General features: G+C 37.8%; 5 protein-coding genes across 8 annotated transcripts in view; all 5 read right to left on the minus strand.

Annotated features, from left to right (window-relative positions):
• Positions 1-10,487: 10,487 nt before the first annotated feature.
• On the minus strand, positions 10,488-14,964 carry LOC128505624 (histamine N-methyltransferase-like). The gene is made up of 7 exons (XM_053476151.1): positions 14,945-14,964; positions 14,056-14,194; positions 12,597-12,649; positions 12,400-12,507; positions 11,645-11,775; positions 11,358-11,451; positions 10,488-11,264 (listed from the first exon to the last, which is right to left on the minus strand). Exons 2-7 carry the CDS (start codon positions 14,178-14,180, stop codon positions 10,909-10,911), a joined length of 867 nt encoding a protein of 288 aa, XP_053332126.1. The 5' UTR covers positions 14,181-14,194; positions 14,945-14,964; the 3' UTR covers positions 10,488-10,908.
• A 9,873-nt stretch (positions 14,965-24,837) lies between these two features.
• On the minus strand, positions 24,838-29,131 carry LOC128505397 (histamine N-methyltransferase-like). 2 transcript variants are annotated; one of them, XM_053475773.1, is made up of 7 exons: positions 29,112-29,131; positions 28,509-28,647; positions 27,050-27,102; positions 26,855-26,962; positions 26,026-26,156; positions 25,705-25,798; positions 24,838-25,614 (listed from the first exon to the last, which is right to left on the minus strand). In XM_053475773.1, exons 2-7 carry the CDS (start codon positions 28,631-28,633, stop codon positions 25,259-25,261), a joined length of 867 nt encoding a protein of 288 aa, XP_053331748.1. In that variant the 5' UTR covers positions 28,634-28,647; positions 29,112-29,131; the 3' UTR covers positions 24,838-25,258. The 2 variants fall into 2 exon arrangements, with proteins under 2 accessions (XP_053331748.1, XP_053331749.1); XM_053475774.1 differs by having other exon boundaries at positions 29,107-29,128.
• Positions 29,132-35,999: 6,868 nt separating this feature from the next.
• LOC128505396 (histamine N-methyltransferase-like) lies at positions 36,000-39,153 on the minus strand. 3 transcript variants are annotated; one of them, XM_053475772.1, is made up of 8 exons: positions 39,040-39,153; positions 38,351-38,489; positions 37,621-37,673; positions 37,429-37,536; positions 36,869-36,999; positions 36,736-36,748; positions 36,542-36,635; positions 36,127-36,448 (listed from the first exon to the last, which is right to left on the minus strand). In XM_053475772.1, the coding sequence occupies exons 2-8, from the start codon at positions 38,473-38,475 to the stop codon at positions 36,268-36,270; spliced, it is 705 nt and encodes a 234-aa protein (XP_053331747.1). In that variant the 5' UTR covers positions 38,476-38,489; positions 39,040-39,153; the 3' UTR covers positions 36,127-36,267. The 3 variants fall into 3 exon arrangements, with proteins under 3 accessions (XP_053331746.1, XP_053331745.1, XP_053331747.1); XM_053475771.1 differs by lacking the exon at positions 36,736-36,748 and having other exon boundaries at positions 36,000-36,448; positions 39,045-39,153; XM_053475770.1 differs by lacking the exon at positions 36,736-36,748 and having other exon boundaries at positions 36,000-36,448.
• A 9,011-nt stretch (positions 39,154-48,164) lies between these two features.
• LOC128505545 (histamine N-methyltransferase-like) lies at positions 48,165-59,268 on the minus strand. The gene is made up of 7 exons (XM_053476048.1): positions 59,208-59,268; positions 52,950-53,097; positions 52,338-52,390; positions 52,147-52,254; positions 51,613-51,743; positions 48,948-49,041; positions 48,165-48,859 (listed from the first exon to the last, which is right to left on the minus strand). The coding sequence occupies exons 2-7, from the start codon at positions 53,069-53,071 to the stop codon at positions 48,504-48,506; spliced, it is 864 nt and encodes a 287-aa protein (XP_053332023.1). The 5' UTR covers positions 53,072-53,097; positions 59,208-59,268; the 3' UTR covers positions 48,165-48,503.
• Positions 59,269-65,350: 6,082 nt separating this feature from the next.
• LOC128505562 (histamine N-methyltransferase-like) overlaps positions 65,351-71,555 on the minus strand; it is an 8,425-nt gene continuing 2,220 nt past the window's right edge. The window contains exons 5-7 of the mRNA XM_053476066.1: positions 66,913-67,040; positions 66,173-66,266; positions 65,351-66,082 (exon numbers count right to left, since the gene is read on the minus strand). Coding sequence (XP_053332041.1) covers positions 65,727-66,082; positions 66,173-66,266; positions 66,913-67,040 — 578 coding nt within the window. The 3' untranslated portion in view covers positions 65,351-65,726. The remainder of the gene's footprint in view (positions 66,083-66,172; positions 66,267-66,912; positions 67,041-71,555) is intronic.

Raw genomic sequence — 71,555 nt, forward strand, 5'->3', positions numbered from 1 at the left:
CAACGTCCGTCCATGCGTGTACTGTTTACTTTAACACTATGATCATGTGTGCACATGTAAAACATCTTTTTTCATCAATCACACATCAGTGATTCCGTTACTAAGCGCTCACGCGAGTGTCATTCACGATGTTTCTTGTTAATTTTTCCAATAAAACAGTCTCTGTTAATATATGTGTGTGTATAAAAAAAAAAAAAAAAAAAAAAACAAATGAGAGGAAGGGTTAGTGTGTGAGACGAGGAGAGGGGAGGGTCTGATTCCTCCTCTTCTCTTTCTTTAGCTTTACACACACACCAAAACTTTATACATCCTAATTTTATAGTGTTATGGCACATAAGCGTGCATACCAGAGATGCTTGTGCGTCTGTATGCTTCTGTGTATATACAGTTGCAGTGAATGATTACCTGGCAAGGATGCCTGGGTCCGTCATATTGATGAAATTCTTAATGCTCTGATGTTCCGTGGAATTCTCCAAAAACAACCCAAAGGACTGCAGGTAGACAGAATCATCATTCAGCTGGCTCTCCATTTTTAGTTATTTCCCTGAAACACAGGAACATTGCAACTGTCACCGAGGATTGCATGGAATTCTGATGTCATTGAAAAGGGATCTCAACCAGGAACCGTGGTTAAAACATATCAGATCAGAAACTGAAACCTGAAAGGACCTGCCTCCTCACCTTCACTATCTCTAGGTATTGTCATGATCCGGTGGTACATGGCTGTTGTAATTGCCGTGGGCTTACAGGCAAGCATAGGTGCAGAGGGAAGGGGGGGGGGGCTTTATTCAACCAAGAAACAAAACAAACACTAATCAAACCAACTGCTGGACATTTCTTCTTCACTAAGCCAAGGCTCTTTAGCTTACAAAGATAACATATGCTCTGTTGTGTTACAAACATAACATAGGTTCTGTAGCATTACCCACATAACATGGGCTCTATAGCATTACATCGCCTCTGTAGCTTTACACATACATCATAGGCTCTATGGTGTTCCAGTACATATGCTCAGTAGCTTGACACACATAACATAGGCCCTATAGCATTACACACATAACATAGGCCCTATAGCATTACACACATAACATAGGCCCTATAGCATTACACACATAACATAGGCCCTATAGCATTACACACATAACATAGGCCCTATAGCATTACACACATAACATAGGCCCTATAGCTCTAGACAAGGGGTTAAGAGTAAGACCAGAGGCTAAGAACACAAACTATGCATGGAACTGAAACAAGACAGGACTACAGACATGACAAGGCTGGTGACAAGACAAGACTAGAGACAGAAAGAAAGAGCATACAGATTAGTAGTTAAACGTACCCAGCTACAAGAATACAAATAGCTTAACTTACCGGGATACAACAACATGGGGGACACATCCAACAATACTTACATAAACTTTAACACTAACCCAACATGTCACAATATGGAATCAGCTCCACAGACACTGAAACACCACGAACATACACCAGTTACAGAGTACAACACAACACAACACAACACAACACAACACAACACAACACAACACAACACAACACAACACAACACAACACAACACAACACAGACAGGGAAAACAAACAATGCTCGGCTCAGCTTCCCAGAATAAACAGCTATTTGTAGGAGATCTAATCAGCTACCTCGGTTCAGGTGAGCATCCGCATCACCTGACCGAGGTGCCTTCTGGAAAACTGAGTCTGCCAACCAAAACTACACAAACAAAACAGTGACCTCTAGTGGTGGTCCCTTACAGGTATATTAACTTTATATTTCCTTATATTTATTTTAGACACAGAAGTTTAAAAATATTACATTCTTTATTTGGATGTATTTTTTCCTGACATCAGGTATTTTACATAAATGAATTTAATAATAATAATAATAATAATAATAATAATAAATCCAGTAATCCGGTAAAAAGCTGGTAATTAAAAGATTATAATTTAATCATTGTAACACCTGTGCCACCTCGGTCCCAGGGAATAAGATCTGGGGGGTTTTCCAGAAAGCAGGTTATGTGACATATCCGGGTAAGTTTAAGGCTAAGTAAGTCGATAACCTCAACTTTCGGTTCCAAAAACGGAGGTAACTTTCTGGGTATGTATGTAACCATAGCAACTTACTCTCTGAAGATAACCTGCTTGGTAGCAGATTATGTTCCAGGGTAAGTTTGCTTCAGAAAGTTATTCAGCATGACGTGCCCTTTTGATGATGATCCCATGGACGTGGAGGCAGAAATTATACGAGTTTTTTTCCGCCGGGAGACAGTTATAAGACCATGAATTGTTGTTTTTTCATTCTTTAATGATTATTTGAAAGAGCGTTTTCAATAAAATCCTTAATTTACTTAACACATCTCTTGAAACCGCATATTGCAAATGTCATAATGGCATGCGACATCATAGTGGCTTGTGTTGTGCTTCACAACATTGCCACTATGAGAGAAGAGAGCCACCCTCCTTGTATTGAAAAAGATGGCCCAGAGGAACCTCTACAGATTTGTGCACACAGAGATAGAAGAATTTTGAGAGGCAGGATTTGTCAAAGGTTCTTTTATTAAATAGTTTGAAGTGGTCTGCTGTGCAGTTCATTTTTTTGTTTTACTAAAAAAACAATGAAAGTAAAAGGAAATAAAATGTGGTGTTAATACATTGCTTTATATACATAACACTTTTAACATGCAACAGATTAATATTTACACAAGTTCTCACCTTAAGGCGATGCTCCAGTAATTCAATTTCTGAAGTAGCTTTTTTAATGGATAGCCTTTTTTCTTTTATTTGAAGCTGTATAAAGTCCATCCCCATGTCACTTTTTCTTATTTGTTTTTTAAGATGGATCTTATACAGCTCCTTTGCTGGCAACTAAGAAGGCAAAAATAATTACATAAATGACATTTGTCAGACAGTAAAATTTAAATGTGGACAACTGCACACAAATTCTTACACTTCTTCGTGCACTGAGGTTAAAAGACCCTCATCTGTTGGTAAATCCCCAGGTATGTACTGTGAAAGAACAATGACTGTTACTCTAATGAAAAGGGGGGCATGCATTATAATTTATGCATCATACCTCAGTGGATCTACCAGCATTGTCCACGTCTGTCACAGCAGATGTGGTCTCTTCATCGTCATCCTTCAGTGGAAATATACAAGTATACAGAGTATCTGGAAAAAAGACAAAAAAAAAAAAAAAAACTTAAGATGTAAAAGCAACTAAAAGTACCTGACAACAAAACACTTACAGCTGTGACAGACTGTCATTTCTGCAGGGTCCAATAAAGCAATCCCTCTATCAGTACCTATAAGAAAATACAACCCATAAAATTCTCAATTTTATTAAATAAAAAGCAATAATGCAGGGGAAAAAACATGTCAAAGTAATACAACTAAGATCACAGTAGCATAAACATCATATGCAGTTACATAAAGCAAGCCTGCAAAAAAACGGTAACCATGTCCAAAAAGCTTTTAAGTGACAGAGATAGAAATTTTACTAAATCATATAATGAAAACAAATTATTTCACCATGTTACTTGTGGTACATGGTGTGTGTGATGACATGCATCCTGGAATGCCAGCAACCACTGGTGCCCTTATTAAGGGACAGAGCCGCTCCTCAGATGGGGTGAGGGGAGGTCAGTTAGACGGGCTAACGGGCTTCAGCCTTCTTTCTATTAGCTACATGACAGAAAGAATACACTAAATCATGTTTAATAAATAGTTCAGTTGATGTGTTATCAAATATTACCTTTTTGCAGAATGTTCTTATGTTTCATTTTTACTTGGCTCAAAGTTTTTCTGGCTCCAGACGGATTACAGTTTATAAAATAAGAAACGATAAATTCCTAGTCAATATACATTGGTATTTTAACCAAGAAATGGCCGCTTTGTCTCCCCCTAGTGTGTCTACCTGCGTTTATGTCTTACTTCAGCATTAAATTAGGTTCACCTGTGTCTCCCTCACTGGTGTCAAAAATTATTAAATATTTACATTCATTACTTGAGTAGAAGTATAGATACTAGTGTTTAAAAAGACTTTAGAAGTTGAAGTATCAACTCAAGCTTTTTACTCAAGTAAAAGTGTAAAGGTATTGGTTTTAAAACTACTTAAAGTATAAAAGTAAAAGTAACGTGAGGGGGAAAAAGCATTAAGGATAAAAGCTTAGGCTGTGCCACGGGCCTATATACTGCACTAATACCTCATAAAAAATTTTAAAAATGTGTTTGTTTGTTTTTTACCGGCCATAGTGATTTGGGATACTGTATATGGCAATTGATTGACAAAATAATGCATTTTAGTACAATGCAAATACATTAAAGAACCATATATGTGTACTACTGAGCATTAACATGTTTTATGGAGAAGAAGATATGATAACTAGTTGCCTATAAGTATTTTAATGGTGCAACAAGTCAAACTTTAGAGGCGTGTCATTGGTAACCTTTATTGGAATGTAAATGTACATCCAAGCTTAGCTGCAGGAATCTGTGAGGGCAACATACAAGAAAATTAGTGCACCCAGGGCAGGCTTAGTAACAATTACCCTTGTACTGTATGTATGGTTGTTCACAATAAACATTAGTGCTGTCAGAATGAATGATTAATCCAAGTGATTAATCAAAAATAATAATTTATACATATATATTGTTCCTGTTACCTTCCTGGTGCTGTTACCTTCCTCGCTGGTGCTTGGTTGTGACATTTCGCTCTACTAGACATCTTCGTCTACTTATCACAACCTTATCAACCGAAAATGCTATTTTATTCAAACGTCCTTGCTGGAGTGTGTGACGTGATGTCATGTGCAGGTGCGATGGATCGCGTACCAACCAATAGGGTGTTGGAATGGTATTTTTATACTTCTCATCCAACCACAATCAAATTCACTCCATCTGGTTGGCACGATTTATCCGGATGTTTTTTTGTGGGTTTTTTTTTTGTTTTTTGAATGACAAGCTGAAATAAAATAGGAGTAACGAGGCTATTTTTAAAATGTTAGGAGTAGAAAATACAGATAATTGCGTGAAAATGTAAGGGGTAGAAGTGAAAAAGTCGGCTGAAAAATAATTACTCCAGTAAAGTATAGATACCCAAAATTTCTACTTAAGTAAGGTAACAAAGTATTTGTACTTCGTTACTCAACACCTCTGGTCTCCCTCGTATGTTAACCTATTTATACCAGCCGACCCCGTAGCTTCCTTTCCGTCTACAATTATGATCCTGTGCATGTTGTGTTCAAGGGAATAACCTGTTTTGCTTGCTTGTTTCTCAGGACTGATTGAGTCAAAGTATCTGATCCTTTACCCTTTCCAAGATCCCAGCCTAAGGAACTCTCAGTGACTTTACTTCTTTTCTTTTGTTATTTGAGATCTTGTTTATTTTGGAAATAAGCACAAGACTTGTGTCTAAACCCTGCATTTGTGTCCGAACCTTCGCGAGAGCGACATGACAATCATCTGTATTTGATCAGAAGGTTTACCAAACTGTGTTGGACACTGCCTCATCAGGACTATAGTTTTGAAGCCCTGATATACAGAAATGTACACAGATAGAAAGTAATTCTTTAATAAAAATAATTGATAGACAGGATTTTGGATATGAAGTACTGAACAGAAGTCAGACCACACAAATCAAAGTTAAATAAATCACGTCATCCATAAATCAAGTATCCAAAGGTCCATCAAGGCTGTCAACATATCCACCAAACCCAGAGGTGGCAACTACTGTACTTAAGTTATTAGGGTTTTTAAGTTATTAGGGTTATTAGGTTACTAGTTTTCTTTCATCATATATCAATCAGTACTTGAATATTTCTCATATGTGATACTTTTTGCTTCTCCTGACTACGTTTTTGATGAAGAAACTGTATTTTAACTTACCACATTTTAAATAGAGACTTGTTACTTTTCAGCTGACGATTACACAATAGGGGTTCAGCCTGTAATGAAAATGTAACATGTATTTTATAATTGATCTAATTTTAATATATTTTATATAAAATGTTATTTTAAATAAAATGAAGTATGAAACATTTGATTTGTTAATATTAATATTTCAATTACTAGTTTTTACTGCCACAATTTATGCTAAAAGAATATGCTATGGCTTAGGCCTTTAACTACAGTATGTGGTCTTCGTACCTGGTTCTTCTTGCTCTCTTTCTCGGTTACTGCTGCTCTCAACTGTACTGTTCTCTTTCTTCCCTTGTTCATGCAAACAAAGTTAACAACTAAATACAGAATTTATAATTAATTAAAGCTATACATGCAATTAGTCTAATTTTCTAGCTAGATGTTGGGTTGCTGTGGGCAATGCATGGAGGTTACGGTATTGTATTATGGTCACAGATAGCCAGGTCACGCCCACGCCTCAAGCCATACCTTGATCACCCGTGACTCCTCTCCACATTCCTTTAGGCGGCTTTTGTTTTGCCGCCTAATTCATCGGCTCGAGAACACCTGCGCTCCGTATTTTCTTTTATTACCTCGCTCTACATAACTCTCGCACAATCAACTATGCTCTGTCGAATTATTGCGTGCTCCAAGCTATCTGTTTTTTCGTGTCTTTTGTGCCAAGAATACTTTCTCGGTTTTTTACGTTGTCGACCTTTTTGCTTCCCCAGGTTACGTCTTTTTCCTCACGAATTGGATTTGTTTGCTACATTGACTGATCTGCAAAGTCTTTGACCCTTTGCTTTCGTTTCCAACTTCGTCTTTGCCTAAATCCCCAGGTTAACTGCAACACCAAATACAGGTGCATGTGTTCTGAAACCAAGTCTGATCACAAGCGCTTCCATCACACAAGCATGCAATCTCTGCGCGTTAAACGTTGCATGCACGCTGCAGCTTTGATTTCCCCACACAGCCGCGCTCAAGCTGCGCGTTGGCCATGGCACACGCTATGCATCACCCATTCCTCAGACAGCACCCCAAGTATTGGTTCTTGGCTTATGCTTCTCCCTCTTTTCTATCCTTCACATTTTTTGGGTCCTCCAAGCCAGTCTTCACAGTCGACGCTGCGTGACAATTATACACTATATTATTCAACATAGTTTATAATATTGTGTAGTATAATGCATTATTTGTTATACACTATTAATCAAGATTCAAAAGACTTTATCTAGCATTTTTACACATACTGACAGTATTCCAATCATGGGTGTCGCTAGGCCATTTTTAGGGGGGCTTAGCCCCCCTAACATTTGTACTCAGCCCCCCTAAAAATTCTCTATAAACTTCAATTAAATTCAATTCAATTTTATTCATATAGCGCTTTTAACAATGGTCATTGTCTTAAAGCAGTTTCACATAAAAAAAATTAAAAATTGTATGTGTGTATGTGTGAGAAAAATGTGTCTAGATAATAATGAGATAAATGAATGAAATGTCTCTGATGAGCAAGCCAAGGGTGACGGCGACAGTGGCAAGGAAAAACTCCCTGAGATGGCAATAGGAAGAAACCTTGAGAGGAACCAGACTCAACAGGAAACCCATCCTCATTTGGGTGATACCAGATAGAGATGATATAACACCATGTGTGTTATGCAGCTAAAAGTACAATAAAACAGAAATTCTTTAAATTAACATGAAGTCCAGTTCAGCATAGGGATGAGTCAGTAGGTGCAGAGGGCAGATGGGGTCTGGATCACTGGGAGCACAGGAGCAGGACGTGTAGCTCCAACCATCATAAAGCAGAATCCAGCTGGAGCTGGTCCTTCTCTGGATGCCTCTGGATCCTCACAGGGTTGGCCTTTGTCTACTGAAGCTGGTACAATCTCAAGATGCCTCGGAAAGGGGTGGAAAAGTACAGAACAGATGGAGAGAATTAGCGTAGTTGCTATTCAGGATAGGTGTACTGAAGTATGAAGTTATGGGATGAGTTACGCGTATGCCAGATTAAAGAGATGCGTCTTGAGTCTACTTTTAAACTGGGAAACTGTGCCTGAGCCCCGAACACTGTCTGGAAGGCTATTCCAAAACTTTGGAGCTAAATATGAAAAAGCCCTACCCCCTTTTGTAGATTTTAAAATTCTGGGAATTACAAGAAATCCAGAGTTTTGTGATCTTAATGAGCGTGGTGGATTGTAGCGTTTCAGAAGACTGGTTAGTTATGTGGGAGCTAAACCATTTAAAGCCTTGTATGTAAGTAATACTATTTTGTAATTAATTCAAAACTGAACAGGTAGCCAGTGCAGTGATGATAATATTGGTCCCTGCAGACACCGCTTAGTCCTGAGGAGGAAAGAGCCAAGGAACAAACAAACGTTATTGACACACATAGACAGGCATGAAAACAACAGTGAACGGACAGGTGCCTACGGGTTCGACTGGTTTAAATAGGCACACAAGGAAGAGACACAGGTGAAACTAATCAGACATTCCTGGGAGACATACCAACGCAGACACACTAGGGTGAGACAAAGCGGTGGCTCAGTAAGCCGGTGAACTTGCCCTTATTCCCCGGGGCCGTGGTGGCACAGGTGTGACACACTCGTTATAACTGCATAGCAGTGTGATTTACAGAGACAGAAAAATCCTTTTTTTTTGTATAAATGTATTGTATTAAATAATATCCCAAATCGTAAAAATACATTTATTAGTCTTAGAATAGGGTTTTTGTCACTTTGATTTAGAAAAAATACTTTTTTAAAATAATAGTAACAAAAAAAATGATATTAAAAAGATGCTTTGTGTAATTACATTAAAACAATGTTTTTCTATATTAATGAATTTGAATAAATAGCCTAGTAGCTAGAGTACTGTCTTATTTATGTAGCTGTTACGAATTCATGCTATGGGTCTATGATAGACTGCCCTCTTGTGTGTGTATATGTATGCTGTATTGCAGGTGGGTGTGTCCGGGATCTAATTGGCTGGATGTTGCTATTGGTCCATTTCCTCACCTGACTCAGTTAAAGGCGACACCCTGAACACCCCGGGGAAAAAGGCCATCTTGTGCTATTGCTTCTCATGTAGACTTACTGCCGTGTTTATTTCTTGCTACTTCTTTTCTTGTGACTTTGTTTTACCTAGTCCCTTTTGTATATTGTGTTGCAGATTTTGCTTTTGTTATTTTCGTTGTCAACTATTGTAAATTATTATGAATATCTATTATACATTACTCATTTACCTAACTTAAAGGGAAGTAGGGGGTTAGATGCCAATTTAGTTTTTTGTACATTTTTTCACTCTGTTTATCTTTAGGGAGTTAGGGAAGTTGTTTGTATTTATTATAACTTCTTTTCCCTCTCATCAAAGGTAAGACAGAGGTTCAAACAGGGGTTTCTTTTTGTTTGTTATTTTGGCGTGGTCTACCCCTAAAGATTTATCCCTGATTAACCAAATAAATATCAGATTGATATCCATCTATCTATCTTAGTGGTAGTTATTTTCTATCCATCACCTTACTCATAATTTATCTGTTATGATCAACCCCTAGAGGTCGTAACAGTAGCTAAAACACTAAATTAAACTAGATAACATGATTATCAAAGTTTTAATATTTATATTTAACTGGTGATGGAATGGTTTTTAATTCAAATGAAAAAAAGAGATGTTTTATTCTCATTTGGAGACCTACGCCCATGTGACTTGAAAAACCTTCAATTGTCAATGAATTAACAGATAAACTTTTGACCTTATTGGCACCCACACAGTTTATTCCACTGTCCATCCTCATAGGTGTGTTGTTTATATTGATAATCAATGTAAGTTTAAAGTTATATGCTGTTTTCTGGTTACATTTTTCTGATTGTACTTGTACATAGAAAAAGGTTTATACGGTAAAAAGAGTGTGTGATCGAGAAGACTCATTTAAGTACTGATTCTGAACAAGCCAAATATGTGTTAAACATCTATGGGGGCTGAGCCCCCCTTAACTGAAAATCCTAGAAACGCCCCTGATTCCAATGTAATGTTTTGTACAGAAACTCTGAGTCAATGATAACAAAAAAAGATAAAATAGAATGAACATACAAAAATACAAGAAAAAATACAGATGTGGTGATTAAGAATGTGCAAATTGGCGCGCACTGTGCCGCAAAATCCCACATGCAACATTTGGGAATTTAAATAAATGTGTTGTGTTTCACTGAATAGCCGCCAGATGGCGCATTGAAGAACTTTATCTAAAAGCCAGACCAAGTAAAACAAAAAATTGTGTATAATTAGTCTAAAACAATATTGTTTCCAATGCTGAAAAACATGAATTTTACGGGCCACTGCCCACCATACCTGCACGTGCACAAAACTCCCTCCCTCCCTTTCCATCCTCCCTCCTTTAACCTTTTCCTTTCCCATTTTTCCTAAATAAATGACCCTTTTTTTCCGTAAGACCTCGACTTGGTCCGGTGCTGCCCGTGCAACATTGGTCAAACCAGTTACAAAAGTATATTTTAAATACAGCACAAACATGTCACTTGTGGTTATAAAATAAGTAGATTTTATTAAAGTATATTTCGGTCAACTCATGAGATCTTTTTTTTTTTTTTTAAATTAGAGTATTAATATTTGGTATCATCACGACAGAGTACAGCAAACAAAAATAGTGGTAAAGATATTCCTGTGGAACAATGAATGACAATGTTTAAAAGTTGAGGTATGCAACAATTACTTAATAAAATCATAAGTGTATTCATTCATTCATTAACTTATTTATTCATGTCTATAAATATTTGTTTCTTTAATGTTTGTTCTTTTGTATTTATACACTGTATTGTTTGCACTTTATATTTTTCATATTATATTCATTTTACAGTACAAATGACGAGTCACAGCCTGATGTTTAAATTATTAATTACACTGAACTATTTGTTCATTTCTTATTGCTCATCATTTTTATGGTAGTTGGACAACTATTTTTATGCTATGTGTATCTGAATGTTTTGGACCTATGCATCAATCAGCAAGGCCTCCATGCTACAATCGAACAGGATCTTGCCATTCACTTCTAGATTGTTGATTGGATTTTTCAGAAACTCCACCACTTCATCCTTCAGCTCTGGAGGAGCAGTCTTACTGAAGTCGATCACCTCAGTGAGGAGGTCCAGTATTTCCTCTCCTTTTTTATCTTCAGGTGTAAAACACTCTGTGATGTCCAACAGGGATTTGAACTTATAGCTTTGGTAGGGAACTTTTTTGGAATCCAGATAACTCTTGACATCTGTAGTTGTAACATGCAGGGTAGCTCCTTCCTGGGCCAGCTGATCTTTGTAGACATTCATTAGTCTGCCCCATGCACTTTCTCCTGCGGTGGGTTAATGTTATGTGTTAGCGATTTTCACACTCAGGAATTCCCCTCCATTGTGTGTTAGGAAAAAGTAAATGAGTGTGTGCTTACTTGTGACCAAAATGACAAGGATTTTGCCATTCTTGTGCAGTAAACTCCGGTAGAAGGAAACTGTGGCCTCTGGATCCTTCACATAGTACAGCATCTATGAAAAACAGTACATTAGGTTAGTCTTGATGTTCTTCTGTTGGACACTATATCCCTGTGATAAGTTATGTGTAGTTGACACAAAAAGAATGGGAAACAAAAGGGAAAGCCTTTGAAGATTACCAAAAAGACATAAAACTGATTAGGAACAAAAAGAAAATGACACAAAGCAATACTATTTGTGTACAAACCTGAATCAGGCTAATAAAGTGCATCTTTTTATCAGAGTTTCTTTTCTTCCATTCGTCCTCGAACTCTGTTGCAGTCATTTTATTCCAGGTGAAGGTGACATCTTCAAGGGCTGGCGTCTTTGATAACAACGCTAGAAGAAAACTTTCCTGCATGAGTAGTCTGAAATTTTGGTCTTATTTAATTTTAATGCATTTTTTTTTACAAATTATTGTAAAATTCTTTACTATTACTATTACCTAACTCAAATATAAACTCTAAACCTAACACACAGATTAAACAATAATTATTGTTTACTTTAAACCCTACAGGCCTTAAAAGCATATGTATAGAGCTAGGATTTAAGGTGGAACTTACTGTATGAAAACAGTGTAATAATGCAGGTTTGCATTTTTGAATGCAGCAAAGCACAAGGGAATGGTTCCAGTAGCAAGCATGTTAGAATATCAGTCAACTACTAGAACAATTTATATTATTACACTGTAATTACCTTAGCTGGAATTTCTTATAAGTTTACATTAAACTAAATTCACGCCTCTAAAGCCTATATCTTACTATTGTACTAGTTTGATTAGTCATGTAAGCAGATTGGCAGATCTGCCAATAAAAAAATTAAAAGCTTAAAATTAGTGCAAATAGGTTTAATAGTTTTAAATTTAGTTTATAGAAGATAGTAACTAAATTTGACTATATTGATGAAGTTTTTCATGCTACAATGGCATTATACTAGACAATGAAAACCTTTTTTTTTCTTTACCTCTATATTTGTTAAGCATGTCGTTGCTTGGCTCCACCACCTCATTCTCCACTTTGGCGTCCGGATGCTTTTCACGCAGCAATTTGAGAATTTCCAGATCAATCTCACCTATAGAAAGATACGAGTTTTTAATACAGATAATGCAGATACACATATACTGTAGACTTACAACAGCATAGACTAATAAAGAGATCTACCTGATCCACTTCCCACTCCCATTACATTCAGATTGGATTCTCCTGCTCCGATCCTGTACAAGGCAGAAACAGTGAGAGTAAATAGTGTATTGTGTTAATTTAAATTACAGTACAAATGTGGAATGAAGTGCATTACTGTAGTTCTCATAATCACACACAATAAGGTATTACAACACACAGTACTGTGCAAATCTCTTAAGCCCCCAATTTATTACTATTAAATGAATTTACTGTAAGTAGATTAAATGAGAGAAATGGGATTTTCTTTTTTACCATGACAGGCTAAGCAAAGTAAATAAAGAAATTAAAAACTGGTTGTTTATGTAACAACCTCGGCTGCGACCTCATTTCCCCTCTCGTCCATTTGAACTACTAAGCATTCAGCAACACCAGTATACTAATCACCGGCCTACTTATTCGTCATTATCTGCACCAGTTTCTCGCTGGTTCATGCATTAAATTTTTTTTTTATGCTTGAATGATTCATATGTCACTACGTGGCTTAAAAAACAGGGGGGGGGGTGTAAGGGAACACAATACTTTTGAACAGTTATTTAAGTTATTTATTAGTGTAGAATGTAGAATTTTATTAAGTTTATTAGTGTCATAAATGGTTAAATGTATAATTGACATAAAGTGTAATAGGGACAGTAACTGTGTAATGTGAGGAGATTGGTCAAATCATTTTGGAGTTATGAAGCTGTGTTTGGGAGTGTATATACTGTACAGTATACTGTATAAACACTCTCGCTCAAAAGCACAAGCTTGGAAATCATTTGCAGAACAAATTTCTTTGTTTTTGTTTAGTGATTTATTTTCTACATTCTACAACAATACTGGGGATTTCAAAACTATGAAATAACACACATGGAATTAGTTAATTATGTAACAACACCAATCAGTTGTTATTTTAAGACACAGAGGTCAGCCTTTCTGGACCAGTTTTTGCAAGAACAGTATTGTCGAGTACATTTGCCAAACCCATCAAGCACTATGATGAAACTGTCTCTCATGAAGACCTTCCCAGGAAAGCAAGACCAAAACTGACCTCCGCTGCAGAGGAGAAGTTCATTTAAAGTCACCAGCCTCAGAAATCACCAATTAACAACCAGCACCTCAGATTAGAGCCATTATGAAGCTTTACTGCTACTTCTGCTATTTAAAAAAATATAGCAGAAGTAGCAGATACATCTCAATATCAACTGTTTAAAGGAGATTATTGCATATTTTGGCCTTCAGTGCTATTTTATAAATTGAGGTCATTGAATGAACCTCTAGCTCTAACATAATGTTTGTAATAATGTTTGCGATAGCACTTTATAAAGTGTACTAGTTTTGTTATAGTGTTATGTAGATATTATATTATATGATATGTTATATTAATAGGAGATAATATATTAATATAAATGCTTGTGTGTCTGTGTGTTTCTGTGTATATACAGTTGTAGTGAGTGTGTACCTGGCCAGGATGTCTGGGAGCGTCGTATGGACGAAATTTTTAACGCTCTGGTGTTCAGTGGAATTCTCCAAAAACAACTCAAAGGACTGCAAGTAGGCAGAATCGTCATTTAAATGTCTCTCCATTTTTAGCTATTTTTCTGAAACACAGGAACATTGCAACTGTCACCGAGGATTGCATGGATTTCTGGTGTCAGTGTCACTAGGTATATGAACTTTATATTTCTGTATTTGAAATACAAAAGTTAAAAATATGACATTCTTTATTTGAATGTATAATTCCTGACAGGAGGTGTATTTTTTTACAAGAATTAATAATAATAATAACAACAATAATAATAATAATAATAATAATAATAAATATATATAAAAACATACACAGCAATACGCTGGGAAGATTATATCCACATATCTACATTATAATAAATAAATACGGTGGCGGCCAAAAATATTGTATGAATTGATATTATCAATTTTTAAAGATAATGACAATGGAATTGCAATACAATATGCAGTATTTAGTATGAAGTCATTTATTTTTTTAAAAATCTGCTGAATCCGGCTTAGCATATAGTCAAAAGATGTCTGCAATATTTGTAGCTGGTTTAGTTAATATTTGTTTCATACATTAACTAAACCAGCTGATTTTAATTCTCACAACTTTTCAGCCAGATAGACTCGAACCTGTCTTTTTGGACAGCGATGACTATAATACATGGCATCTGTTATCTCAATAATTACTACTATCACTGTATTATCACACCCACATGCGCACACACACACACACACACACACACACACACACACACACACACACACACACACACACACACACGCATACACACACACACACAGAGAGAGAAAGAGAGACAGATTACACCTTACCCTACCTTCTAGATGTTCTTCGCTGGAGACACAACTTGTTGCAGGAGTTCATTGCAGATCTTTTAAAGCTGCAGCTCCACCCAGTTTCAATTTCTGCAACCTTTAATTTAGAAACCTGTTTTTTGACAGGATTTTCTACATACCTATCAATACAATCTGACAGAATTGCTGCAAGGGAATTTATGTCATCCAAATACTTAAATGTAGTAAAAGTACAATAGTACACCACTCACATTAAATCCTTCTCATTTCCTACAGTGCATAACGGACTATAAGGTATTAAACAGAAGCCAGACCACAAAAATCAACACTGCCACATTGGGCTTGTGTCAAAGTTGAACAAATTACAGGTATCTAAAGGTTTATGAAGGCTCTCAACAGCTCCACCAAACCCAGAGGTAGCCAGTACATGTTACATGTTCTACTGACTAAACTGTATTTTTCCCCACTACATTTTAAATCGAGACTTTTTAGCTGACAATTATACAAAAGTGCACTGATTTTTTTATCTAAAGTGTTTACGCCAGGTTCAATTTGAGGATTAGACCTTTAGGGAGATCAGCCCCTGATGAACATGTGAATTAAGCAATTTTGAGCGAGGCATGGTTGTTGGTGCCAGACGGGCCGGTCGGAGTATTTCACAATCTGCTCAGTTACTGGGATTTTCAAGCAAACTATTTTTAGGGTTTACAAAGAATGGTATGAAAAGGGAAAAACATCCAGTATGCGGCAGTCCTGTGGGCGAAAATGCCTTGTTGATGCTAGAGGTCAGAGGAGAATGGGCCGACTGATTCAAGCTAAAAGAAGAGCAACTTTGACTGAAATAACCACTCGATACAACCGAGGTATGCAGCGAGGCATTTGTGAAGCCACAACACGCACAACCTTGAGGCGGATGGGCTACAACAGCAAAAGACCCCACCGGGTACCACACATCTCTACTACAAATAGGAAAAAGAGGCTACAATTTGCATGAGCTCACCAAAATTGGACAGCTAAAGACTGGAAAAATGTTGCCTGGTCTGATGAGTCTCGATTTCTGTTGAGACATTTAAATGGTAGAGTCAGAATTTGGCGTAAACAGAATGAGAACATGGATCCATCATGCCTTGTTACCAGTGGTGTCAAATGTATTCACATTCATTACTCGAGTAGAAGTATAGATACTAGGGTTTAAAAAGACTTCTTTAAAAGTTAAAGTATCAACTCAAGCTTTTTACTTAAGTAAAAATGTAAAAGTACTGGTTTTAAAACTACTTAAAGTATAAAAGTAAAAGTAATATGAGGGGGGAAAAAGCATTAAGGATAAAAGCTTAGGCTGTGCCACAGGCCTATGTACTGCACTAACACCTCATAAAAAAAAAGAAAAATGGTTACACTCATTAGATTTTCATTCTGTGTCTCAGATTAAAGTAAATGAGTGTGTGTTTACTTGTGAGCAGAATGACAAGGATTTGTGCAGTAAACCATGGCCTCTGGATACTTAATACAGCATCAATAAAAAAACAGTAAATTAGGTTAATCTTGATGTTGACTGCTTAACATCTGGCATATGTTTGAAATATACTATATCCCTGTGATTGGTCAGCATCTTTCTGTAGTTGACACAAAGAAATCACCCATCTTTTGAATCAGGTTTCCAGTATGACATGAAATTGATTATGAACAAAAAAGAAAATGACACAAACTTTGCTAATTAAGTGTATCTTTTTATTTGAGTTTCTTTGCTTCCTTTTGTACTTGAACTTTGTTGCAGTCATTTTATTTCACTTGAGGGTGACATCTTTAAAGCATAGAGACTCCAATAACAATGCTAATACTGTATAATATATTAAATATTAGTAACCGAGAACAGTATGCATCCACACTATAATGCAACCCCAGAGAAGCTTTAAAGCAAAACAGCAGCTTCTTCCAATGATGATTCCTACATAGCAACCTTCACAGGGGAGCAAATCATATGTAGCAATGCCACTAATCTATCTGTAATAAAATTACATTTAAAACCAAGTAAGCAACCCACAGCGAATTCTGACATAAAAAAGAATCAAAACATCAAAAGATAATTAAAAAACATATACCGTACGACATACTGTAAAGTAGCTCCAAGTTCCAATTAGTGGGGCAGACAAACCATGTGCTGGAAAGCTAAGAGCCCACTCTAGTAGAGTCTATCTGTGAGATGATGAGTTTAACAGAGTGACAAAATGTGGCTGTAATGCCAGGCGAACACCTGTATCTATTGTGCTGAATCAGGCTTGCTTGACACTCAGATTATTAAATTCAATTCAATCCAATTTTATTTGTATAGCGCTTTAAAAATTGTTATTGTCGCAAAGCACCTTTACACAATTAAAAGAAATTATGGAATTTTGTATGAAACATGAATGTACATGAATCAAAATGATTCTCTGTCAAGTACTTGGCAGAGACAAAGAGCATCCTGGGAGGAGCATTACTTGGGCATAGTTCCTGTTCGAGAAGGTAAAGATGGGTGCCGTGGTAAATGGACGCTTGAGCTACTCGAATGCATTGTTTGCCAGGGGGTTCCAATAAAACAGGGTCTTGGTCGAAGTGAGTGCTGTGAGTGGGGTAGCCACCATGCTGTAATTCTTAATGAAGTGATGATAGAAGTTGGCAAATCCCAGGAAGTGCTGAAGTTCGTGTCTGGATGATGGCAATCAGTGACGGCTTCACCTTGGTGGGGTCCATTTAGATGCCGGACGGTGGGATAAAATAACCTAGGAAAGAGATGGAGGTGCAGTGAAATTCGCATTTTTCTGCCTTGACAGCTTTTTCTCCAGCAGAAGTAGCTTGACGAATGTGGAGCCTTTTTAGAGCGTGAGAAGATTAAGATGTCACCGAGATATGCAAACACGAAGACGTTAAGAAAGTCTCTTAGGACGTCTCTGATAAGCGCCTGGAAGACTCATGGGGCGTTGCTTAGGCCGAACGGGACAACCAGGCCAGTGAAGTATTGAAGGCAATTTTCCACTCATCACCCTCCCTTATTCTGACCAGATGGTAGGCGTTCCTTAGGTCAAGTTAGATGAACATATGGGCATCCTAAAGCAGTTCAAAGGCAGATGACATTAGTGGAAGAGGGTAGCGATTCTTGACCGTGATCTTGTTTAGTCCCTTGTAGTCAATGCAGGGTCTGAGGGACTTTTTCTCTTTTCTCCACAAAAAAGAATCCTGCCCCTGCAGGTGAGGAGGTTGTGCAAATTATCCCTGCTGCAAGTGACTCATTGATATATTGTTTCATAGCTTCTATCTCAGGGCAGGAGAGAGAAAATAGTCTGTGTTTGGGAGGGGAGGTGGCAGGGACCCTGTTTTCCAGCTCACGATTTTGATTTGTTGCTTCTCTTTGATTTAATGTTTTTTGAACTCCCACTCTCATTTCCTTGACTATTGCTCTGCTTCACGTTTTTGACCACCACACCAGACGGACCACCACCAATGACGGACCCCCACACCTGCAACTCTGCGCCTGGATCTATCGCACCACCTCTTCGCCGCCCCCTTCTGACATCAGAGGTCAATATGAGGGCATTTTTTAACTGTTGTGATGAGGCTTATATCCTGATTGATCTTGACAGTTTATGTATGCTATTTCTATATAGATATAAATATAGCTGCTGTGCTAATATCTGTTCCAGAATCTTAGAGAAAAAGGGAACATTTGATATCAGCATATAATTGGACAACTGAAGAATTAATTATTTTCAACAGGTGTTCTGTTATTGCTGGTAATATCTGCTTCACAAAATGTGTCGGTATAGGATCTAATACACAGGTTGATGATTTTGCAGAACAGATAAGTGAAATGAGTTTATTCTCTTTCAGGGGAGAAAGGATTCTAGGTTCTCTTCTGATATGGTTAGTTTATCATCTGCATCAAATTAAATTGTCTGGTTTTAAACCCTGTTTTTTTATTTGCCTAATATTCACGATTTAGTAATTGAAAATATACATGAAATCCTCACTACTGTACAGTATGTTGCTGTTGTGGAGATTTCTGTAGTGGTCTTATTTCTAGTTAATTTTACTGGTATTAAATAAAAGTCTGGGTTTTTTTTTGTTCGTTTCTGTAAGAGTCGCTTTAGCCACATGAGCACACAAGAGCTTTTTTAAAGTTCAGGATACTCTTCTTCCATGCTATTAGAAATACTTACATTTACGTTCTAATTTTCGAGTAGTCTGTATAATTAAATACCACGGGAGAAGCACCGCTAGAACATATCATAAAATGACACATCGTGACCAACATCCTTACCTGTAAAAAAGCAACCTTAGCCAAATGCCAGCCACGAGGCTTCTTCAATTTGCCATTTTATAAAACATATGCTAATGTGAGCTTCAGTGTGTAACTCCCAGTTCAGCCAACATTAATCCACATACCTGGATGACGACTAAATGTGATGCTGGAAACAAAGGGGACGGGACTCGTGACGCCAGACTACCTTAATAACCACTTTATTTAGTCCTCCCCAACCAGCCAACCCAATGCAAGTAGGAAGAGCTTAACTCATCCTGCCTCAAATGCATTTTAATAAATTATTGAAATGAATTATTGTAATTGTATATGTTTTGATAAACCACAACCCAAGTCTACTATATACCTGCACCCAACAATAACCTATTTAAATGAACACTATAGCCAATCTTTAAGGTGGAATTTAGGAAAACACAGCGCCAAGGCACTTTTAAAGTGCCTTGCAAAAGTATCCATACCCCCTGAACTTTTTCACATTTTGTCATTTTTCAACCACTGGGAGCACTAGAGGGCAGACTCCAAGAAAGCTCCTAGATCAATGTCACCTGCTTCCCATCCTTTTCATCCATGAGCAACAGGCCAACCTAGTGCAGGCACTGGTTGACTAGGGTTCGGACCGTAATCTGCTGAATGCGGCTTCAGCCAAAAACCCTGGGTATCCCCGCGCTGCCCTTGGAGAACCACCTCAAGTTCCAGGCTCCCAACGGGAGTCCGCTTTCATCTATCACCCACAGACCCCCAATAACTGGCCTAAGGGTCTCAGGCAACCATTTGGAACAGACGTCGCTGTTCATCATGGAGGGAATCACATGCCACGATCGTCCTAGGCCTCCCCTGGTTAACCCAACACAACCCGTAAATTATTCGAGTCAGGAACTCGATCATGGCCTGGACTGCCACCACCACACCATGCCTCGACCCCACTCCCCCAGAGGAGCCACTGGACCTCACCCATGGTACCTTGGAATACCACAACCTCAGGACTGTTTTTAGCAAATCACGTGCAGTCTCTCCCCCCCTTACCGACCATACGACTGCGCCAATGACCTGCTCCCAGACACCCCCCCCCCCTATTTAGAAGGAATACGGGTAGTATCATTAATAAATTAAATGCTAGACCCAGTGTCTATCATGATGTGCATGTCAGTACCTTCAACAATGACACTGATGTGTGCTGTACAATCTGCAATGTTATCTGGAAGACTGGTGTCTGTGGTTGTCATCTGTATGGTGTCAACTGGGGCTGGTGGTGAAACAGCTGATGTGTGCCCCGCCTCATCAGCTAGTGGTAGTTTCCCTGATGATGTCTGTGGTGATCTCTGTAAATGCCCTTTGGACCACTCTGAAGATACATGCTGGGCTCCTGAGGTCTGATGACAGTCTCTGTAGTCCTCAAAGGTACTGTAACACGCTTCTGATGAGGGCTCAGACTCCGTCGTTGAAATGAAGGGCTACTGTACGATGATGTGTCATTCCATCATCCTCGCCTGCCATCCTCGTAGTAGTCAGTGCCAAAGTCAGTGAGGTGTTTTGGGTGATCGCAATCCTGAAACCTTTCCGCGTGGTCATTACTTGGTATGCATCATTTGTTTCTCTGCACAGGTCCCTGCAACAGTTTGGCGATCTTTTGTACCTGTTAGGTGAAGGAGAACTAGCATCGGAATGTCTGATCTGTGAATGTCCATACGATGCACTTTCAGACGTATCATATCTAGTTGAGCTGCAGCGATGAGATCGCCCTCGTTGGTCATGCAACTGCAGATTTAATGCTTAAACATCCTTACCTAACTCTTTGACTATGTTAGTAAGATCAGTAACAGCTGCTTCAGAACAACAGTGCCAGAATCGGAAATAGCATTAACTGTCTGCGCTGTGGAACAGTCTCTTACAGCAAACAAAATTAGCTGTACTAATCTAGCTGCCTGGCGGGCCCGTTCAGCTTGGGTAGCAACTTGGAAGGCGTCTTTGAAAGTTTTGACCTGCTTCTCATGGCATTTAATCTGCAGTTCTTGATCCAGACCAGCCAAAAATCGGGACAGTTTCATATATTCAGAAGCATTTTGTTCAAAATCTGGAAAAGCCTCCTTGACCAGTCTACATACAGTATATCTGCAGCAGATATTTTGGAAACGTTTGAAAAGATGCAATCACATCCTTTTGACCAAAAGCATCTTGCAACTTTGGCTGCAGCATGTAGGAGCTCTAAATTTCAGATGTAAAATTGTTCCAAACAATAAACAGTTCAGGTGGCAATCTAGTGGGCAACTCAGCAGCTAAAACGGCATCCAAATTAACACCGCTATCTTTATAACGAGCCCTGTATTACCTCGTAACGACGAGCCCACAGCTGAAATGACTCATAGCCATCATTGCGAAATGGTGGTGGTAATGGAATGTCTCTCGGAGAGGATTGCCTACAACATGGTAGCGAGGCTTGAGCATTATGCTCCTGCGAGGCTTGTGCTTCCTCATCTGACATCACTAAAAATTATCCATGGCACACCGCGCTGTACACACTGAGCGCATATATAAAAAGAAACTCAAATGTCAGACTAAAAACACCGCTGTCACCAGTGTAATAAAGCAGTGAGCTTCACCAGTAATCTCCCAGAGTTAACAACTTTGGATCACCATCTGACCCCACCGAACTTGATCGGGCGACTGAATATTTAGAGTCGATGTTCCGTTATACCTTAGATAATGTAGCTCCAGTTAAACAAAAAATTATTAGAAATAAGAAACTCGCTCCCTGGTATAACGACCACACACGTACTTTAAAACAGACAGCTCGAAAATTAGAACATAAATGGCGTCAAACTAAATTGTTAGTATTTTAAATAGAAAGAGAGCATTCTAAATTATAAAAAAAGCTCTTAATGTAGCTAGATCAACGTATCACTCCACTCTTATAGAAAATAACAAAAATAATCCTAGATTTTTATTTAATACCGTAGCTAAATTAACTAGAAATAAGACCACTTTAAAAATCAACAACATCATGCAATATGCAATATAAAATTGCAAATATCAGGCATAAAATTGAGGCTTTGAAACCGGACATTGCAATTGATGCAGATATTAAAGTAACTATGTCAGATCGGAACCTAGAATACTTTACTCCCCTTGAGAAGAATTAACTAATTTCACTCATCTCTTCTGCAAATTCATCAACTTGTATAATAGATTTTATAATAATATACAATATTAGAATATTATAATATACAATATTAGATTTTATACCGACACATTTTCTTATACCGACACATTTTCTTAAACAGATAGTATCAGACATAACATTCCTTGTTGAAAATAATTAACTCCTCACTTAGCATTGGGTATGTTTCAAAATCTTTTAAATTAGCAGTTATTAAACTGAGGTTTAAGAAGCTTGACCTCGTTCCCTTGTTAGCTGCCCAATTACAGGCCAATATCAAACCTCCCTTTCATCTTTAAGATTCTCGAAAAGAGAGTACTAGCGGAGCAGCTATGCTTATATCTACATAGAAATAGCATATTTGAACTGTATCAGTCAGGATTAAGGCCTCATCACAGCACAGAAACAGCACTCGTTAAAGAAGTAAATGACTTCCTATTTGCCTCTGATCAGGGTTGTGTAACTATGCTTGTATTACTTAACCTCAGTGCAGCGTTTGACACCATTGCTCATAGTATTCTTCTTCACAGATTAGAAAATGTAGTAGGAATTAAGGGTACAGCCCTCTCCTGGCTCAGATCCTATTTGACCGATCGTTATCAGTATGTAGACTTAAATGGTGATTATTCTGCATGCTCTCTAGTGGAGTTTGGTGTTCCACAAGATTCGGTTTTAGGCCCACTGCTTTTTTTCCTATACATAGTTCCTCTAGGCAACATAATCCGTAAACATGGTATTGATTTTCATTATTATGCTGACGACACACAGTTATATGTCTCAGCAAAACCAGATGAGAAAAAACAGCTTATTAAAGCTGAGCAATGTGTGCAGGACATAAGCAATTGGATGCTAGTTAACTTCCTTCTGCTTAATCCTGATAAGACAGAAGTTCTAGTCATAGGACCGCATTCACCCAGAAGTAAAATTTTAGATCACACTGTAACTTTAGATGGCCTTTCTGTTCCATTGAGTGCAACAGTAAAAAGACCTCGGTGTGATTATAGATTCCAGCCTTTCATTTGAAGCACATGTAGATAATATTACCAGGATAGCATTCTTTTACCTCAGAAATATTGCCAAGATGAGAAATATACTGTCGCTAAACAATGCAGAAAAACTAGTTCATGCTTTTATCACCTCTAGGTTGGACTATTGTAATGCCTTACTGTCTGGTTGTTCAACTACTGTAGATACATAAACAATACGACCATAAGAAGATACGAGCACTTCACACCTACCTTATCTTCACTTCATTGGCTCCCATGGGAAATTTCACGTTGATTTTAAAATACTACTCTTGACACATAAAGCATTAAATTGTCTCTACTTCGATGCAGGCTGGTTGTCAGTACCCCATATTATAAAAACTACAGCTGGGGGCAAGGCTTTTTCTTACAAAGCCCCAAAATGATGGAATAGTCTTCCAAATAATGTTCGGGACTCAGACACAGTCTCAGTGTTTAAGTCCAGGCTAAAAACCTATTTATTTAATCAAGCATTTTTATAAATAGATTTGTCATGGGTAAAGGGGCAGATCTGGGGGACTCATGGACGTAGAGTATTATGGTGAACAGATATGTTTAGATGCTGTCTTCCCCACTCTCATTGACCCCGTGTGTCTCTTTGGGATGCGTCTGGTGTCTGGGGATGGTTTCACTCTACCATAAAGATGGTTCTGGCCTTGGGTGGTGTTGCCAGCTGTTTTTCTGAGGACTTGACTTGGCTGCGGTTGCTCAATAGTTCAAGACTACAATTGTCTCCAATAACTACCTGGCCTTCATATTAACATAAATTAACGTAACATCAACAGTTATAGATGAACTGCCTGCCACCCAACACACTGTATAAATACAGATCAATTCCTGCTTTCAGTTTCACCCGAATGAGGATGGGTTCCCTGTTGAGTCTGGTACCTCTCAAGGTTTCTTCCTATAACAATCTCAGGGAGTCACCCGCGGCTTGTTCACCAGGGACAATCTGCTCATCTTGATTCATGCACACTTACATTCCATACAGACTTAAATAATTATTTTGATTGTGTAAAGCTGCTTTGCGACAATGAAAATTGTTAAAAGAACTATACAAATAAAATTTCATTGAATTGAATTAATACTTGCTTGTGGGTGCTTTCGGGGCTTTAAGACTGAAGAAATTATAAGATTAATAAAATCAAATTCTCATACACAAAAGAGCTCTTCTTAATGCCAACAACCCCTTCAATTACGTTCTTCCCCCCTTTATAATAAAAGTCCTCACAATAATATCCAACAACACAAAATGGATACGGCTAAATTAACATTAAATATTCAAATATAACATCAGTACTTATTTTTCCAACATAATCTTGGTAGTAATACAACTCTGTTTAACTCAATTTAAACTCTTACATTAATCAAGATTCAAAAGACTTTATTTAGCATTTTACACATACTGACAGTATGAGTACACTGCAATGTTTTGTACAGAAACTTTCAATTACAGTATTAATATTTGGTATCATCACGACAGAGTACAGCAAACAAACATAGTGGTAAAGATATTCCTGTGGAACAATGAATGACAATGTTTAAAAGTTGAGGTATGCAACGATTACTTAATAAAATCATAAGTGTATTCATTTATTAATTCATTTATTCATTCATTCATTTATTCATGTCTATAAATATTTGTTTTTATTAATGTTTGTTCTTTTTCTTTTGTATTTATACACTGTACTGTTTCTACTTTATGTTTTGCATTTCTTATTCAATTCACAGTACAAATGATGTGTCACAACCTGATGTTTAAATTATTTATTACACTGAACTATTTGTTCATTTCTTATTGCTCATCATTTTCATGGCAGTTGGACAAGTAATTTTCTTCACAGTGCATCTGAATGTTTTGGACCTATGCATCAATCAGCAAGGCCTCCATGCTACAATCGAACATGATCTTGCCATTCACTTCTAGATTGTTGATTGGATTTTTAAGAAACTCCACCACTCCATCCCTCAGCTCTGGAGGAGCAGTCTTACTGAAGTCGATCACCTCAGTGAGGAGGTCCAGTATTTCTTCTCCTTTTTTATCTTCAGGTGTAAAACACTCTGTGATGTCCAACAGGGATTTAAACTTGTAGCTTTGGTAGGGAATTTTTTTGGAATCCAGATAACTCTTGACTTCTGTAGTCGTAACATGCAGGGTAGCTCCTTCCTGAGCCAGCTGATCTTTGTAGGCATCCGTTAGTCTGCCCCATGCACTTTCTCCTGCGGGGGGTGTTATGTGTTAGCAATTGTCACATTTTAGGAATTCCCCTACAGTGTGTGTTAGGAAAAAGTAAATGAGTGTGTGCTTACTTGTGAGCAGAATGACAAGGATTTTGCCATTTTTGTGCAGTAAACTCCGGTAGAAGGAAACTGTGGCCTCTGGATCCTTCACATAGTACAGCATCTATGAAAAACAGTACATTAGGTTAGTCTTGATGTTCTCCTGTTGACCACTTAGCAACTGGTATATAGTTGTGGGCACTATATCCCTGTGATAAGTTGGCATATTTCTGTAGTTGACACAAAAAAATGGGAAACAAAAGGGAAAGCCTTGGAAGATTACCAATAAGACATAAAATTGATTAGGGACAGAAAGAAAATGACACAAATCAATATTATTTGTGTACAAACCTGAATTAGGTTAATAAAGTGCATTTTTTTATTAGAGTTTCTTTTCTTCCATTCGTCCTCGAACTCTGTTGCAGTCATTTTATTCCAGGTGAAGGTGACATCTTTAAGGGCTGGCGTCTCTGATAACAACGCTAGAAGAAAACTTTCCTGCATGAGTACAGTCTGAAATTTTGGTCCTATTTAATTTTAATGCATTTTAACAAATTATTGTAAAATTCTTTACTATTACTATTACCTAACTCAAATATAAACTCTAAACCTAACACACAGATTAAACAATAATTATTGTTTACTTTAAACCCTACAGGCCTTAAAAGCATATGTATAGAGCTAGGATTTAAGGTGGAACTTACTGTATGAAAACAGTGTAATAATGCAGGTTTGCATTTTTGAATGCAGCAAAGCACAAGGGAATGGTTCCAGTAGCAAGCATGTTAGAATATTAGTCAACTACTAGAGCAATTTCCATTATTACACTGTAATTACCTTAGCTGGAATTTCTTATAAGTTTACATTAAACTAAATTCACACCTCTAAAGCCTATATCTTACTATTGTACTAGTTTGATTAGTCATGTAAGCAGATTGGCAGATCATCCTGCTAACAAAAAAAAAATATGTTTTTCTATTTACTATTTTTATAATAAAATTAACTGCCAATGAAAAAAGCTTAAAATTAGTGCAAATTGGTTTAATAGTCTTAAATTTAGTTTATAGAAAATAGTAACTAAATTTGACTATATTGAAGAAGTTTTTCATGCTACAATGGCTTTATACTGTACAGTATATACCCTAGTTAAAAGACAATAAAAACCTTTTTTTTTCTTTACCTCTATATTTGTTAAGCATGTCGTTGCTTGGCTCCACCACCTCATTCTCCACTTTGGCGTTCGTGTGCTTTTCACGCAGCAATTTGAGAATTTCCAGATCAATCTCACCTATAGAAAGATACCAGTTTTTAATACAGATAATGCAGATACACATATACTGTAGACTTACAACAGCATAGACTAATAGAGATCTACCTGATCCACTTCCCACTCCCATTACATTCAGAGTGGATTCTCCTGCTCCGATCCTGTACAAGGCATAAACAGTGAGAGTAAATAGTGTACTGTGTTATTTTAAATTACAGTACAAATGTGGAATAAGGTGCATTACTGTAGTTCTCATAATCACATTCAATAAGGTATTACTGTACTGTGCAAATCTCCTGAGCCCCCAATTTATTGCTATTTAATGAAATTAAGTAGATTAAATAAGAGAATTTTTTTTTTTTACCGTGACACTCTAAACAAAGTAAATAAAGAAGGTAAAAACTGATTGTTTATGTAACAACCTCGGCAGCGACCTCATTTTCCCTCTCGTCCGTTTCAACCACTAAGCACTTAGCAACACCAGTATACTAATCACCGCCCTGCTCATTCGTCATCATCTGCACCTGTTTTTTGCTGGTTCATGCATTAAATTATTTTTTTATGCTTGAATGATTCATATGTCACTACGTGGCTTAAAAAACTAAAAATATTCTTCTAAAACTGCTTAGTTATACTTAGCAATACTTTTGAACAGTTATTTCAGTTATTTAATAGAACAATTATTAAGTTTATTATTAGTGTCATAGATGGTTAAATGTATAATAATTGACATAAAGTGTAATAGGGATAGTAACTGTAATGTGAGGAGATTGGTCAAATCATTTTGGAGTTATGAAGCTGTGTTTGGGAGTGTATATACTGTACAGTATACTGTATAAACACTCTCGCTCAAAAGCACAAGCTTGGAAATCATTTGCAGAACAAATTTCTTTGTTTTTGTTTAGTAATTTATTTTCTACATTCTACAACAATACTGGGGGTTTCAAAACTATGAACTAACACATATGGAATCAGTTAATTATGGAACAACAACAACAACAACAATCAGTTGTTATTTTAAGACACAGAGGTCAGCCTTTCTGGACCAGTTCTTGCAAGAACAGTATTGTCGAGTACATTTGCCAAACCCATCAAGCACTATGATGAAACTGTCTCTCATGAAGACCTTCTCAGGAAATCAAGACCAAAACTGACCTCTGCTGCAGAGGAGAAGTTCATTTAAAGTCACCAGCCTCAGAAATCACTAATAAACAACCAGCACCTCAGATTAGAGCCGTTATGAAGCTTTACTGCTACTTCTGCTATTTAAAAAAAATATAGCAGAAGTAGCAGATACATCTCAATATCAACTGTTTAAAGGAGATTATTGCATATTTTGGCCTTCAGTAGTATTTTATAAATTGAGGTCATTAAATGAACCTCTAGCTCTAACATAATGTTTGTAATAATGTTTGCGATAGCACTTTATAAAGTGTACTAGTTTTGTTATAGTGTTATGTAGATATTATATTATATGATATGTTATATTAATAGAAGATAATATATTAATATAAATGCTTGTGTGTCTGTGTGTTTCTGTGTATATACAGTTGCAGTGAGTGTGTACCTGGCCAGAATGTCTGGGAGCGTCGTATGGATGAAATTTGTTATGCTTTGATGTTCCATGGAATTCTCTAAAAGCAACTCAAAGGACTGCAAGTAGGCAGAATCGTCATTCAACTTTCTCTCCATGTTTAGCTATTTCTCTGAAACACAGGAACATTGTAACTGTCACCGAGGATTGCATGAAACTCTGGTGTCAATGAGAAAGAATCTCATTTTATTTCATTTTCTAAGATAATGACAATCAAGATAATCAGAATAATTTGATATTATATACATTTGAATTGCAATACAATAATCAATATTTAGTATGAAGTCTTTTTTTTTTTTTTTTCCGAATCCGGCTCAGCATATAGTCAAAAGATGTCTGCAGACTCGGTCAGTCTGTGTGCAGAATGGGCCTTCAACTTCAGTCCTGGTTGAAGGCAGTTTACCAAACTTTAAACACATCTACTGAAGCTGGTAACAGGTTAATTGAATCCTGGTTTTTCCAAACTATTTTGGACACTGACCCACCAGGTCAGAAGAGCACTGATGTACAGAAATTTGCCACAGAAGAATTGAGAATTCTCAAGAGAGAGACAGAGAGACAGATACCTTACCTTACCTTCTAGATGTTCTTCGCTGGACACACAACTTGTTGCAGGAGTTTATTGCAGATCTTTTAAAGCTGCAGCTCCACCCTGTTTCAATTTCTGCAACCTTTAATTAAGAAACCTGTTTTTTGACAGGATTTTCTACATACCTATCAATACAATCTGACAGAATTGCTGCAAGGGAATTCATGTCATCCAAATACTTAAATGTAGTAAAAGTACAACAGTACATCACTCACATTAAATCCTTCTCATTTCCTACAGTGCATAACGGACTATAAGGTATTAAACAGAAGCCAGACCACAGAAATCAACACTGTCACATTGGGCTTGTGTCAAAGTTGAACAAATTATAAGTATCCAAAGGTTTATGAAGGCTCTCAACATCTCCACCAAACCCAAAGGTGGCCAGTACATGTTACATGTTCTACTGACTTAAAATGTAGTGAGTAAACTGTATTTTTACTCACTTGTTTAGTGTCTTAGTTTTAATGTCTTACTATTATTAGGAATTTTATTTTATAATTAATATTATTTTTAATATATTTTAAATAAAATAACATATAAATCATTGGTTTGTTAATACCAATATTTGAATATCTAGTAGTTCCTGACACAATTTATGCTAAAAAGAAGCTGCTATGCATTAGGCCTGTATCTATGTGGTCTTTGTACCTGGTTTTTCTTGGTCTTTTACTCGCTTTCTGTTGTGTTCACCCTGCTCCCTCTCTCTCTCCCTACTGTTCTTTCTCCTCCGAAAGTTAAGAATAACTTTTAAGAATGTGAAAACACAACAAAATAGAGAATTTCTAACTAATAAAAGATATAGATGCAGTTGGTCCATATCAATTCATAAAAAAAATTCTAGCTTGATGGCGGGTTGGAGTGAGTTTACATTATTGTGTTAAACACTATATTATTTAATATAGTGTACATTTAGTGTTAATATACACTGTATTATATAATATACAGGTTAGTATTTGTTATACAATATAAAATACAATATATTGTTCAAAATTCTCATTCAATAAACACTGTCTTTTAACTATATTAGTTAAAACATATAGTTTATATTAGTTTTTATATTACTATATTATTACAATGTATAATTATACCCCAATAAATAAATACTATAAATTTGGTAAATTTAATAGATTATAAAAATGTTTTATACTGTCACCCAGACTAAGCATCGTATCATGAATAAGCTACACCCCACATGACAAGGACAGGAACAAAACCATTCCACAGATCCTAGTTACAGTAATGACTGGCAGGTAATTACTGTATGAAAGCAAAGACTACAAGTAATAACTTTGATCTCCGGGCAGGGCATTATTCTAGCTTGTTTTCATGCATCAGTTGCACTTGTCAAGATAAGATTTGAAGTGACATAGCTAACTATCTAACATACTGAGTAACTAAGGAGTTGTAAACTGTTAGTTCAAGTTTGGCTTGTGTTTCATGCAAATAACCATGACGATTTTTTCATTACAAGCTTATAATGTAGTGGTCATTTACTGTAACTTCATTGTATTCTGCATGCTTGCAGCAGGCGCATGTTTAATTTTGTAGAATACTTGCATTATACAGGGAAGCAGTGGTACTAACTCGTTTAACTAAAGAAGTAATTAAGGACACTTATAATGCTACTCAGCATTTATTTAATAATTGCCAAATCTTGTTGCTATCAATGATTCATGGCATCATGGCCAGTGCGTCCATTTATGTTCCATAAAGAACTCAATAATCTTTCAAGTTATTCATTATTAATTTATACTTTCATACTGTTAAAAGTTTTAAGATTTTAGATTTCTGCAGAACACAAATCTGTACTAGCATGCTCAGTTTACATTATCAACATCAACTTTTATTATTTTTAAAATCCTGTTTTACTTCCCCAAAAATCAGCAGACATACACAAACTAAAATTCATATTCATATGTAAAACACATTTCACTAACCGAATTCCAGAGAAAGTTCTGAGCTTCTTTAAGGAAGAAAAGAAGTTTTCTGGTCTTTCCTGTATAGCGAGCCTGTGTTGGTCATCCAGGTCACTGTGTCAAATGCGTACATTCTCCACCAGTATTATGGTTTAACAAACCCTCTAAAATGTATAAATCTGTCCACAAGCCTTGCTTTGCCTGAAGCGTAGCCTCTTCCTGTGAAAGGGAGATGAAACATTGCATACTATAGAGTCAAGTAGTGCTAAGTGTGTTTTTTTAGCGACTTTAGAATAATTAAATAAAGCATATAAATAAAGCAATAAAGTTTAGCATTTTTATATTTTATATATTTATAAGTGCAAACTAAACTCCGTTCAGTTTTCCAGACAATTTGTGGTTTGTTTTGGGAAAAGTCAAGAATTTTGGTGAATACTGGATAATAAAGCCTGTGTGTTATATTTCCAAATTATTATACAAAAGCCCTTATTAACAGATCTTTAATTCTAAAGTTCTAAATAAACATTTATTGCACAGGTGGACTTTGAGGGGGGCAGGAGGAGCATTTTCCCAGACTATAAAACAGGTACAATTAAAACTTATATAAATTAGGGCTGGGGACTTTAACAAGCATGGCAAAGCAGTGGCAACATGCATAATTCTAACATCTTTTCTTTTTTATCCCTAAATCTTACACCTGCTGGAAAATTTTCAACACTCTAGCGGCGATATCCTTTGTCTAGTAACTTATAAAGTGTTCACTCCTCTTTGGCCAGTCACTTTACAAAAGGCAGCGTTTTGATCAAAAGGCGACATACTCGCCCAGAAATGCAACAAACATAAATATCTAGGCTACTCGCTAGATAGACGCTGTTTTTTTCCAACACGACAGCGTGCTCTGATGTGAGCCGATTTATTCAAGTTATAATGTAATATACTATATTTTTGCTTTGTAGGTTTTTTTTTATATGTGCATAAGAATTGCAGTGAATGTTTCATGGTGCTCCAGTCCACCACTGCCCAGGACTTTCTACCAGGTTTGTTTATTCTCCAGAGAAATTATGTAAATCCCATAATACAACTGACCCTATAGTAAATAAAAAGAATGGTATCAAAATCCAACTAGTCTAATTTAATTGCATTTAATTTGAAGGTGCACGCGTGTGTGCAAAAAGATGAAGTACAGTAAAACAAATAATACAAAAGTAAATAAATATTAATAAAGTTAGCCTAAAACAATATTGTTTTCAATGCTGAAGAAAAAATATTTTTTTTACAATATATCTTTCATTATGAATATGTGTATATGCAATTTAAATATATAGTAAACAATAAATGAGTGTTGTTAATCAAAAGGCTGATATGAGCAGATTTATTGATAAAGCTGCAGACATACTCCGTCAGAAATGGAACAATCAAATATATAGGCTACTCACGTTGTATATACAATGCGACAGCACTCAGTTATTGTAATCCATCTTCTCACCTTTCATGTAGGTGTGAAGTTATCGAACCGGTTTCGCGGATGGGGGGTGGGGGGTTATTGGCAGAATCAAGGGGTTTAAAACTAATTAACAAGACCAAGCAGCCGTCTCTGCCTAAAATGTATTTCGCCAGCAAAACAAAGAATAAATAGAAATAAAATGTTTAATGGTACCAATTAAATCAGACTTCATAATTGAATTTGATACTTTAAGTGTAATTCACAAATTTACTGCATATATTCAGATTTTGTGAAAGTGCGAGCCTCGGGTTTATACACGTAGATGAATGAAATTTAGATTAATTTTAAAGCACGATTTAGGGCATCTCATTTAATTATGAACATAAATTATAAATTACACTCAAGCAGGCAGTAGAGTGCTGATTAGACTACATAGGAAATAGGCTCAACATCCCTGAGCCCAAACCTCATTTAAATTTAAATTTTAAATGACCAAATATTGTAAGTAAACAACAGTAGCAGAGTATAAAAAATAATTCGGCATCTATTTTAGATGGGCGGGTACATGAGCTTCGAGTGCCTGGGGATTGTCTGGAGATTAAATCTAGATAAAACACACTACATCTGACCATAAATAAAAATTATTATTTAGGCCTATACGAGAAATATATTTCACTTAAATATTACAGATTTAAACAAGGAAAGAAGACGTGCTGAGCTTCAGTTCATTGTGATGCAGACAAAAGTTCTAGGGAGAAAACGGAGACATTTCTTTTTCTGTTTTTTGCATTGAGTTTAATCATGTAGAACTTTTAGTATTCATAGAAAAGCAATAAAAAATTTTGACCCAGCATAAACGATGTGTTTACAGAAACCTACTAGTAGTACTACTACTAATGAATGGATAAAGCGCATTTAAAGCCCGGGGATTCTGCGTGCTGTTACATTGTATTTAGCGAGTAGCATATATTTTTGTGTTTTTTACATTTCATAACTGTAGTTTTATCGATAAATCTGCTCATATCTGTGCACACGTTTATCAGCCTCTTGATAAAAAAAAACGCGCAACTTACTTTCACTTTGCAAACGGCAATGTTTATTTTTATTAAGGGGATATTTAAAGCACAAACACAATAAAACAATATTGTTTTAGGCAAACATAACATTAATTTTTGTATTCTTCGTTGTACTTCGTCTTTTTGGACACATGCGTGCTTTACAATAATAAGAAGAATAGTAACAATAATAATAAATTCGGAACACTACTACTAATAATAATAATACTGAATGAATAAAGTGCAGTCAAAGAAGTATCATCATTGAAGGAGAAAAAAAAGTGATAAATACATGTCAGTATTTACAGTTTAAGCTCGACACGTTTATGAGCTCTGTCGCTTGCTGTCAATGGGCGCCTAAGAGAGATAAATTTTTGGCTTCAGTAGACACACAATACTTCAGACTGAAACACGACTGCCCCCTAAAGGTAATGAACGGCATTTTCACAGCTTTCCTCGCGGAGCCGCAGCAGCTCGTTATATCCCTTTTCTCGAAACGTGCGTTCTTTTTTTTTTTTTTCTCTGGCCTGTCAGTAACACAGATAACACATGACAATGCGTATGTGTAGCTATGCTATCATCATTCACAGCCTTTTTTTAAATTAATTAATTAATTAATTAATTAATTAATTAAATTTTATATACCCTTATATTTAACCATACTATGACAGACAAGACCAGGGGAAAACAGGAGGGAAGAAAATAAAAAGTAATTATATATATATATATATAGAGAGAGAGAGAGAGAGAGAAAGTCAACAGAGAAGACGGAGAGAGGGAGAGAAAAAAAATGGGGGATAGAAAGAAAAACAAAAACAGAAAAAAAATGATAATTTGCTTTCATACCTGCTGACAAAAAAAGAAAACAACAGAGGACACAACATCAGAGAAACTGCAGCAACAACCAACATCATGAATCACGGTAAATCCTAAATGTTTAATGTTATTGAGCAGCACACATAACTAATATTACAAAATAAGTTTTGAAGCAACAGCAGATCAAGACAGTGTGTGTCTGTGCACCCCTGTTTTTACACCAATGTAAATGCTTGTGTGTACATCTGTGTGCACACCTGTGTATGAGCGCGCTTATGTTCATAAGGTTCATAAGGTTCCTCCATGTAAATGTTTGATAATGTGTGTGGGGAACACCAGCCCCGTCCCGCAAGGCATGAAGCAGACATGGAAAATACCCGGGCCCCAAACATCCGGAGGCCCCCCAGGACACGAGACCCCCAGGAGATTCACCGCAGGGACCACAGCGGCCCCCACCCAGAAAAGGGCAGAGAAGAGCCCGAAGGTGGGTCATCTAACAGCCACAATGGCGTGAGAAAAAAAAAAAAAAGGAAGACCCCAGGCTTCACCCCACCCGCACAAATGTAGTGTTGTTGTGTGTTGTTTTAGGGTGCTTTAAAACAGGGGAGGGGCACCCTCCACAAGCTTGTGTCAGCTCCCCTCCCCTGAGCCCTAAATGTCTATGTGCAGCTTAAGATTGAAAAGTGGGCACTGGCACCAGAGGGAAGGGTGAATGAACAGACCGTCCCTTGGATGCCATTCGATGTGCCCACGCCCAAGGCCCTATATGTATTTGTCATGTGACAGTAAGTAATGAGAGTGTCTAAGTTGTAATGTGTGATTGAGATGCAGGTGGACACGAGGAGACAGAGCATCCCAGCAACGCACCCGCACCTCAAAACCCTACTTGTGTGTTGGTGTGATGAAGCGGGAGAAGAAGAAATGTGCGTTCTTAATGGCCAGATCTGTACAACACACAGGTTGTCACATTTAAGACACACCATCCTTAATAGCTTAGCTTGGTAACCTGTAAATAGGATTTTGCTGTATAAATGACCATAAAATTGATTGTTACTTTACATTACTGTATTGCGTGTGCTTTCTTACAGCATTCATGCCCCAGGCTGGTCGAGCTGGGCTCACTGAATTTCCCATTTTTTGGTGTTAAGATTTTCTTCTAATTAGAATCTTATCCAATAAATGATTGAAGAAATTGACCCGAGTGAGGTTTACACATTACATACTATATTTTAAACACAGCACAAACGTCCCTTGTATCTATGTACTTCACTTGTACTTATAAAATTTTATTAAAGTATATTTAGACCAACTCGTGACCTATTTTTATTTTTAATTATTAGTATTTGGTATGATCAAGAAAGAGTACAAGGAATTCAAACATTGTGGTAAAGATATTCCTGTAGACCAGTGACAATGTTTGAAAGTTGAGGTATGCAACAGTGACTTAAAGAAATCGTAAGTGTATCCATTCATTCTTTAATTAATTCTTTTTCTGTGTATAAATTTCTGTTTTCAATAATGTTTTTCTTTTGTATTTATACACAGTACTGTTCCTACTTTACTGTTTCTACTTTTTTTTACAGCACATTTTTCTTTGCTGCTGTAATGTAGACATTTCCCCACTGTGGAATAAGTAAAACGAAAAAAAAAACTATTTATTTATTTATTATTCCTCATCATTTCATGGCAGTTGGACGAGTATTTTTCTGCACAGTGCATCTGAATGTTTTGGACCTATGCATCAATCAGCAAGGCCTCCATGCTACAATCAAACAGGATCTTGCCGTTCACTTCTAGCTTGTTGATTGGATTTTTAAGAAACTCCACCACTCCATCCTTCAGCTCTGGAGGAGCAGTCTTACTGAAGTCGATCACCTCAGTGAGGAGGTCCAGTATTTCCTCTTCTTTTTTATCTTCCGTTGTGAAATACTCTGTGATGTCCAACAGGGACTCTAACTTGTAGCTTTGGTAGGGAATTGTTTTGGAATCCAGATAACTCTTGACATCTGTAGTTGTAACATGCATGGTAGCTCCTTCCTGGGCCAGCTGATCTTTGTAGGCATTCATTAGTCTGCCCCATGCACTTTCTCCTGCAGTGGGTTAATGTTATGTATTAGCAATTTTCACACTCAGAAATTCTCCTCCATTGTGTGTTAGGATCAAGTAAATAAGTGTGTGCTTACTTGTGAGCAGAATTACAAGGATTTTGCCATTTTTGTGCAGTAAACTCCGGTAGAAGGAAACTGTGGCCCCTGGATCCTTCACATAGTACAGCATCTATGAAAAACAGTACATTAGGTTAGTCTTTATGTTCTTCTGTTGACCACTTAGCAACTGGTATATGGTTAAGATATACTATATCCCTGTGATTGGTTACCATTTTTCTGTAGCTGACAGAAAGAAGTAAAAAAAAAGGAAAAGATGTGAATTAGGGTTCCAGTATGACATGAAATTGATTAGGAATAAAAAGAAAATGACACAAAGTGATGCACAGCTATCTGTGAACAAACCTGAATCATGCTAATTAAGTGCATCTTTTTATCAGAGTTTTTTTTCTTCCATTCACCCTGGAACTCTGTTGCGGTCATTTTATTCCATGTGAAGGTGTCATCTTTAAGGGCTGGCGTCTCCGTTAACAACGCTAGAAGAAAATTTTCCAGCATGAGTATTAATTATGAGTACAATTTATGAGTACAGTTCCTTCTATTGCATTGTATTTATTATAGCTAGGATTTTCTATAAGATTACAATGAACTCAATTTAAGCTTATAAAGTCTATTTCTTACGACTTGTAATCAGTGTTATGTTTGAGACGTCCTCCGGGCAGATTGGCAGATCATCTTGCTTAAATTTGTATTTTTATAATATATTATTATTATTATTATTATTTAGAATCTAATGAAATAAACTGGAATGATAAGAAAATGAAAAGCTTAAATTTAGATTATAGCAAATACTAACTCAACTTTGACTATATTAACATTTAGTTCCCTTTGCTAAGATCGCATTATATAGAGCATACACCCTAGTTAAAGGACAATAAAGGCCAATTTATTAGATTTATTTTTACCTCTATATTTGTTAAGCATAGCGTTGCTTGGCTCCACCACCTCATTCTCCACTTTAACGTCCGGATGCTTTTCATGCAGCACTTTAAGGATTTCCAGATCAATCTCACCTTAAGGAAGATGCCAGTTTTTAATGCAGTTAACGCAGATTTCCACGCAGAGTTATAACAGCATAGACTAATAAAGAGATCTACCTGATCCACTTCCCACTCCCATTACATTCAGAGTGGGTTCTCCTGCTCCGATCCTGTACAAGGCAGAAACAATGAGAGTAAACAATGTATTATTTTGTATCATAGCACAAATGTGTAATGAAGTGTATTAATGCTAATAATTAAAAATAATATAGTATTAGTGCAACAGCACACAGAACTGTGGCATAGTCTTAAGCTCCAGATGTATTTTCATTAAATTAAATTAAGATTAAATGTAAGAAATGGGGAAAATATATTACTTTGACAGACTACAAAATGACTAAAGGTACAACTTAAAAATTAGTTGTTTATGTTACAACCTCATCAGCGACCTCATTTCCCCTCTCATCTGCTCCAACCACTCAGCCTTCAGCATCACCCCCATCCTACTAATGACCAGCCTGCTTATCTGTCATCATCTCCACCTGATTCTCACTGGTTCATGCCTTAAGTTAGATGTTTTTTATGCTTGCATGATTCATACGTCAGTGTGTGCCTTAAAAAAAGCATTCTGGATTGAAAATAAGATCCAAAATTGTCCTTCAGGAAGGCTGGAGAACTATTCCTTAAGACTATAGTAAAAAATACAAGAAAGTCTGACACCTTGGTAGCAAAGTCTGAAGAAATAAAGAGGGGGAGAAAGCTTTGTCTGGGAGTCAAAACTTTATGATATAAATGCTTGTGTGTCTGTGTGTGTTTCTGTGTATATACAGTTGCAGCGAGTGTGTACCGGGCCAGGATGTCTGGTAAAGTCGTATAGATGAAATTCTTAATGCTCTTGTGTTCAGTGGAATTCTCCAAAAACAACTCAAAGGACTGCAAGTAGGCAGAATCGTCATTCAACTGTCTCTCCATCTTGAGCTATTTCTCTGAAACACAGGAACATTGGAACTGTCACTGAGGATTGCTAGTGTCAGTGAGAAAGAATCGCAATCACATTAAAACTAAAACCCGAAGACTAAAAGAAGCTGACACCTCACCTTCACTAACTGGGAAGTCATTAATTCAAACTCAGTATGTGCATGAATTTTCTTTCATCCATATAAACTTTATACTGCATTTCTGTATTTTAGATACTGTATGTTTAACAATCTTTAAAAAAAAATAACATTCTTTTATTTGTATGTATTACTACTGACAGGTTTATTTTACAAGAACAATTGCAAATTTAAAAACCGCACAAACATGAATTTATTATTATTATTATTTCTTTTTTTTTAACAGAAAGTGTAGCATCAGCACGCCAGCATCAGAAAGTAAAATGTGTTTCATCCATTAACTAAACCACCTGATTCTAATTAGCACAACTTTTCAGATAGGCTTTAACCCGTTTTTTTATAATACATGGCATCTGATGTTTTAATACTAACTGCTACCACTGTATCATCTCACACACAAGAGAGAGCGAGATATTATTACCTAACCTGTTAGCTTCTAGATGTTCTTCTTTGGACACAACGTGTTGCAGGAGTTGATTCATTGCAGATCACACAGACAGCACCGGTGTTGGTTCCCCCATCGGGGTGCGTTTTCTTAGCCCCACCCTCATGAAAACGGCGCAGGGAACGCGCATTTAGGAGAAGGCTCGCCCGTGAACGGTTATGCGCGTACCACTGAGATTCTACGGAGCGCGGGAAAGGCCAAACATTACATTGTTAGCGTTTTTTAATCCCTGAAACGGAAAAGACGGAGAGTTTCACGCGCCTTGAAAACGAATTTATAATAACATGCGTTGTGTTATTTTTTTCTAATCACGGGTATACACTACCTATGATTTATTTATGTTTTACCCATGAATTATTTATGTATTGCTTTATATATTTAATAAGAAATGGAGCACTACCAAATACAAAGTTCGAAGGCTGCCAGTGACCTTAAAAGAGAATTAAAGCTTATAATAAGAAATAAATAGGAATAAAAGAAATACGATAGAAAAATTATATCGAAAAAAAAATTGAACTAGGAAAAATAGAACTAAAAATAAAAATATGCTGTACATAAAAATAGAAATATACTGTACAAATTGAAATATACTGTACTCTACAATAACATTTAAGAAATTGAGAAATTTTTATATTATGTAAGAAAGATGGTGTGCAAATATGCATAGAACAAAGTGTCTTTGTGCAAAAGAACAAAAACAAAGAAAAGGTGGTCGGAGCGCTGCTTTGCGACAATGACAATTGTTAAAAGCGCTATGCAAATAAAATATGAATAAAATTGAATTCAATTGCTGATCCTTTTTATATGCAGTTTGGTTTTATTCAGATAGATGTGACCTAGTGACTTGACATCACGCGAGTAAAATGCTAATTAACTCGCATTATTATAATTATGATGATGATGATAATAATAATAATAATAATGACAATAATAATAATTATTATTATTATTATTATTATTATTATTATTATTGATGTCTTGAGACTGTATCTAACGGGTCTTTATTCATTAGACTTTCATTAGCATTATGGTTTTGCTCCAATCTACTGAAAAGACATATTTGCCAGTGTTACTGCTGACTTGTTTCCCGACCATTGAAAAAGTCTGTACATTGGGCTTTGTCACTTGCCTTATATCTTTTAAGTTACGAGGTTCCCACACATATCAAATTTTGAGTTTTATCCTTCTAAATATTGTAGTGTTTTACCGCCGAGAAGGATGTTGGAGAGACGAGTGAGCTTACTTGCTGCCCAATGCAATGGCACAGTCAAACAAAAGCATGAGCAGCACATTCACACGAAGCCTACCTCCAATTCAGCCTAAGCATGAACCGGAGCACATTCCACACGTTACACACACACCACACACAAACAGGGCCGAAGCCACTAACCCAAACACCCTTCCCCAACATGGTGAACACACCGACATCCCCGCAAGGCATGCTGGTCGTCAGCCGCCGCCCCGCCCATGCCACAATATGTCAATTATAGCAAGGGGAAACACATCCCAATGGATGGAATTATCACTGCCAGATACTGATTCCATTCTGCTTTCTATATAAATAATTTTCCCTATCAGACTGTTACTGCCCCAGATAGCACTGGTACGTCGCGGAGACGTCTGCTAAAGAGCCTATCATCTATTAAACATTGCGTTCGTTTTTTTATAGTCGTATTTTGATCGTCTCTAGATCGCCTGTTTAAGCTGTTAAATGATACATCGTCTTTACATCTATACAACGTCTACACGACATATCTTTGTTATCCAAAATTTGCTGGTATGTGAACGGGAAATATATATATATAAATAATCTGGAAATAGAGTGGAGAAACACCAAAGAAGAATCAACCAGAACAACACTTACGGATGCAAGCCGCCGTTAAACTTCAAAGAAGAAGAAGAAAAAGAACAGTTTGTTGAGAAGACAAACGTTTGGCGGGTGTATGGAAAAGGTAAGCAGGAATTAATTCCCATCTTTTTAAATCGAAACGAAATACTGAACATAAATGCCTGCTGTTTAGCGATGTTTAGTCACGTTATTTTGTTTTAAGCTATTTCTTGTATGTTTAATCACGCTTAAAATACCGACGGTTATATGCGTGTGCTCAATCTGCGGTTTGGTTCTGGTTCCGGTCTGTTCTTATGAGTTGTGAAGCGAGAGGAACAAAGTATAAATATTGTTAAATTTGAATTGAATATCTATCTCTGTATTTTCTCTTTATGTCTAAAGAGCGGATCAGGGTCGTTTTAAATCATTTACATCTTAAAGACGTAGGAGAGATACAGAAAGCCGCCCCAGGTAGCACACCTGGTCGCGGAGACGTCTATGCGACGTCGACTTTTACGTCTGGCAGAGGGCGTTTGCTCATCTGGCAGACATTGCCGAGACGTCCTTGCCCGATGTTAGAACGACACAGAAAGATACAGGCTACAATTTAGCCTACGTATTTAAGACGTAAATTAATTAAAATAAAACAGCAACAACATAGACAGTGTTAAGGGCTTCATTTTCGCTAAAGGAAACAGCTGGTGTGATGAGGGGTGAACACAGCAAAAGCTTACAGTAAAGTAATGTCCCTCATGACATTTTGTAAATTGTATTTATGAAAAAGAACTGCACTGATGCAGATATAACAGTTTATCTAAAAACACACACATGAATAAAGACATATCCGAAAGAGGAGCCGAAGTCTGCCCCCGTTTTCATACAGTATGAAATTTAAAGGGGACGGGGGCGATCACCAATATATGTAAAGTTTATGGAGAATTTTTAGGGGGGCTGAGTATAAATGTTGGGGGGGGGGGCTAAAGCACCCCTAAAAGACTGCACTATTAAAAAGTCCAGAGGAAACCTACAAACCAATTTAACTCAGTGCCTCTGTCCATGAGCATAGCGAGGAGATTGGAAGGATCATTCTTACTACTAATGGGAAGTTTGTGTTCAGTTGGCCGCGTTTATAAAGCAGAGACAAAGACCAAACATGTCCGTCAACTTGGAGGCCTTTATTTAACTCCCGCTGCTGCAACTCTTTGTCTATCACAAACGTTCCTACCCTCATATTTCACATAATTCAGCAAAATGAATGAATCTTATTTTGAGTCATTTAGTTCATTTCATTTCTTTTAATCAGAAATACAATGTTACATTTTCAATGAACAAACTACCACAACATCTACACACAATATTTTACATTTTAAAATATTACAGTGCAGCTAAGGACATATTATGATAAACAGAATGAGCAGCTCACTCCTCATATCTTCTGGTCTGAATCATTTGTTCTTTTGTCACGTGACTTCCATAAATGATATGCAGTGCAATAGAATCAATTGAATGAATGAAAAGTAATGTAATTCAATGTATGTTTTTAGTACTTTTAATCACAAAAAAAAATTATGAATAGAATCTATTGCACCGTAAAGCAACTATGGGAGTCATGTGAGAAAAAAAAAAAAAAAAAAGAATGAATCGGACTAAAAGACTCATGAAAAGAACCACTAAATTCTGTTTCCTGTGTAATGCACTGCATAGCGTCTATGGGAGTCACGTGATAAAAGAACGAATGATTTGGACCAAAAAACTCGAGAGCTTACTATTTATTTTTGTCTCCTGTACATAACCTATTGAGGTTTTGCGAGGCCAGTAGAAAATGAACAAATCATTCTTTGACTCTTTGAGACTACTCATTCTTCCCAGTCATGTTAAAGACTCGTTCCAAAAGAACAAATCGTTTATGAACAAACCATCGCTAATTGTTCCGATCATTCGGTGCTATAGCTTTGAATATTTTAATCTCAGCACCGAATCGTTTTACCTTGAAGTAGAGGTGTCTTATAGCAAGCATCAGACAGACTTATAGAGTTTATTAAGAATGGAACTTTCATTCAGTGCCAAAGAGGAAGTGGGGGGGATTAAGCTAAAAGTTATATGAAAGTTATATGCTGAGACATTAAGAAACACTCCAGTTACAGTTAAGCCTTATCTCGCTTTTAGGGTAAAGTGACTGGTTAGTCAAGTTATGGTGCTGTCAGGGTAGGTTTGATTCCCTCCTCGGGGTCTGTGTGCGTGGAGTTTGCATGTTCTCTCTGTGCTTTGGTGGGTTTTGTCTGCGTACTCCGCTTTTGTAGATTTGATTAATTAGCATATAAATATTGCCCGTAGTGCTTGTATGGGTGTGTACTCTGTGATGGATGAGCACCCTCTCTAGGGTGTACCCGACCTCGTTCCCAGGTTTCCTAGAATAGACTCCCCATTAAATTCAAATTTTATTTGTCACGTACACAGTACGATATGCAGTAAGATGCTTATACGACCGCCCGTGACCTTAAAAATAAATAGAATAGATAAATATGAATAACAAAAGAAATACAATAGAAAATAAATTTAACTAGGATAAAAATAAAAATATTTTGTACAAATAAAGACATTCTGTACAATAAATTTGTATTTACATTCTGTATATAGGAAAAATGAAGAAAAACTACTTTGGGGTATGCAAATATGCATAAAAAGTGTCTTATTAAAGTGACTTGTGTGCAATGATCCTGAAATGAAAATATAAATATGTAAGTGTAAGTGTGCATGAATGAGTCCATAAGTGTCCATGAATATCCCGTATGAGTGCGAAGAGACAGTGTTGTAATTGTGAATGTTTAAATGCAAATATCAAACTCAAGTGTCAAACTTCCCCTATGGTTTATTCACTTCACCCAAAACTAAGTCTGGAAAAAGGCAGGTAGTCAAACAAACAACCAACAATACAAAGAACAAGAGACCTACATAGTAAAGAGATCATGAAACATATGCGGAAACCATGGCAAACTTACACTCCACTACATAATCAAAAATTTGTATGCATTTAATGTTAAACCAGTTACATCTGTTAAGTATAAGCACTGCTGCCTCTGTGTGTAGGTGCGTGTGTGTGTATATTCCCAAACTAATCTAATAAAATAAGGTTTTATAAAATATAAATATAAACAATTTGCAACATTTTATGTATTTACTTAGACATTAAAATATAATTTGTTTAAAAAAAAAATTTTTTTTGTAAGTTGATTAAAAAGTAGCAATGTTATATTTTTTTTATTGTCAAATAATTCTGCTCAAGTCAAATTATACAATTTCAAATGTCTTTTCATGGATATAGGAGTCATGTACATGTCGCTCTTGGTGCATTTTTTTCCCTTATTAACTTAAAAAAAATATAGGATAAAACAGTGGCTGGTGAGGAGGTAACTGTATACAGCTGCTCAAACAAACACAACAACATGAGCTAACTTGTTTTAATTGCACCAACAAGTATAAACGCCTCATTCCTATCATGCCATTGGAGCAAATTGCTGTAATAAAAAATGAATTAAACATGAGATGAGAGGTCAAAATAATCAACCTGAGGCTTTGAACACTCGTGCTCCATGTGAAACTCATCACTTTTTATTTTACTATAACAGCACACCTTACAGTGTTTTATTACGTTAAGTACACTAGCAGCGCAGGCAAATACTGTATAAGCTTCATTCCCTAATCCATTTGAACCCAATTCTTACTTTGCCAAAGGCTTAAGTTTATAAAGTCTATAACAACAACCTGTGCTAATGATTATGTTGAGAGCGCAATCAAATTAGCTTGTGAAAGACATCAATATAATTCTGTGGTTGAGAGGAATGAATTGGGGACACTGATCCGGATCCCTGACACACCACAGACCTCTGATCAAGTTGGGCCATATTATGTTCTAGTGAGTTAGTTCCAGGGAGTACATGCAATGCATTGGTGGACACTTGTTGTAATCATATCTCAGTTCTCCAAAGCCTGATTCAAGGCATGGGATTGCGTACAGAACTGGTCAACAGAGGTGGAAAGAGTAATAAACTTTTGTTTATTGAGGTGAGGTTTTTATTGCTTTACAAAATTACTCACAAATCCTCTATTGGGGAAGGGCATTAAACTCTTCCCCCCTTGAAAGAGATTCTTAGGATTTGCCCCTGGGGCAGACACATGGCAAGACCTTTAAGCATGCAACTGATCAAGTAGGGAACTGAATGCCACTGAATGGTCTCCTACTGATTCTCTGCTCAAATAAAAAATAGACTATATTGAGTGATGCAGGACACTTAAAGAGAAGAAGAAACAACCCGGTTGTTGGTTCCTAAGAGCCCCCTGAAAATACTTTTCAAGGTGGCATTTTAGAACACAGTGTCAGGGCACCTGCAGCAGGGGGAAGCCCTACTGCTAGCCCTGCTGATGCTCCATTTCTATAGCCTGGAAATTTGAGGGCGGATTTGAAATGTGTCCTGTACTAAGTGTCAGCTGGTAAATATGCCAGCCACCTCAAAAGTACTCGTAGACTATGTAATGTGATAGCTGAAAGTGGGCAATGTGTGTCTTGCTGTCCTGACATTCAGCACCATCATTAAATGCTATAGCTGGGGCACAGCCCTCTAGGCACCAGAGGTACCTTGCGCCATGTCCATTAGTATTTTCATGCCTTAGTGCGTGTCGCAGGACCCGAAAAGCACAGGTAAACACAGATGACAGCAGACAATGTTATGCGGAATCTTGTGCTCTTTTTATTTTTATTTTCAGGCTCGACGTGAGCTCTTTGAAAAGTGAAGAGGGCCCTCTCAGTGCCTGGGGTTGCTCAGGATGAGGATGGAGGTAAGGTGCAGAAGATGCAGCTTCCGCGGATGGGCGATGTGACATCTTCCTTTTGTTGTGGCGTGCGGCACCGCAGACGAGCTAGGAAGGTTGCAGCAATGCAGGTTCTGCATTTCCACAGTGGCCTCCGTACTTCGCTTTTTCTTCGGCACAATCAAGTCTGAAGGGGGAGAGGATACAGGTGTTGGTATAGACATCAGTCGCATCCCTCTCACCATGTGCTTCAGCCTTTTATAGTGAGCCGCAGCCTGCGTGAGGGTAGGTAATTATGAATGGCCAGCCGTTGAGAGTTTTGGGGTCCCGCCCCTGAGTAGCTGTCTGTGGTGCTGAAGATGTGCTGTTTCCCTTTTGAGCAAAAAGCAATAGAGAAGTGTAGAGTCTGCTGTCACAGCAAGTTTTTTTTATATATACTTTAGATAAAAAGTTGTGCTGAATAAATGACTATACAGTAAATTACTTTCCTTCACCACAATGTATGTGTTTTTGCTGTTAATCACAGAGAAATATTTTTACCCTATTTTTCCTGAACATGTCTGACTAAATCTCCTACTTTTTAAGATTTTCTTCGATTAGGTGTCATTATAAGTCATTTATTGGGGTGCAAATGCACCCCAATAAATGGCTAACATTATAATTGGATAAGTTTAAGATAGAAGATGATTGAATGGATTTAAAGTAAATTGTGTAAAAAGACATTGGACAATGAATTTATTGAACATAAACAGCAATCATATGTTTGCTTGCAATGTTGTACTTTACTTGAAGGTGTCATATGTGTCATATATGCATCAAATGTAACACTTTTTGACACTTACATCTGGTATCATCAGCAAAGGAAAAAAATATTAATCTGTCAGCACATGCTTTGGAATTTGAGGTATTCTACGGTGACTTGTGATAAAATCTGAAGTGTATTCCTTCATTCATTCCAACTTGTAGCACAGTACAAATAGTAGAAAAAGAAACTTTTATCAAATTATGTACTTAAAGATAAACATGGTTAGACAATCTAATGTACAGTGGGGCATAAAAGTATTTAGTCAGCCACCAATTATGTAAGTTCTCCCGCTTAAAAAGATGAGAAAGGCCTGTTATTTTCATCATAGGTATACTGTAACTATGAGAGACAAAATAAAACAAAAAAATCCAGAAAATCATACTGTAGGATTTTTAATTAATTAATTGGTAAATTTCTTGGTAAAATAAGTATTTGGTCACCTACAAACAAGATTTTCCACAGACCTATAACTTCTTCTTTAAGAGGCTCCTCTGTCCTCCACAAACAGTCAAACTCCAAACCTTAAAACACTATGGCCAAGACCAAAGAGCTGTCAAAGGACACCAGAAACAAAATTGTAGACCTAGATCAGGCTTGGAAGACTGAATCTGCAATAGGTAAGCAGCTTGGTGTGAAGTAATCAACTGTTGGAGCAATTATTAGAAAATTGAAGACATACAGTACAAGACCACTGATACGCTCCCTCGATCTGGGACTCCATGCAAGACCTCACCAAAGCAAAAATCCCAGAACCACACAGGGGGGACCTAGTAAATGACCTGCAGAGAGCTGGGACCAAAGAAACAAAGGCTCCCATCAGTAACACACTGCGCCGCCAGGGACTCAAATCCTACAGTGCCCCCTGCTTAATCCAGTACATGTCCAGGCCCAGTTTGCTAGAGAGCATTTGGATGATCCAGAAGAGGATTAGGAGAATGTCATATGGTCAGATGAAACCAAAAAACAACTTCATGTTTGGAGGAGAAAAAATGCTGAGTTGCATCCAAAGAACACCATGCCTACTGTGAAGCATGGGGGTGGAAACATCATTCTTGGGGGCTGTTTTCCTGCAAAGGGTCCAGGACGACTTATCCGTATAAAGAAAAGAAACAATGGGGCCACGTATCGTGAGATTTTGCGTGAAAACCTCCTTTCATCAGCAAGGGCATTGAAGATGAAATGTGGCTGGGTTTTTCAGCATGACAAAGATTTCAAACACACCGCCCGGGCAACAAAGGAGTGGCTTCGTAAAAAGCATTTCAAGGTCCTGGAGTGGCCTAGCCAGTCTCCAGATTGCAACCCCATAGAAAATCTTTGAAGGGAGTTTGTGTTGCCCAGCGACAGCCTCAAAACATCACTGCTCTAGAGGAGATCTGCATGGAGGAATGGGCCAAAATACCAGCAACAGTGTGTGAAAACCTTGTAAAGACTTACAGAAAACGTTTGACCTCTGTCATTGCCAACAAAGGGTATATAACAAAGTATTGGGCTGAAATTTTGTTGTTGACCAAATACTTATTTTCCACCATAATGTGCAAATAAATTCTTTAAAAATCCCACAATGTGATTTTCTGGATTTTTTTTTCTTATTTTGTCTCTCATAGTTGAGGTATACCTATGATGAAAACTACAGGCCTCTCTCTTTAAGTGTAAGAACTTGTACAATTAGTGGCTGACTAAACACTTGTTTGCCCTACTGTATAAATTATTAACAACTGTTTATTAACATCGTATTCCTCATTATTTTAATGATTGTTAGACAACATTACATTTAGGTATTTGGCAAACACCCTTATCCAGAGTGTCTTACATTTTTTATCTCATCATACATCTGAGCAATTGAGGGTTAAGGGCCTTGGTCGAGGGCCCAACAAGCACAACCTGGTGGTCATAGGATTTGAACCTGGGACCATTCAACTATAGCCCACTGCCTTAACCACTGAGCTACCCCTGATCCCCAGACAAATATTTCTCGTCACGATGTATCTGATAATTTTGGACCTAAGCATCGATCAACAAAGCCTCAAGGCTACAATCGAACAGGATCCTGCCATTCACTTCTTGGCTGTTGTCTGGATGTTTAAGAAACTCCACCACTCCATCCTTCAGCTCTGGGGGAGCAGTCTTACTGAAATTAACAACCTCTGTCAGGATGTCCAGTATTTGCTCCCCTTTTTTATCTTCAGGTGTGAAACACTTGGTGATGTCCAATAGGACCGGTAACTTGTAGCTTTGGTAGGGGATTTTTTTAGAATTCAGAAAGCTCTTAAGTTCTCCAGTTGTAAGACACATGCTATTTCCATCCTGACGCAGCTCATCTTCGTAGGCGTAAAATAGTCTGGCCCATGCACTTTCCTCTGTGGAAGATATTGTGTGTTAACAAGGGTTACACTCAGTAACTCCACATCCTATGCCTCAATTTAAAATAAATCAGTGTATGCTTACCTGTGTTCACAATGACAAGGATTTTACCATCTTTCTTCAGTAAATTCCGGTAGAAGGAAAGCGTAGCCTCTGGATCCTTCACATAGTACAGCATCTATGAAAAACATTTGTTTTGCTGTTAATAGCTTCATAATTAATATATGGTTGACCACTGTAACATTTGTTAATGCTCATTTTAATATAAATAATCTCCATATTAAAAAAAATGACAGAGGAGTCATGGTTGGTCTAGGACATGTAACAACTCCATCTTCAAAGTCAGCTGCTTCATAAAGATAAAGAGATTGTATTATTATTGTAGTGATACAAGGAAATTATAATTAATAAACAAAAGATAATTGCAATAAAATATAAATATAACAATATACTTATACTGTATATACATATGATGCACACAAGTATGTGCAGTTAAACTTGGATCTCGGTGTAAACAGTGCAGTGCTAACGGAATTGTCAGAAATATGTGCCAGGAAGTATGGCACAAATAATAATAGTAAAAATACAGTCCTTTATGTAAAGTGTTCAGTGTATTAGCAGCAACTTGGGAAAGAAGGGCCCCTGTGACTTTTGCCACAAACAGCCAATGTTTGGGATGGGGTGAATCCTAAATGATGTTGCTATCCTCCTTGTGTAGACGGCTACCATAGACTATGTCCAGATTGGGGAGCATGCACCAATCACAGAATCCTCTATGCAGTCTTAAATATCTGAACTTGATCTCTCTGCTTCTCTGGAGTGCAACTGGTTTTCTACACTGTGACACAGTGACAGAGAATGCTTTCTATTGTGCTCCTGTGAAAATTCATCAAGAAGGAGTCAATTAAAATCAACAAATAGCATCCTAGCATATGTGTTGGGCTGCTGTAGTCAGGACAGGCTTTGTATGAAATGCAGATTATATCCTCCATTGATCTGTTCCCACGGTAGGCAAACTAGTGGCTGTCCAGATCTGTTGAAATGTTGACCTTGATGTGGGATAGGACAACCTCTTAAAGCACTTTATCCCAATTGGTGTCGGGGCAACTGGGCAATAGTCATTGAGATACCTGCCTGCTTTTTGGACATGGGGACAATGGGGGCTATCGCCTGCTGCAGGGAGAGGTTAAATATATTGGTAAACACCCCTAGTTGGTCAGCACATGACTTCAGTGTGTGGCCTTCCATCCTGTCTGGTGCTGCTGCTTGGTGATGTCAATCTTTCTCAAAGTGGATCTCACCTGATAGCATGAGTATATATTCCTCCTTGGATGGTGGTACAGTATTGTTTCTACTCTGCTGGTATGATTGTTAACACATGCAAATAACTGATTTGGGGCATCAGAAAGTGTGTTGTCATGGCTGGCATACTACTCCTGTAGTCTGTAATGGCTTTAATACCTCTTTATATGCTGCAGAATTGTTATGTGGCCCTCATTAATGGTTCTCTTCAGCCATTACTGTAAGCCAGCCACTCCCCTTACCTATAAGCGGCGTTTCTCCCGCTATGGTCGATCCCGATATGCATCCAGAGCTAGGTTAGCATTAGCTTGTGGTGAAATGTAAACAGCTGATAAGAATAGCAGTAAACTCTCTTGGTGTGTAAAAAGGTTTGCATTTTAAAGTCAGATATTTAATGTCACAGGAACAATGTGTCCTAATAATGTCTTTAGATGTACACCAGACCTTATTAACATATATACACACACTTCTTCATCTTTGTTCTTACTAGATACAGAAGTTCTATCTGCTCAGTAAATGTAGTGGCACGCTAACCCGATAGCCGCATTGGGGACAGCGCAATCAACTCTGTGATTACCATCTTGCAACTATCCATGCAATGAGAAGTAATGCTTAGTCCCTGCTTCTGCTTTCTTTTCCTATGCCACATCCAACGCTTCACAGGTGCGATGATGATCAGACTGCTGGGCTCTACGGTGTACAGAATCACCGGAGGGATGGAGTTTAGGTTTCCGAAGGCATAACCTTGACGTTAATTTCCGATTTTAAGCAGTTCAGCTCGCAGCTTGTAACCCATGACAGAGTGCTTGAGAAATAAACTTAGCACATTAAAAAACAAAAACAAAAAAAAAACACTGCTGTATGGCCGGGAGATCTGCTTTGTCTGCACAAAGCTGCTCTATCTTCACACCTTTGCATATCCAACCACATAACCATAAAAATGACTCCATCCTAAAGACCTCTGATCTGCAGAACACAACCAACTGGTAAAACTGTCCAAGTTAGAAGTGAAGCGTTTACGCCATGGCTGTACTGTAGGACTATTTTGAAAATGCAGCCACCTTGGAACTATTTTTATACGAGGTATATACTGCTCTGTTTAATGCACATGAGCTAACAACCATGATGGGTACTGCCATTCTGATTAACAAGGAAGGTGGACAAACCATCCTTCTCCCCTTCACTAAGACTCCTATTCTGAAACAGCTATGGCATCATGTGAACTCATGAGCTCTGGTTGAAATTTTAGACTTGAAGCCCTAAAATGAGAACCTGATCATACTCTTATGTGGCTTATATTACACAAAATGTTAAATATTAAACCCTGTGATTGGTTATTATCTTTCTCTAGTTGACACAGATGACATTCCAATATGACATAAAATTAATTAGCAACAAAATGAAAAGAACACTAAGACATACTCATACAGTATATGCATGTACAAACCTGAATCATGTTAATGAAATGCATCTTTTTATCAGAGCTTCTCTTCTTCCATTCATTCTCAAACTCCACTGCAGTCATTTTATTCCATCTGAAGGTGACATAATCAAAGCTGGGCATCTTCGAAATTGATTCTAGAAGAGAATTTTCCTGCATTAGTACATTCTGAAACATTGGGCGAGTTTTAGCCTGACTTTGGTTTGGGGTCTAAAGTATTAATTAAAAATGAATGGAAAAATGTACAGAAAGAAAATTTTCATAAAAAAAACATAATAAAGTATTTATAGAAATAAACTAAAACATGTATGAAAAAAAGACTACAACTATCAGTTTGCCCCTGATGAGCAAGCCGAAGTCAATTGTGGCAGGGAAACTCCCTGAGATGACAATAGAAAAAACCTTGAATGGAAAAAGACTCAACAGGAAACCCATCCTCGTTCGGGTGATATTGTAGATATTTTCATTGGCTTAAATGACATTTTGTACCGTCCACCCTAATTAAAGAACAATAAAGATAATTGTTTTTTTCATCTTTACCCCTATATTTGTTAAGCATGGCACTGCTGGGATCCACCACCTCATTCTCCACTTTGGCATCCGGATGCTTTTCATGCAGCACTTTAAGAATCTCCAGATCGAGCTCACCTTAAGAAAAATACCAGTTTTTAATACAGACAATGCAGATGAATGTATAGAATAATACTACTTAGCCTAATAAGCAGAACTACCTGATCCACTTCCCACTCCCATCACGTTCAGAGTGGGTTCTCCTGCTCCGATGCTGTACAAGGCAGACAGAGTGAGAGAAATATTTTTTAAAAATAAGAAAAACTAATAAAGTATTAGTGCATCAGCATATTGTTTTTAGTGAGTTTTTTACTGCTCATAAATGTTTGGCATATATATATATATATATATATATATATATATATATATATATATATATATATATATAGTGTGTTAGTGTTCTTAACAGAGTATATTAAACCTTACTAGCATACATAATACAGCTTTATCAAATGCATTATTACATGTACTGTAATAGTGATTTATGTAACCTTTAAGTATTTAAAGTAGTATTATAGTGCTTTAAAGCGCACATGGTATATTTTGGCCATCAGTATACAAATACAGCATTTTATGAGCATACGTTAGTATGCATAATTATGTTACATTGTTTGCATGTTGTATAATGTATTATTCATAATTGTGTTATAGCAAGTTATAGTGTATAAGTGTTTGTAACTGTTATAGAGTGAATTAGTGTTTGGAATAACACACTATAAAGTGTATTTATATTATTATAATGTTATAAAGCTGCAATTGTAGTGAGTGTGTACCTGGCCAGGATGTCCGGGAGAGTTGTATGGATGAAATTTTTAATAGACTGGTGTTCCGTGGAACTCGCCAAATACAACTCAAAGGTGTGCAGGTATATAGACTCAAATATTTCGTTCTCCATGTGTATTGTTTTGTTGTTTTTTCCTTCTGAAACACAGGAACATTGCACCTATCACCAAGGATTGCAGATTTTTTGCGCGCATCCAGCACGCAAAGAAGTGCAACCAGGAAGCATCAGTGCTGTTTTCATTGCCATTTAAAAAGGTGTGGGATAATAATACCACCAGGGCTGCTTCAAAACAGGTCACATAAATATCAACTAGTGCGCTAGAAAAACATGTAATGGAGGAAAATATGCTGGTACAACCTGGTACCCTCACTGAATCTTTTAGTAATCTTTTTTTTTTTTTTTACTAAGTCTTTAAGTCTAAAAGGTTCAGTGGTGGTATGCAGTACAGGAAAAAAAGGGGCAGCAAAAGTTAAAGCACAGTCAAAACTACTCACAAAGTACTTTTTAGCAGGTAAAACATCTGAAAACATATTGAAATCCTAAAAAATAACTTTGCAATTAAAAAAAGTAAATTACACAAGCTACATTTACTTAAAATTAGAAATATCAAGCATTTTTATACGCAGTAAAGGCTTTTGTTGATAATTACATACATTTTATGCAAAGAGTCAATATTTGCAGTGCTGACCCTTCCTTTTTAAGAACCCTGAAATTCGCCCTGGCATGCTGTCAATCAGCTTCTGGAACACATCCTGACTGATAGCAGCACATTCTTACATAATAGCTTGGAGTTTGTCAGAATTTGTGCTTTTTTTTTGTTTGTTTGTCTTGAGGATTGACCATGAGTTCTAAATGGGATTAAGGTCTGGGAGGTTTCCTGGCCATGGACCCAAAATTTTTATGTTTTGTACCCTGAGCCACTTACTTGTTACTTATGCCTTATGGCAAGGTGGTCCATCATGTTAAAAAACTGTTTTTAAATGGTTGGGAGAAGTTGCTTTCAAAGGATGCTTTTGTACCATACTTTATTCATGGCTGTGTTCTTAGGCAAAAACTTCCCCACACATGAATGGTTTCAAATCACTTTACTGTTTTCATGATACAGGATTGATGATAGTGCTCACTTTTTCTTCTCCAGAATTAATATCTGTCCTTCTCAAAACTTTTGGCCATGGTTGTACACAAAAAATAGTCATCTATTTAAATTAAAAAATTAATTGTATGGATGTCTTAAGGGGCATCCTTATTATGATTTAAACATTCCAAATAATTGATCACTAAAGATAAAGCTAATGGCAGATATGGTAAACAGAGAGAGTGGCAGGATTTAACTGGCAAAATTCAAGCTAACAGATTTAACATTTTAAGTTAGCCTTAATAACATGACATAACAAGGCTACAAGAATTAAGTGCATATCAAAATGCGCTATTGGTCGTCACAATCACAAAAAATGTTGTTCAAAAACATGCATATATTACTTTTAATATGAAAAATAACCAATAATATGAACTAGATATGGTTAGAATAACCATAAAAATAAAAAAAAATTCTAACATACACAAACTTGGTTCATTATTTTAAAAAGCATAGATTTGTTCCCTGCATGCAATATCCAAAAAGATGTTGAATTAATTGTGGAAATCAGTAAGTGTGGGGTAGAACGGTTGACTTATACATATGGAAATTGTGTTCTTTCGTTCTTTTAAACAAATTCACTGCCTAGCCTAAAAAAATATTAAATTATAATAATAATAAAAAACGTCACACACTCAGATTTCATTCAATCACCTTTAGCTTGCGGGATTACAGCACACAATGTGGTGGCCAGTTCATGTGTGAAAACAATTTTTCCTGCTCCCAGAACCACTCTTTCACAATCTGGACAATATCGGTGAATTTAGAGAAGAAAAGCTCCATAGATGTGATAAACTGGTCTTTCAGTACTTTCGCCTCGACAGCTGAATTAATTTTATTGCCACATAACGTTGCTGACTAGTGATGGGTCGTTCATGAACGATTCATTCAGTTCGTCAGTCTTTAATGTGACTCAGAAGAACAAGTATTTTTGAAGAATGATTTATTCATTTTCTTCTGGCTGTGTATGCGCAAAACATTGCAAAACCTCTGTGGGTTATGTACAGGAAACAGAACCAAGTAGTAACCTTTGAGTCTTTTGGTCCAAATAATTTGTTCTTTTGTCACGTGACTCCCATAGACGCTATGCAGAGCAGAACACAGGAAACAGAATTGAACGGTTCTCGACGAGTCTTCTAGTCCTGGTCGTTCATTCTTTTTTCACATTACTTCTATAGACGCTATGCGGTGCAATAGATTCAAAAGAACGAACCAAATGGACTAGAAGATATGAGAGGGGAGCGGCTCATTCTGTTTATCATAATATGTCCTTAGCTGCATTGTATGTTTTCATTACTGGGACTATAGCCAAAATTTGAGTAGGTAGACATGTTGGGGGTCTGAGAAATTACCATTTTATTTCTAATCAAAAGAACTAAATTTACATTTAGCAGACGCTCTTATCCAGAGCGACTTACATTTTTATCTCATTACACATCTGAGGGTTAAGGGCCTTGCTCAAGGGCCCAACAGTGGCAACTTGGTGGTTGTGGGGTTTGAACCTGGAATCTTCTGAACCGTAGTCCAACGCCTTAACCACTGAGCTACCCCTGACCTAAATGAACTAAATGTCTCAAAAAAACAAGTCACTAAAATTATTCAAACTTCCCTTTACTAGTCTGAGCAACTGAAGCAATTCCAGATCATACTACCGCATAATTTGACCTTTCTGAAATGACAACTTTTGAAAACATAAAAAAAAATTCAGTATACAGGGTGGGCCATTTATATGAATACACCTTAATAAAATGGGAATGGTTGGTGATATTAACTTCCTGTTTGTGGCACATTCGTATATATGTGAGGGGGGAAACTTTTCAAGATGGGTGGTGACCATGGTGGACATTTTGAAGTCGTCCATTTTGGGTCCAACTTTTGTTTTTTCAATAGGAAGAGGGTCATGTGACACATCAAACCAGGCCAGGGGTAGCTCAGTGGTTAAGGCATTGGACTACGGTTCGGAAGATCCCAGGTTCAAACCCCACAACCACCAAGTTGCCGCTGTTGGGTCCTTGAGCAAGGCCCTTAACCCTCAACTGCTCAGATGTATAATGAGATAAAAATGTAAGTCGCTCTGGATAAGAGCGTCTGCCAAATGCCTAAATGTAAACTTATTGGGAATTTCACAAAAGAAAAACAATGGTGTGCTTGGTTTTAACGTAACTTTATTCTTTCATAAGTTATTTATAAGTTTTTGACCATTTATAAAGCACTTATTAGCAGTTTGCTAACTGTAGCATGGGAGATGGGTGGTCTCGTAGGGTGTCTTGCATTGAAATCTGCTGCCATGACCCGGTTATTGCGTTCACCAGACATCAACACACAATTTCTATCCGCTCCTCACTTGTCATTAGTATGTAAACTGGTAATAACTGCTTTATAAGTTGTCAGAACCTTAAATAACTCATAAAGGATAAGGTTACGTTAAAACCAAGCACGCCATTGTTTTTCTTGTAAAATTAAAGTTTGTAAAAAAAGTTAGATGTGTCACATGACCCTCTTCCTATTGAAAAAACTAAAGTTGGATCCAAAATGGCCGACTTCAAAATGGCCACCATGGTATATATATATATATATATATATATATATATATATATATATATATATACACACAGTGGTGTAAAAATGTGATTGCCACCTTACTGATTTCGTTTTTTTTTTTGCATGTTTTTTACAATTAAAATTTTCGGATCATCAAAAAACTTGTATGTTAAAGATAACACAAGTAAACACATCATGCAGTTTTTATTAATTGGTGACACAAAATCCAAAACTACATAGCCCTGTGTGAAAAGTGTTTGCCCACTAAACCAATAACTGGTTGGGCCAGTTATTAGCAACAGCAACTGTTTGCAGTTTATAATAACTGGCCCAACCAGTTAGCAGTTAGCAGCAACAACTGCAATCAAGCATTTTCTATAACTTGCAATGAGTCAAGTTAGAAGGAATTATTATTATATTATCTTTGCAGAATTGTTGTAATTTAGCCACATTAAAGGGTTTTCAAGCATAAACCACATGCCACAGCATCCCAATTGGATTCAGGTCATGGCTTTGACTAAGCCACTCTCCAAAGTCTTCATTTTGTTTTTCTTTAGCCATTCAGAAGTGGACTTGCTGGTGTGCTTTGGATCATTGTCCTGCTGCACAACCCAAGTTGGCTTTAGCTTGATGTCACAAACAGATGGCTGGAAATTTTTCTTCAGGATATTTTGGTACACAGCAGAATGAATGGTTCCATTTATCACAGCAAGTATTCTAGGTCCTAAACCAGCAAAACAGCCCCATACCATCACACTAGCACCACCACCATATTTTACTGTTTGTATGATGTTCTTTTTCTAAAATGTGGTGTTACTTTTAAACCATACATAATGGGACGCACACCTTCCAAAAAAGTTTACCTTTGTTTGGTCAGTCCACAGAGTATTTTCCCAAAAGTCTTGGGAATCATCAAGATGTTTTCTGGCAAAACTGAGACGAGCCTTTATGTTCCTTTTGCTCAGCAGTGGTTTTCGTCTTGGAACTCTGCCATGCAAACCATTTTTGCCTTGTCTCTTTCTTATGGCGGAGTCATGAACACTCTTTTGTGACCTTTTGGATAAGTTGTTGTTTCACTCTTGGGGTAATTTTGGTCGACCGGCAACCCAATGGGAAGGTTTTCCACTGTTCCATGTTTTTGCCATTTGTAGATAATGGCTTTCACTTTGGTTCGCTGCAGTCCCAAAGCTTTAGAAATTGTTTTATAACCTTTTCCAGACTGATGGATCTCAATTATTTTCTTTCACATTTGCTTTTGAATTTCTTTGGATCTTGGCCTGATGTCTAGCTTTTGAGGATCTTTTGGTCCACTTCACTTTGTCAGGCAGGTCCTATTTAAGTGATTTCTTGATTACAAACAGGTGTGGAAGTAACCAGGCCTGGGTGTGGCTGGAAAAAATTGAACTCAGGTGTGATAAACCAGAGTTAAATTATGTTTGAACACGGGGGCAGAGGGGACTTTTTCACACAGGGCTATGTAGTTTTGGATTTAGGTTTCCCGTAATAATAAAAAAAATAAACTTTGTTTAAAAATTGCATGATGTGTTTACCCAGTAAAAATCATTATATACCAAGTAAATTGCACCAACGTGCTCTGTACAAACTTGTTACCCCTTACTTCACAATATTGTTGTGTACACTACTCATACATCTTGTACTGTTTATTGTGTATTGCACATACAGTCATACACAACTTTGTCTTTAGATGTTCCCCATCAAATCAAACAAAATTTTGATTTATGGTCTAAAACATATGCGACAAATCTTTTCCAGGAAGATCCAGTGTGTGTGTGTGTGTGTGTGTGTGTGTGTGTGTGTATGCAGGTTTACATTCCAACCAAGCAGGCGCCACACCTGATTCAACCTGTTTCAATAATTGTTCTTGGCTTTCAATGGATGTAGGTGTAGTTTCTACTTGTTTGGAATGAAAGTCTACACACACACACACACACACACACACACACACACACACACACACACACACAGATTTAAATAGGAGTAGTAGGTTTTCCAAATGCTCTTATATATTGGATGTGATAAAATTTTAACTAATGTTACCAGAGCTCTCCTTAACTTAAAGAAAAGTACCATTTTAAGTTTAGGATAGAGAACACAAGTCGTAGACACACAAATATGTTTGGTTGAAACTTGCTAGACCTTTTTAATAATATAAAATATGCCAAAACTCTTGCCTAAGCTCAGGATCACAGCTGAAATCCTTAAGGTGCCATCCTCTTTTGTCTGGCTCTAGGGTTGGATATAAGATAAATATGTGTAATATGTGCAATTGTTTTCGGCCATACCTCCTATATATTTCTGTATTTGTGATATTTTATTACATTTATGTTCTATAAAGTGCTGTTGGTGTTTCAATCACTGATAGCATGTACATTCTGCAAGAATAAGTCTAATAAAAATAAGCTGAATGTAAAAAGTGGACATCAAAGCTTGGTGTTCAAATAAACCCATGTATCATTTGTGAAGATTGTACAAATATAAGCACATACACACACACACACACATTTACTGTGAGAAATGATCTACATGGTAAAGTAAACACAAATGACTTACTTGTCTTCTTTTGCTTCTTGTTCTGTGGAAACACAACCTGTTGCAGAAGTATGTGTGTATAAAGGTGTAGCTCCACCCATGTTCATTCCATGGCACCTTTTATTTATAGGACTGGTTTTTTGACTGTGGTGGTAATCACGCCATTTAAGTAAGCAAATGTAAAAAAAAAAAAAAACGTTATGGTGCTGTTACAAGGAATGAATCATTAAGTATGAGTATAGTATAACTTAACAGCCAAGTGATTAGTACCCGGAGAAAACCCACCAAGCATGCAAACTCAACGCACACAGAGACGGGAATCGAGCCTGGCCGGGAATCGAACCCGGACCCTGGAGGTGCAAGGCGGTCATGTTAGATTATGCACTAGGCCAGGTTAGGACTAAGTTAGACTAAATTAACTTTAAAGCAAATAGCTAACATAGCTATAAATTACAAACGATAACTGACATCATTCTGTAGGCTACCAGCCTCTTAATATATAGTCCAGAAGAATAGTGTAAAAGCCTAGAGTTGTGCACCACTTGTACTTGATTCAGTATAGAGTTAAAGCTGCATGTTGTACGTCTGTGTTTAAAATTTGAAAAAATTATACAAGGTAGTACACGATGAACCCATTTTCCAAACCATGTTTTTGACTTGTCCTGGATCATTTAGGACACATAAAATAAATATTTATATTAGAATTATTTAGACTGGTTCAGGTAGGTACCGCTGCGGAGTAGCCCAGTGATTCGTCATAGACATAAACAGGGAGAAGTAGATGCTCCGGTACAATATTCTTCCACACGACGCAAGTAGTTCTGTTTATTAACCGCCAAAAGTTGACTGCACCTTTAAGTTAACGTTAGCCATAATAAGATTGCTGGAGGCGATTTGATGTTCATTACTTTCCCTATCTGCATAGTAATTTGAGAACATGAGGTATTTTTAGCATTTTTAGCGTTTTAAATTCATTTATCTAGTTTTGGCATCAATGCATTGTGCTTTGGAAAAAAAAACATCCTTACAAAGAAGACTTCTTTTTGACTGAAGACAGACCAGCGGTGTCAGGAAGCAATAGCCCTTATAAAGCATACTGGCTGATGAGTCAGTGGTAAAGGAAAAGATGAAGTTAACACTCTGTCGCCAGAAACTACTGAATGACCCTAAAGAGTCAACTGATATTCTATCAATTTTTCCATGATTCCTGGATATACTAGGCTTGGTATGTGACACTTAAAACATATAAACAGGCAAATAAGAAATCAAGTGCTATAGTTGTTCTGCAGTAACAGAGATGTGTTAGGTAAAGTCAATTCCTACTGTGGTACCTACTTTAATTATATTTGGCAGATTGATCAACACTACAAAGTTGTTGGAGAAGTGGTCTACCAACCTAAAACCAAAGGTTATTGCACAGAGCCTTGGCCTCACACAGACTTGTGAGCTCCACGAACTTATCCAAAATGCTGAAGCCACTGAAGTTGAAGAAGGTATCTACACTTTAAATTTTTTAAGAGGAAGTTATGAATTCATGAAAGCATAGCTTTATTCAGATCTATAGAGATTAATGTGTCAAAAAATCACAAGTACATATAATTTCATATGCAACACAGACTTGCAATGGGATAAACTGACTGAATTCATCGGTTTCTCTAACATTTCTACCCTGATCTTTTCACAATGGCCTAGTACAGGACTGCATATTTGCAGTTTGAAATTGTTTTAATTTGGGAGTCTGAATAACAAAATCATCTTTGATATGCTGTAGGTAAAGTTGTACTGTATGACTTCAGTTCTGTATCTGTAGAGGTTTCACCTAAATTCATCCACACATCTGTAGCCATCAAGACAAGCCATGAATGTGCTCTTATACTGTATCTGTGTTCAGTATTAACTAAAGTACTGTGGTTAATGTTTTTACATTGGGACCTCTTCCAAGTCTAGCTAAGTCAAGTGATTAGGAGGTTATGCTCAAACCCTTCTGCTTATATACCAAAAAATTTGTTTCTTTTTGTGTGTATGTGTCCCTAGGTTGAGATAGCAACATGTCTTCCATTCTGATCCTGGTTCACCTTTTGCCACCCTCAAGTCAAGGCCGGAAGAGACCGGAAAAGATCTCAGCAAGACATGCATGTGATCATCTTGTTCATTAAGATCAAGTTCATCAAGGTCAAGCTACTTATTTGAGCTGATCAACATGACAATATTTTATATATTTTTTTCATCGTGTGAACATGAACTTGCTTATTTCTCAGACTTGCTTGTTTCCCTTAAAGTTCACTTGTCCTTCAAATTGTTGTACTTGTGCTATTCTTTTCTACCTAGCACATATTATAATGATCTGTTGGAATGTCCTGGAAGTATGTAATATAGAAACTTTAGTGGAAGACATAACAGTATCTTTCTTTGTGGTATTTATTGACTTTTAACTGTTAAGTCACATTGGCACTAATGTGTTTTCATTCTTTCACAGACTGGTACCAGTATCCAAGGGGACTTGGAGCCTTCAGCCATATCTACTTGCTGTTGAGACAAAGAAAAGTAGGGTCCATTCTTGGTTCATTGTAATTGACCAACATACTCTAACCTGTAAGGCTTCTAATTCAAGCTCATGTGTTAATGAGCTTTTCAAAGCTCACTTTGTTTTTGGCATCTCATACAGTTAGGAATTTATCAATATTAAGTAAGTCCCAGGGTGGCTGAGTTGAGAGCGGGGCAGATAATTTGTTTCATTTGTAAAAGGGTCATACTAATGCCAATGCCCTTACAAGGGCGTTGAAAACGTTATGTTTGGATAAACATACAGTGCATCCGGGAAGTATTCACAGCACATCACCTTTTCCATATTTTGTTATGTTACAGCCTTATTCCAAAATAAACTAAATTCATTTTTTCCCTCAGAATTCTACACACAACACCCCATAATGACAACGTGAAAAAAGTTTACTTGAGGTTTTTGCAAATAAAAAATATATAAACTGAGAAATCACATGTACATAAGTATTCACAGACTTTGCTCAATACTTTGTCGATGCACCTTTGGCAGCAATTACAACCTCAAGTCTTTTTGAATATGATGCCACAAGCTTGGCACACCTATCCATGGCCAGTTTCGCACATTCCTCTTTGAGGCATCTTTAAAGCTCCATCATGTTGGATGGGAAGCGTTGGTGCACAGCCATTTTAAGATCTCCCCAGAGATGTTAAATCGGATTCAAGTCTGGGTTCTGGCTGGGCCACTTAAGGACATTCACACAGTTGTCTTGAAGCCACTCCTTTGATATCTTGGCTGTGTGCTTAGGGTCGTTGTCCGCCACCCTAGTCTGAGGTCAAGAGGGCTCTGGAGCAGGTTTTCATCCAGGATGTCTCTGTACATTGCTGCAGTCATCTTTACCTTTTATCCTGACTAGTCTCCCAGTTCCTGCCACTGAAAAAAATTCCCCACAGCATGCCACCACCATGCATCACTGTAGGGATGCTATTGGCCTGGTGATGAGCGGTGCCTGGTTTCCTCCAAACATGGCATTCACACCAAAGAGTTCAATCTTTCTCTCATCAGACCTGGGAATTTTGTTTATCCTGGTCTGAGAGTCCTTCTGGTGCCTTTTGGCAAACTCCAGCCGGCTGCCATGTGCCTTTTACTAGGAAGTAGCTTCCGTCTGGCCACTCTATATAGGCCTGATTGGTGGATTGCTGCAAAGATGGTTGTCCTTCTGGAAGGTTCTTTTCTCTCCACAGAGGACCTCTGGAGCTCTGAGAGAGTGACCATCGGGTTCTTGGTCACCTCCCTGACTAAAGCCCTTCTCTCCTGATCGCTCAGTTTAGATGGCCAGACAGCTCTAGAAAGAGTCCAGGGGCCTGATGTATAAACGTTGCATACGCCCAAAATGGGCATAGAAATATGCGTACGCATTTTTCCACGCACATATCGGGATTTATAAAAAATAAACTTGGCGTAAATAAGTGCGCACCGTAAAGATGCTCTTGACCGTGCGTACGCACTCTTTTAAAAGAGTATGTGTTTTGGTGACACCAACTGGCCCAAATAGCAACAACTATTTAAAATAGTCATCACCCAATTAATCAAATTGCATCAACCTGAATTATCATTATCAGCATTCTTAACCAAGTGCAAATACTTTGAATTTACTTTTTTTTAATGAATGGGCTATAAAAAGGTATGTGCGTATATAACATATCATCATAATGGATGCTCTAGCGCTGTTAGAAGACCTTGCTAATGACGCTCTACAGAGGGAGCGTGTTTTCAGAGACCGTGAAGATTTCCTTGCTCATGATGATGATTGGCTCATGAGCCGATTTCGATTTCCAAGAGCCATTCTCTTGGAATTGTGTTCTGAATTACGGCCAGTATTGGAAAGACCCTCGTGGAGAAACCGCGCTGTGTGTTCAAGTACAAGTGGTGTTGTCTTTTTAAGTTATTTTTTATTTGCATATGAATAAACAGGAAAATCGACTATTTTAATAAACGTATATCTTAAATACAGCTGCATCTATTGCTAGATTTGTCACTTGGATATTTTAGGACTTTCCACTTCCGCGGAATTTGAATTGGTTGATTTAAATTATCCACAATAAAAAAGCAGAATTTTAAACAGACAAAAACTTATATAATGTGTAGATAAATCAATTACTTAGCATCGTCACCGCAAATCACATCCGTATCACTTTGGAATTCTGGAAGAACTCCACTTAATCCTGTTTCCCCTATAATCGCGCCCACCCTTACATTAAAGGCTGAGAGATCAGTGATTCCTTGACCACCACCAGTTGTTACAACACTGCGCCTGTGTGCACATATTCTTTTTTTTAACGACTACTTTTAAGTCTGACCATTTTTTTTTTGGTCTCTTGGACTGTGCGAGGCACCGATGTAACAGCATTGACTGCTTCTGTTACTTGCTCCCATTCTACCATCTTTCTTTTATTTGAAATTCCCGCAGAGAGCCCACCAAATAAAACTTTTTTTCGGCCCTCCACCTCAGACAGCAGTACCTCCATCTCACAGTCGGTAAAGTTTCTTTTTTTTGCTTTTCGTTTCTGTTCTTCCATTTTTAGCCAACAGATCAATGACAATTATTGGTCGTATTAATATGCAGGGAGATCATACATATTCAAAATAGGCGGTCTTAACCTCCAAATATGGTTATTTCAGGAGGAGATTGGGGTAAGCTATAAGCACGTGCACCTACGCACAATATTCAGATAATTGTGATTTATAAAGCGAACCTTGCACAGGTTCTGGCGTACGTACGGTTTTATAAATCTGAAAACTTTTGTGCGTACGCAAATTCTGCCTTATGTGTGTACGCACATTTTAAGGATGAAATCTACGCAAAGTTTTATACATGAGGCCCCTGGTGTTTTCGAACTTCTTCCACTTACAGATGGAGAGGTCACTGTGCTCATTGGGACTTTCAAAGCAATAGAAATTTTTCTGTAACCTTCCCCAGATTTGTGCCTTAAGACAATCCTGTTTTGGAGATCTACAGACAATTCCTTTGACTTCATGCTTGGTTTGTGCTCTGACATGATTGGATGATCAGGGGAAACAGGATGCGCCTGAGCTCAATTTTGAGCTTCATGCCAAAGTCTGTGAATACTTATGTACATGTGCTTTCTCTCTTTTTTTTTTCTTTTTTTTAGAAATTTGCAAAAATCTCAAGTAAACTTTTTTCATTTTGTCATTATGGGGTGTTATGTGTAGAATTCTGAGGGAAAAAAAAAAATTCAATCCTTTTTAGAATAAGGCTGTGACATAACAAAATGTGGAAAAAGTGAGAAGTTGCACACACAATGACACAATCTCAATGACAAGTGAATTAAGTATAAAATGAGTATACAGTTTGTTGTTTGTTTCTTTTTTTTTTAAAAGGGTAAAATATTAACGGTGTAATTTAGAGAGAGTTAGTTATTAATTGTAGTCTACTTTAATTGTAATTGTAGTAGTATCAATTGATGATAAACACCTCTGGAGAAGAGAGAAATTGTGGTAGAGTAAATTTGAAGTTCTTCTGAACAGAGTTAAAATGTAGCAGTCAATTTTATTTCATGTACTTTCTTGTTTTGGGGGCTCATAAATAAACAAAATGCTCCTTATTCCATGACAAATCAGACAGATAAAAGGCTTTGAGATGGTGTTACATTTGTATTTGGTATCTGTTTATTCAAGCTCTCAGCATGAATTCCAAATGCAAGTGAAGGTGGGCTTTATTTGACTGGTATTGGCCAATACAACTGTTTAGAATATTTTCAAAAATTAGTATACACACAGTGCTGGCCAGCAGAGGTGGGTAGTAAGGAGTTCCATCTACTCTGTTACATTTAACTTTTTGAAAAAAAAGTAGTTTTACTGCAACATGCTTTTTACTTTTATGTGAGTAGATTTGTGAAAATTCGCTCCATGTGTATTTTAAAGTTCTGGCCCTATGCGCCGATCAGCAAGTGCCGCAACGTCAAGATACACCATGCAGAGAAAAACTTGTCCAGCAGCTGGTAAAGCCTAACGTTCAGGCCCTATGCGTCGATCAACACAGCCTCCAAGCTACAATCAAACAGGATTCTGCCGTTTACTTCTTGGCTGTTGTCTGGATGTTTAAGAAACTCCAGCACTCTATCCTTCAGCTCTGGAGGAGCAGTCTTACTGAAGTCAATCACCTCAGTCACAAGGTCCAGTTTCTCCTCTCCTTTTATATCGCCAGGTGTGAAACACTCAGTGACGTCCAGTGGGGAGTGTAACTTGTACGTTTGATAGGTGATTTTTTTAGAATCCAGATAACTCTTGATCTCTTTGGTTGAAATATTCAGGCCAAATCCCTTCTGGTACAGTTGATCTTCAAAATCATAAAATAGTCTGGCCCATGCACTTTCAGCTGCAGGAAACATCAAGCATTAATAAGGGTCTTAATCAGTAATTCCCTAACCTGTGCCATGGGTAAATAAGGAAATCAGTGTCTGCATACCTCTGGCCAGAATGACAAGGATTTTCCCATCTTTGTGCAGTAAACTCTGGTAGAAGGAAAGTGTGCTCTCCATATCGTCCACATAGCACAGCATCTATAAAAAAACAGGAAGATCAACTTAATGTTGTTATTCTTTTGTTCATGGCTTAGCAAATGACATACTCTTAACTGGTGTAACATATTAAATCATATTAAACCATTATTTTATAACTTTTTAATGTCAGTATTTAAAAACTATTAATGAGCCAAAAAAGCAATTCCAAGGTTTATGCTTATCACTAGACTGTTGCTCAAGAACATAAATATACAGTATCTCCTAAGAAACCTGAAGCCAGCAGCTCTGCTTCACGCACATAAGCTAGGAACCATGTTAAGCTATCACCATCATTTTCCCTACAGTGAATACAACACTTGTTCTGTCTTTGACCATCACCTTCAAACAAGCTGAAGTATCATGAGGACACCTCTCCGATACAACTTAAGACAGGGAGCCCTAATATATCAACTTGAACAGAAATCTGATCATACTCTCCTGTGGCTTATATTACACCAAATATTTTAATATTATACACCTGTGATTGGCTAGCATCTTCGTTCTTGAAACACAAAAGTGGAAATAGAAGAGAAAGCCATCTTTCTTTGAACCAAATTTCTAATAATAATAATAGTACACAAAATGTTATTGAAATATAAAGAAATGAACAATAAAGAATATTCAGACATACTGTACATGCACAAACCTGAATCATGGTAATGAAGTGCATTTTTTTCTCATTTCTCTTATCCCATTCAGTCTTGAATTCTGTTGCAGTCATTTTATTCCACCTGAAAGTAGCATAATCAAGGCCTGGTGTCTTCAATAATAAAGCTAGAAAAAAAAAATCCAGCATCAGTACATTTAAAAAATGTGATGTGGTTTAAATATACAGTCTTATGCAAATGTTTAGGCACCCCTTAATAAATAACAGATTTTGGTGATTTTTAAATTGAAAGATGTTTCAATTAAGCAGCTCTTTTAAGACTCTAAAAATTAAATCTGTTAATCCTCACAATGCTGGAGAAGATAGCAAAGTATTGTCAGCTTTCAGTTTCCACAAGGAGAAATGTAATTAAGAGATGGTAGTTCAGTGGAACTGTGGAGGTCAAGGTGACATCTGGAAGACCAAGAAATCTCTTGGAGAGAACTGCTCGTATGCTGGGCAGAACAACAAATCAAAACCCCTATTTGACTGCAAAAAAACCACAGATTTAGCAGACTCAGGAGTTTTTTTAGTCACTTTGAAATTGTCTCGGGTTACTTTGCTGTAACCCTGTTCCCTAAAATAGCAGGAACGAGATGCTGCGTGAAAACTCTATGGGGAACATCTTTTTGTGTTAACGGTTGTGAAGCATGTGTGTGTCAAACATACCAAATTTTTGGCTTATATACCCTCGGTCAGGTGACGTCATCTGATAAAGTGCACCTGCAGGTTATAAAAAGGAGTGAACCAGAAACATCCTCAGGTCAATTTTGTCTGAAAGGACGTCTAGTCACGCAAGCAGCGTGGCATTGGAGCGCAGCATTTCGTTCCCGCTTTTTCAGGGAACAGGGTTACAGCGAAGTAACCCGAGACGTTCCCTTTCAAAAGCTACACTCGATGCTGTGTGAAAACGCTATGGGAACGAGAATACCAACACCGCTGCACTGCAAGTGTCTGGGCCCCCATGGTTGTGTTGCGTGTGCGCACAATAGCCAAGGAGGTCTCAGACCTGATTCGAGGATCTGTGAGCCCGGAGTAGCATGAACTATGCGCCTTGTGGGCTAGGGCAATAGCATCTCTCACCCAAAGTGACAGCGTTTGTCTAGTGGCGGCTGCCCCCCGGTTGCAGCCACCACTAGACAAACACATAGCATATGAAAAGCTGCCCTGACTTACGCCACTGGCTAGTGCGGTGGTTGTAAATCTGAAGAGCACATACTGGACACAGTACGTGAAGTCTTTCCTGCTCCGAAGCTGTAAAAGGACAGGACAGAGGACAGAATGCTTCAAGAACAACTGGGTGCATGGTTGAGAATGGAACTTTCGGAAAATAGTTTGGGTGAGGATGCAGAATGGCCTTGACAAGCCCAGGGGCAATGTCTAGGCAGGATGGGGAGAATGACAAAGCCTGCAGATCTCCAATTCTCTTCAAAGAAGTAATGGCAATAAGAAAAAGCGAACATCAAGCTTGAGAAGAACAGGCTTTTGACTCTAGTGGTTTAAAAGGGGTGTCAATCAGACCTTCAAGCACAATAGCTAAGTCCCACGAAGGGAGTGTCGCTTTAGTCGGCAGCCTCAATCGTTCCACGAATAAAACGGGCAACTATAGGGTGCTTTCTCACAGAAACTCCATCGGTCAGAACATGACAAGCCGAAATAGCATATGTACGTTCTGAGAGTACTAGAGACAACTTTTTTTTACAGGAACTCCAGCACTGAAACAATTCGGCAGTGGACTGGGTATACATGTTTTGCCATGCACCAATTTTAAAATACACTCCATTTAAGGGCATAGGTTTTTTCAGTGGAGGGAGCCCTAGCACGTAAAATAGTTTCAATTACGCTGACTGGAAGACTAGCATCTCTTAATTGGTCCCCCTCAGGGGCCAGATGTGAAGGTTCCAGAGCTCGGGCAGGGGATGAAATATTGTTTCCTGTGTCTGAGACAGAAGATCCCTCCTCACTGGAATCACCCACATGAGCCGTCAAGGAGAGATATTAGATCCGAGAACCACATTCTGGTCGGGCCAGCTATCAATAAAAGGTGCAAACCCTGTTGACGAACCCTCGGCAGGACTCCCGGTAGCAGAGCTATTGGAGGAAACGCATAAAGGTGTAACCTGGGCCATGTATGGGCCATTGCGTCCAGACCCAAGGGAGCCAGAGAGGAGTCAGAGAGCAGTAAAGGGGACATTGTGCTGTTTCTTGTGAGGCAAAGAAGTCCACCTCTGCCCAGAAGTAAAAAGACTACTTTGGGGTGGAGTTTTCATTCCCTATGTGTCACAGCTTGTCTGGAGAGCTAATCTGCTCCCACATTCATATGTCCCGGAATGTCAATTGCCATAAGGGACAGAAACTTGTCCTGTGCCCAAAGCAGAACCTGGTGCGCTAGCTTGTTCAAGCGGCGCGAGTGCAGTCTGCCCTGGCGATTTAGGTACAAGATTACCATAGTGTCCACCCGCACTAGGACATGGTAGCCTCTCAACTGCTGAAGGAAGTGCTTCAGGGTCAGAAATAGAGCCATCATTTCGATGCAAGAAGATGACCTCTCCAGCTCCCTTGGGCTGGACGGCCATCTAAGACCGCACCCCAGCCCGTGAGGAAAGCGTCTGTCGTTAGCATCTTGTGACAACAAGACCGACCTAGAGTGGGACCCAAAGTCAGAAACCGGTGTCAGAACCACATAGAAAGGGTACGAAGCCCCGGGCGCGTATTCCTTATTTGTCTCTGGGGATTGGCCCTTGAGTGAAGTCCCCTGGCTCTTAGCCACAACTGTGAACAGTCACTTTCTGGTCTAGTTTGATTTCCCTCAGGGTGTTGAGAATGGATTCGACACGAGCGGGAGACACCTGTGCATTCTGATAGAATCTTATGTGACACCCAAATATGTTGTCCTCTGAACAGTAAAGAGCATGCTTTTCATGGCATTGAGTCTCAATCCTAAGGAACGGAGATGAGCTAGGACGACATCCCGATGTCAAAGCTAGCTCCTGAGACTGAGCCAGAATCAGCCAGTCATCTATGTAATTCAAAATACAGATGCCCTGGAGTCGTAAAAGACTCCGGAAGGCATCCATGCATTTTGTATATGTGCGGGGTGACAAAGCTAGACCAAATAGAAGGACTTGATACTGTAAGCTTCGCCCCCGAAAGCAACCTCAGGAACCTTCTGTGTTGTGGCAGTATGTAAGTATGCGTCCTTCAGATAGATTGTCACAAACCAATCCTTCATTTGGATTTGAGAAACAATCATTTTGAACCTGTACTTTTTCAGATAGCGGTTCAGCCCGAGTAGATCTAAAGTTGGACGCAGCCCCCCATTTTTCTTGGGAACCAAGGAATACCGACTGTAGTAGCCTGACTCTCTGTCTGGTAGGGGAACATGTTCTATGGCCCTTTTTCTAGCCAAGTCTGCAATTCAAACAGGCCGGAAGGCAAGATGGGGCCATCAAGAAAGAACGCCCGATCTTTATCCTTGATGTCTGTGAGATTTAGCCACAGATGCCTCTCCGCGGAGACCATAGCAGCCATAGAATGGCCGATCGCATGGGCCGTCTGCTTGCTTGCACGAAGACACAGGTCTGTGGCTCGCGTAATTCTAAAAACGTCCTATCATCAACAGCCCCGCCAGTGCTCAATTCTTTCAGCAAAACCGCCATGGTGTGCAGTGCAGCACCAGCTTGATCCACTGCCTGAAAAGCTTTTCCCACCAGGGAAGATGAGAGTCTACACAGCTTGGAGGGAAGTGTTGGCTTTTTCAGGGAGGATGATGTCCCAGAAGAGAGATAGCATCTCTTCTATCTGGGGCATCATCGTATAACCCTGAGCTTCCGCATCAACGATATTCGAATAAATGGGATGAATATGGCTTACTTCATGAACAAGCTAACTCATCGTGGAGGTTGCTAAAGAAGGGGAGAGAGCGTTGTTAAGGCTCCGCCTACCGGCCACCCGACAGAAACCTGTCTTTATTTTTGAGGGCTTGGGGAAGGCTCATTCCTGCAGCCAGTCGATATGTAGCCACTCGACCGCACGCGTTACTACTTTGAGTAACTTCTCATACACTCTGTCATCACTAGAGAAGCGTTCTAAAGTGGCAATTTCCATCTCAGCAGAAGTGAGAGAGGAAGTCTTTTGTGCCCATTCATAAGAAGCGCCAGAGCGCGCTTGAAAAGTGGACGGAAAAACTTCCTGATCTGGGTAGCGCACGAGAGAAAGGGAGGGGAGATTCCGTCTCATGCCCGCCAGATCTGCAGGTGAGCCCCAGGAATGCGCGCGAAGCACTTTAATCGGGAGTAGATCACAGTGCTCACACTTTCCCTAAAGCCCGAGGAGAGCATGATTTTTCCCCCAAACACTGGAAACAAAAGGTGTGGAGATCGCTCTCCGAAAGAGATCTATTACACGGAGGCATGCATCTCGCTTGAAACTCGGTGAATTAAACACTTTCCTAATTTGCTTGCACATGCACACACGCAAACACAAAGAAGTCCTGAAGACAAAAAAAATCTAAGGATGTTTCTGGTTCACTCCTATTTATAACCTGCAGGTGCACGTCACCAGATGACATCACCTGACCAAGGTTATATAAGCCAAAAATTTGGTGTGTTTGATATACACATGCTTCACAACCGGTAGCACAA

This window comes from Clarias gariepinus, chromosome 17, assembly GCF_024256425.1.
Source record: "Clarias gariepinus isolate MV-2021 ecotype Netherlands chromosome 17, CGAR_prim_01v2, whole genome shotgun sequence".
NCBI classification, from domain to species: Eukaryota; Metazoa; Chordata; class Actinopteri; order Siluriformes; family Clariidae; genus Clarias; species Clarias gariepinus.

What these genes read in the sequence shown, in the direction of transcription:
- LOC128505545 (XM_053476048.1), bottom strand. Translation starts at nt 53,071, where the DNA reads ATGGAGAACGAAATATTTGAGTCTATATACCTGCACACCTTTGAGTTG. An exon ending in GGGAGTGGGAAGTGGATCAG is followed by an intron (nt 52,255 to 52,337) that starts GTAGTTCTGCTT and finishes ATTTTTCTTAAG; the next exon opens with GTGAGCTCGATCTGGAGATT. An exon ending in ATTTCATTAACATGATTCAG is followed by an intron (nt 49,042 to 51,612) that starts GTTTGTACATGC and finishes TGTTTTTCATAG; the next exon opens with ATGCTGTACTATGTGAAGGA.
- LOC128505624 (XM_053476151.1), bottom strand. Translation starts at nt 14,180, where the DNA reads ATGGAGAGACATTTAAATGACGATTCTGCCTACTTGCAGTCCTTTGAG. An exon ending in CATGCTTAACAAATATAGAG is followed by an intron (nt 11,776 to 12,399) that starts GTAAAGAAAAAA and finishes GTTTTCTTCTAG; the next exon opens with CGTTGTTATCAAAGACGCCA. An exon ending in ACTTTATTAGCCTGATTCAG is followed by an intron (nt 11,452 to 11,644) that starts GTTTGTACACAA and finishes TGTTTTTCATAG; the next exon opens with ATGCTGTACTATGTGAAGGA.
- LOC128505396 (XM_053475771.1), bottom strand. Translation starts at nt 38,475, where the DNA reads ATGGAGAGACAGTTGAATGACGATTCTGCCTACTTGCAGTCCTTTGAG. An exon ending in TTACCAGACATCCTGGCCCG is followed by an intron (nt 37,674 to 38,350) that starts GTACACACTCGC and finishes TGCCTTGTACAG; the next exon opens with GATCGGAGCAGGAGAACCCA. An exon ending in ACTTAATTAGCATGATTCAG is followed by an intron (nt 36,636 to 36,868) that starts GTTTGTTCACAG and finishes TGTTTTTCATAG; the next exon opens with ATGCTGTACTATGTGAAGGA.
- LOC128505397 (XM_053475773.1), bottom strand. Translation starts at nt 28,633, where the DNA reads ATGGAGAGAAAGTTGAATGACGATTCTGCCTACTTGCAGTCCTTTGAG. An exon ending in ACTTTATTAACCTAATTCAG is followed by an intron (nt 25,799 to 26,025) that starts GTTTGTACACAA and finishes TGTTTTTCATAG; the next exon opens with ATGCTGTACTATGTGAAGGA. An exon ending in CCTTGTCATTCTGCTCACAA is followed by an intron (nt 25,615 to 25,704) that starts GTAAGCACACAC and finishes CACCCCCCGCAG; the next exon opens with GAGAAAGTGCATGGGGCAGA.